This window comes from Nicotiana tabacum, chromosome 5, assembly GCF_000715075.1.
Source record: "Nicotiana tabacum cultivar K326 chromosome 5, ASM71507v2, whole genome shotgun sequence".
Lineage (NCBI taxonomy): Eukaryota > Viridiplantae > Streptophyta > Magnoliopsida > Solanales > Solanaceae > Nicotiana > Nicotiana tabacum.
In genome coordinates, this window is record NC_134084.1 from 129,080,916 (window position 1) to 129,153,004 (window position 72,089).

Consider the following 72,089-nt stretch of genomic DNA (forward strand, 5'->3'; position numbering starts at 1 on the left):
TATGCCCACGGGAAGGTTGGCAAAGTGGCAAATTCTGCTCACAGAGTTTGATATCATCTACGTAACGAGGACGGCCATGAAAGCCCAGGCACTGGCAGACCATTTGGCAGAGAATCCCGTTGATGAAAAATACGAGCCCTTAAGAACGTATTTTCCTGACGAAGAGGTGATGCATACGAATGATTTGGAATTACCTGAGGAACCAGGTTGGAAGCTTTTCTTCGATGGAGCTGCAAACGCAAAACGGGTTGGAATAGGAGCAGTACTCATTTCTGAAACAGGACGGCATTATCCTGTTACGGCTCAACTACGCTTCTATTGCACCAACAATATGGCCGAGTATGAGGCTTGCATTCTGGGTCTGCGCCTGGCTGCTGACATGGATGTCCAAGACGTCTTGGTCTTGGGAGACTCGGACCTCTTGATACATCAAATTCAGGGAGAATGGGAAACACGAGATCTAAAACTCGTACCATACCGACAATGCTTGCATGATCTGAGCAAGCAATTTTGATCGGTAAAGTTCAAACACATCCCGAGAGTTCACAATGAGGTTGCGGATGCCTTAGCCACCTTAGCATCAATGTTGCACCACCCTGACAAAATGTATGTTGATCCTCTACACATCCAGGTCCGTGATCAGCACGCCTAGTGCAATGCCGTAGAAGAAGAAGCAGATGGCAAACCTTGGTTTCATGATATCAAGGAATACCTCAGGATGGGGATATATCCGGAACATGCCTCTGGAGACCAAAAAAGAGCCCTTCGGCATTTGTCGAATGGTTTCTTCCTCAGTGGGGGAATATTGTACAAAAGAACCCCGGATTTGGGATTGTTGAGATGCATAGATGCCAGTCAAGCAATGACGGTTATGGCTGAGGTACATGCTGGAGTTTGTGGACCACACATGAGCGGGTATGTGTTGGCAAGAAAGATCCTTCGAACAGGGTGTTATTGGCTCACCATGGAACACGACTGTATCACTTTCGTGAGGAAATGCCATCAGTGCCAGATACATGGAGATTTGATTCATTCTCCGCCAACAGAGTTACATACGATGTCAGCACCCTGGCCGTTTGTAGCATGGGGCATGGATGTCATTGGGCCCATCGAGCCAGCAGCATCCAACGGTCATAGGTTCATTCTAGTGACCATTGATTACTTCACCAAATGGGTTGAGGCTAAAACCTTCAAATCAGTAACCAAGAAGGCAGTGGTAGACTTTGTTCACTCCCATATCATCTGCAGATTTGGGATTCCAAAAGTGATCATCACGGATAACGGGGCGAATCTTAATAGCAGCTTGATGAGAGAGGTATGCCAACAATTCAAGATTACACACCACAATTCCACCCCATATCGTCCTAAGGCAAATGGAGCAGTCGAAGCAGCCAATAAGAATATCAAGAAGATACTGCGAAAAATGGTGGAAGGGTCCAGACAATGGCATGAGAAATTACCCTTTGCTTTGTTGGGTTACCGCACTACCGTCCGGACTTCCATAGGCACAACTCCTTATTTGTTGGTGTATGGAACTGAGGCCGTGATACCAGCGGAGGTCGAAATTTCGTCCCTCCGAATTGTCGCTGAAGCCGGGATTGATGATGATGAATGGGTCCAAGCTCGATTGGAACAGTTGAGCCTGATAGATGAGAAAAGATTGGCAGCAGTGTGCCATGGTCAGCTGTACCAGAAGAGAATGGCAAAAGCGTATAATAAGAAGGTGCGCCCCAGGAAGTTTGAAGTAGGGCAGCTGGTATTGAAAAAGATCCTCCCACATCAGGTCGAGGCGAAAGGCAAATTCGCCCCAAATTGGCAAGGGCCTTATATCGTGACCAGAGTATTGTCCAATGGTGCTTTGTGTTTGACAGATGTCGAAGGTAGATGCGTCGACATGGCTATCAATTCAGATGCAGTCAAGAGATATTATGCGTAATTTCTTTAATTATGGCAATTTTTTTGGTTGGTTTGTTTGTATTTGGCATTTATTGGATAATGAGATGACGGAGGCAATTCTTTCTTCTACCCAAACACTGTTTAACCCTTGCTTCCCCCTTTGAGCCTTAAGTTATTCTTTCATACCCCTCTTTTGGAATCACTAATGGGAAAGATATGAAAAAAAATGAAAAGAAAAGAAAAAAAAATGAAAAGAAAGAAAAGAAAAAAAAAGAAGAAGATAAAATCACAAGAAATACAAAACCGTGGGAACTACGTTTGACCTGATTCCTCAAAGAGGATACGTAGGCGCCTCATGGCTCGGTCATAGTATGCATCATAGCGAATATAGGATGCATAATGTACATAGTGTGCATAATAGGCACAGCGTGCGTAACGCACATAGCGCAACATAAGTGTAAAAAAATAAATTCCCCAAGCAAGAAAACTGGGGCAGAAGTTATGTTTTAAATTCCAACAATGGTTTGATTCCAAAAGTTGTAGCACATCACCCATCAAATTATGTTCATTTTTCATAGCCTTTCTTTAACTACACACCCAAAACCAACATCAACGTCCCAAAGACCTCCCGATCAATATTCAAGAGATGTCGAGTCAGGCAAATAAGACCGAGAATAATACACCAATCCCCAGCAAAAAAGAGGATCGTAAGACTGGGAATGAATTGATAGTCAAAGGAATCTCCAGCAAAGAAGAGGATCGTGAGACTGAGAATGAATTGATAGTCAAAGGAATCTCCAGAAGAGAGGGTCGTATCTACAACGCCCCGATTCATCGAAAGAAATAAAATGAGAGAGTCTCATCGGTGAAAACCTTCGCAGGCACCGAGAGGCGATGTAAGATGAGGGATATGAAATGAGAGAGTCTTATTGGTGAAAACCTTCACAGGCACCATAAGGCGCCGGGAGATGAGAGAAAAGAGAGAGTCTCATTAGTGAAAACCCCTCGAAGGGCACTATGAGGCGACAAGACGAATCAGCAAAAGCTACCACATTTGCAACAGAATGGACAGTCATTTATCATCCCCAGCAAGTCAGACCATCCGGCAAATCGATTGATACAAATAGACTGGGTCAGGAATCTATGGTGCACGTCGTGATCACGGGGACCAGTCAGGTCCTCCAGATAAGTTCTTTTGAGTTTCTCCTCCCCACCAAATATGGGTTCAGAAAGATTTTTTCCCTCTAGCTTTTATTTTCTCTTCCTAAAATTTGTCTTGAAAAGAATTTTTCAAAGCTTACTACCAGAAACCGGAGGGGAATTCACCCAATGCAAGGATCGTGCCCGGCAATTTTGGAAGAAGTGAGCTCCTAAAGGGAGTGGTTTCGGGAGTTAAAAGCAGACTCCCACACAATATGCTTCAAGAGAAAGCGGGAAGGGGGATTAATTGAAAGCCAATCCCCAGCAGGCTAGAGGCCCCCAGCAGGCAACTTTGCCCACTAATCAATTGGGACATAAATCAAGAGAAGAGAAGAAAGGAAAATCATCCGCCAAAAGGCACCCTCTACCACCACAATGAAAACTGATTAAATCCTTTTGTCTGCTGCAGGAAAACAAAGGATTGATGATGGCAGCAAGATGCAACGCCAGGGAAGTCACCAAAAACCGGGGCAGAAAATTTTCTGCCAATTGTCGAAATTTTCTCGGAAGAACGGGGAAGCAATTTTAATACATTTAAGTTCTAGGTCGCCCACCAGTATAATGCGGGAATACATTTAAGTTCTAGGTCGCCCACCAGTATAATGCGGGAATACTTTTAAGTTCTAGGTCGCCCACCAGTATAATGCGGGAATACATTTAAGTTCTAGGTCGCCCACAAGTATAATGCGGGAATACTTTTAAGTTCTAGGTCGCCCACCAGTATAATGCGGGAATACATTTAAGTTCTAGGTCGCCCACCAGTATAATGCGGGAATACTTTTAAGTTCTAGGTCGCCCACCAGTATAATGCGGGAATACTTTTAAGTTCTAGGTCGCCCACCAGTATAATGCGGGAATACATTTAAGTTCTAGGTCGCCCACCAGTATAATGCGGGAATACATTTAAGTTTTAGGTCGCCCACCAGTATAATGCGGGAATACATTTAAGTTCTAGGTCGCCCACCAGTATAATGCGGGAATACATTTAAGTTCTAGGTCGCCCACCAGTATAATGCGGGAATACTTTTAAGTTCTAGGTCGCCCACCAGTATAATGCGGGAATACTTTTAAGTTCTAGGTCGCCCACCAGTATAATGCGGGAATACATTTAAGTTCTAGGTCGCCTACCAGTATAATGCGGGAATACTTTTAAGTTCTAGGTCGCCCACCAGTATAATGCGGGAATATATTTAAGTTCTAGGTCGCCCACCAGTATAATGCGGGAATACATTTAAGTTCTAGGTCGCCCACCAGTATAATGCGGGAATACATTTAAGTTCTAGGTCGCCCACCAGTATAATGCGGGAATACATTTAAGTTCTAGGTCGCCCACCAGTATAATGCGTGAATACTTTTAAGTTCTAGGTCGCCCACCAGTATAATGCGGGAATACTTTTAAGTTCTAGGTCGCCCACCAGTATAATGCGGGAATACTTTTAAGTTCTAGGTCGCCCACCAGTATAATGCGGGAATACTTTTAAGTTCTAGGTCGCCCACCAGTATAATGCGGGAATACTTTTAAGTTCTAGGTCACCCACCAGTATAATGCGGGAATACATTTAAGTTCTAGGTCGCCCACCAGTATAATGCGGGAATACTTTTAAGTTCTAGGTCGCCCACCAGTATAATGCTGGAATACTTTTAAGTTCTAGGTCGCCCACCAGTATAATGCGGGAATACATTTAAGTTCTAGGTCGCCCACCAGTATAATGCGGGAATACATTTAAGTTCTAGGCCGCCCACCAGTATAATGCGGGAATACTTTTAAGTTCTAGGTCGCCCACCAGTATAATGCGGGAATACTTTTAAGTTCTAGGTCGCCCACCAGTATAATGCGGGAATACATTTAAGTTCTAGGTCGCCCACCAGTATAATGCGGGAATACATTTAAGTTCTAGGTCGCCCACCAGTATAATGCGGGAATACTTTTAAGTTCTAGGTCGCCCACCAGTATAATGCGGGAATACTTTTAAGTTCTAGGTCGCCCACCAGTATAATGCGGGAATACATTTAAGTTCTAGGTCGCCCACCAGTATAATACGGGAATACATTTAAGTTCTAGGTCGCCCACCAGTATAATGCGGGAATACATTTAAGTTCTAGGTCGTCCACCAGTATAATGCGGGAATACTTTTAAGTTCTAGGTCGCCCACAAGTATAATGCGGGAATACATTTAAGTTCTAGGTCGCCCACCAGTATAATGCGGGAATACATTTAAGTTCTAGGTCGCCCACCAGTATAATGCGGGAATACATTTAAGTTCTAGGTCGCCCACCAGTATAATGCGGGAATACATTTAAGTTCTAGGTCGCCCACCAGTATAATGCGGGAATACTTTTAAGTTCTAGGTCGCCCACCAGTATAATGCGGGAATATATTTAAGTTCTAGGTCGCCCACCAGTATAATGCGGGAATACATTTAAGTTCTAGGTCGCCCACCAGTATAATGCGGGAATACATTTAAGTTCTAGGTCGCCCACCAGTATAATGCGGGAATACATTTAAGTTCTAGGTCGCCCACCAGTATAATGCGGGAATACTTTTAAGTTCTAGGTCGCCCACCAGTATAATGCGGGAATACTTTTAAGTTCTAGGTCGCCCACCAGTATAATGCGGGAATACATTTAAGTTCTAGGTCGCCCACCAGTATAATGCGGGAATACATTTAAGTTCTAGGTCGTCCACCAGTATAATGCGGGAATACATTTAAGTTCTAGGTCGCCCACCAGTATAATGCGGGAATACATTTAAGTTCTAGGTCGCCCACCAGTATAATGCGGGAATACATTTAAGTTCTAGGTCGCCCACCAGTATAATGCGGGAATACATTTAAGTTCTAGGTCGTCCACCAGTATAATGCGGGAATACATTTAAGTTCTAGGTCGCCCACCAGTATAATGCGGGAATACTTTTAAGTTCTAGGTCGCCCACCAGTATAATGCGGGAATACATTTAAGTTCTAGGTCGCCCACTAGTATAATGCGGGAATACTTTTAAGTTCTAGGTCGCCCACCAGTATAATGCGGGAATACTTTTAAGTTCTAGGTCGCCCACCAGTATAATGCGGGAATACTTTTAAGTTCTAGGTCGCCCACCAGTATAATGCGGGAATACTTTTAAGTTCTAGGTCGCCCACTAGTATAATGCGGGAATACTTTTAAGTTCTAGGTCGCCCACCAGTATAATGCGGGAATACTTTTAAGTTCTAGGTCGCCCACCAGTATAATGCGGGAATACTTTTAAGTTCTAGGTCGCCCACCAGTATAATACGGGAATACATTTAAGTTCTAGGTCGCCCACCAGTATAATGCGGGAATACTTTTAAGTTCTAGGTCGCCCACCAGTATAATGCGGGAATACATTTAAGTTCTAGGTCGCCCACCAGTATAATGCGGGAATACTTTTAAGTTCTAGGTCGCCCACCAGTATAATGCGGGAATACATTTAAGTTCTAGGTCGCCCACCAGTATAATGCGGGAATACATTCAGCTCTAGATTTTGGAATCAGTCACCCCACTTGAAGACGGAAGGGTACAACAGAGATCCCCAAATAGGAAACAATAAAATCCCCAGCACCAAGAAGCAGACAACTGCGGAGGCAAGCGCGCAATTCAAAAGGAAAGGGAACGCGTCTCAAAAGAAGCAGTTTGGGAACGCTATAGCATGCCCAGCATAACAATTTTGTTGAAAAGCCATACCACCAGAGAAAACAATTGAAAGGCTTGAAGAAGAGGGCATGTTCCCAGCGGACCAAGCGAAGTGATGAAAACTGGCATTCAAACGTCAGCGAAGGACCAGCGTCATCTCCCAAAGTCACAAGATAAAGGCATCAGAGGAAAGCGTTAGCCGAAAAGAAAGCAAGGCAACAAGAACAAGTTGAAGATGGACAAGATTTCATGATCCTCAGTCTAGCTTAGCTTCTTGTTTTTCCTTTTAGAGCAATGTAACAGGGAGATCGGTTGAGCAGTAGCATCCTACAGCAGCATGCGACAGCGCACAACAGCACCAAGCACTACAGTCACACGGTAGTCCCAGCTACCAAAATTTCCCGAACTACATTGACTTGATTCATGTTCAGCCCAGGATATGTAGGAAACCTCTGAAGCAAAGGTTCGGTCAAATCTTTTTCAAAAATGCTTCACACGGAGTATTCGGACGGGCAAAAATCGCTCGCTTTATCTTTGCGCGAAAACCTTTCGTGTCTTCGTGCAAAGAGGGGCAGCTGTAAGCACGTGATTTTTGCTTCACGGACAATCGCTCCAAAAAGAAAATAAAAATAGTGGCAAATGGCTTCGCTGTACAATTTTTCGATCTTTCCGTAACATGTGTTGTTGGTCATTTGTGGGTCTGTCCATTTTGTGCATTATTCATTATCAAACAAAAATACAAAAATATGTGTCGTTAAAAGAAAATTCAAAAAATATATGTATGTGTGCATCGTTCGTTCTAAGCTGTGATCTAACCATTTTTTTTATTTTTATTTTTATTTTTTATGTGTGTTTATTGTTGTAGGTGTTACACAATATGTGTGCAAGCTTATTTTAATTATGTACCTTATTTTAGGAATTTTTGGATTAATTGTTTGAAATAAAAAGGGAAAGGAAAATCGGATTTGGGCCCCGAAACAAGGCCCAAAACCAAAGCATTGATCCAGTCCAAGACGAGCCTGCCCAGGCACCTCCTGAAACGACGCCGTTTCAGGAAAATCCATCTCAGCCGTTCCAATCAATCCAATCCAACGGTCCAGGATCACTATCAGTAACCCGTTTCAAAACCCGACCCAGGAACCAATCCGATCCAACCCCTCACTTAAACCAAACGACCCCGTTTAACTACCAAACGACCCCGTCTCATTTTTCACCATCAGATCCAAGCCGTTGAGATCATCTGATCTAACGGCTCAGATCCAATCCCCTACTCCGTATATAAACCTTCCCTTACACCCCACGCCCCCTATACCAACCCCACCCTTCACTCGTCCCCTTCCCTAAGCTCTGAAACCCCAAACCCTAACGCCGCCCTAGTTCCCCTTTCACCAGAAGCCGGCGGCACGAACGCCGGTGACCACCCCCTTCACACCCCTAAAGCATCCAACCACCCTGAACACGAATCCACTAACCACGAACCTCGAATCACCTCCTATCGTCTCGAATCTGGATTTGAAGATTCGAGACAAAACTCGATCTACACCAAACCTCACCATCTTTGTATCAGACACTCCCCTTACCTTCCTCGTGACCAAACCAAGCTTGGTTTGGTCCGAATCTACCCACAAATCCCAAAAATCCAGATCTGAAAATCCAGACCTTAGAACACATGCACCTGGGGAATCCGGCCGGTCTTGACAAGGGTTTGAGGTCTAATAGACCTTAATCAAGGTGTTCTCATGTGAGAACACCCTGATTAAAGTTTGTTCGGCCTCAAGAGTTCGAAGTTGAGTCTGATTTGGGTCCGTTTTGATTTCAAACTTTTTCGGTAAGTTTCCTTTTCTCTTTGTTTAGTTCTAATTGAGGTGTCAGCATGATTTGTTGTTGTGGTTATTGGTTTTGGTCTGTTACTTTGTCTGTTTTCTTCCATCTCTAGCAAAGACCCTTTATTTGGTCGATTGATTTTCTATGTTTGTGTTCTAAATGTACTCTGTGACATACATGTGCGTCAATTAGATTAGTCGTCAAATGAGTTAATTCATATAGGCCCCCCCAGTAATTGAACAAAAGTTGTCTGATGCCCTTTAGGTCCCTGAACGTATTGTTTATATGAGCGACTGATTATTACCTGTTATAATTAGTGTAGTCGACCTGATAAATGTCGTCGATTAGTCTCCTACGACTGAATGTTCAAATATTCTGAATGGGCCTGTATTGTGATTTGAATGTTGGGCATTACCTATGAATGTTAGTTTGTAACTACATTGTAAACAATTAAAAAGCCAGGCTGGGGCAGTTCTGAAATCGAATGATCAAAGCCCAAAGTGCCCTGATGCTGCAATAGGCAGGGCAGTAATAATCAAGGTTAAACAGGGGTAATCTGGGGTTTGAAAAGAGCAGAAAAGGTTAGTTTAAATGAAGCTGACAAGTAGGGTACTAATTAAGATTAAACTAATACCAATAGGGAACAATACACAAGGGTATGGGGCTTAAATTGAATAATAAAATGATGCCCATAACTCTTGATTAAAAAAACCAAGCGTGGGGAACAAAGGGGCTGTCACCAAAGATGCTTAGGCATGGGCTTAAAGGGTATGGGTATTCTACCAATTGGCAGGGCAGGCAGCTTAACTGCACTGGTTCATTTAGCTTATAAATAGGCCATCTGAGAACTGAAAAGGGGCTGGACTTTTGGTCTTCAGAAGAAGAGAAAACAAAGTGGAATTTTTAGTCTTAAGGCTGTAATTTTGAGTCTTGAGAAAGGTTTTGTGAGTTTAAAGAAAAAAAGACTGAAAACATAAGAGAGTTCCAGTAAATACTGTTACTAAACACTGTCTAAAAGTTGTGTAAGGATTCATATTGGTCAAGCTGTCTTGGCCAGGTTTTGTTGTTTGCATTAACTGAGATGCTTGGGATTGTTGAACTGTTGGTGTTGCTGCATTGAACACTCTGCTATCTCTGTTGTTTCCCACTCTGTTTTTTCTGGGATTACTGGTTTGGTACTCGACTATTTGCTGGTCTCTTTTGTTCGGGGAATTATTGTTGGTTGTTCGTGGACTATGGAAAACAATTTTGGTTGTTGGTTTATTGCTGTGCTGTTGCTGTGTATCTGTTGTTGCTGTGTTTACTGCATACTGCCCAGCTGATCATTCCTTTCTTCTTCGTCCTCTATACCAGGTACACAATTACACTACCAATGTAACTCGAAAGTTTGAGCATGAATGCAAAAGAGAGGACCTGCAGATTGTTTTTATATATACATGGACTGTTGTATTAAATGTCATGTGGTATATAATAGTTACATTTTCGTTTGGATAATAGAAGTAGCCTACATGCTTAGTATATCAATGTAGGTAAGTGAATGCTAGTCATATATGTATGCTGTTAGGTGAAAATATTCCCATTGCAATAAGTTGTATTTTAAACTTAGTCTGATGATGTAGTATATTCTCTAACGTAGGTCAAATAGGAAAACTATCCACTTTAATTAAAGTACTTTCCTCTTTTGTCAGATTGTCACATATAAATTAATAAACTCATTTATAGAACAAAGAACCAGTTCAGGGCCTCAACCTCATGAAGGTCGAGCCCAAATCGAAGCAAACCAAGTAGGCCCGCATCGAACAAGCAGTGGCCCAGGTCTGGCCTATCACGCATGGGCTGGATTTGGGCCCATGATTATTTGTTCGGCTGACTGTACATGCAGCCTCATTTCTGATTTTCAAGCTTTTCTGAATGTTGTTACAAACAATTTGCAAACATGTAATTAATTAGGACTATCTACTGTTTTCAATTGATAGAGACAAACACGACAAGAAACGTAGTTGCTATAGGATATCCTTTTAAAACAAGAACGAGATGAGCCTCGATGGAAATAAACAAAACGCGCAGATGCGGGGCCCTTGTTAAATATATATTATTGAAGCATTTAGTTTCCAGGACGGGTTGTTTAGCAAACCTCGCAACCCTCCTAAAATAACTACACGTTAGTCTCTTTAGGATACGCTTTAATAAACCTTACCTTCTTAAACTCGGGTGCACATTTATGTGACCCAAATCCAAATCTCGACGGATTCGAAATGTATTTCTAATCACGGGTACATTGATTGTGACGTGGTTCGAGAGGCATGTCCATGACGTCGTGAATTCCTTTTAAAAGTAGAACGAGACGAGCCTCGTCAAACAAAAATATACACAGCCTCAGGGCCCTCTAACTGTATATATATTAAAACACTTAGAATTCGGGACAGGCCGTTTAGCGAATTTTTCGGCCTTACCCAAAACAACAATACGCTAGTTGCTTTAGGCACGTCTTAATAATTTATTCTCCTTAATTCGGGTGCACATTTATGTGACCCAAATCCAAATCTCAACCGAGTCGAAATATGTCAACAACCACGGGTGCATTGATGTGACGTGGTTCGAGGTATGTTTTCACGACGTTGCAATTCTTGATAAAATAACAGTAAATGACAAAAGCGGTTTAAAAGTTAAATTTTGCACATAAGTTCACACTTGTATAAAATCAGATAATCAAGCCGAATATAACAGTTGAGCGACCGTGCTAGAACCACGGAACTCGGGAATGCCTAACACCTTCTCCCGGGTTAACAGAATTCCTTATCCGGATTTCTGGCATGCAGACTGTAATATAGAGTCATTATTTTCCTCGCTTCGGGATTAAAATTGGTGACTTGGGACACCCTAAATCTCCCAAGTGGCGACTCTGAAATAAATAAATAAATCCCGTTTCGATTGTCCTTTAATTGGAAAAACTCCCTTGCACCCCCGTGGGTGCGGAAAAAGGAGGTGTGACAAGTTTCAGCACAGCAGAGGTTGTCCATTTAGGCATACTCAGCCAGCTCGCCCAGGTTATCATGGGGCGTCATCGGGTCATGGTTCTCATAGTTCTCATCAGGGCCAATCATCACTTAGTGCCCTTCCATCTCAGAGTTCATCCCGTGCTCCATCAGTTTAGGGCTTTTCTATGCTAGGTGCATCTGCTAGTCCCTCCGGTACGAGGGGTTCCCTTCAATCCCTTTCTCTATCACCTGGGAGTTGTTATGAGTGTGGTGAGATATGTCACATATGGAGGCAATGCCCTCGTCGTCTTACGAGTTCATCTCAGCAGAGGGGTCAGTCATCGGCTTCAAGCGCCAGTTACTTCATCACCACCCGCTCAGCCAGCTAGGGGTGGAGGTCAGTCAGTTACGGGTCGCCCTAGAGGGGGAGGTTGATTAGGTGGCAGTCAGGCCCATTTCTATGCACTTCCAAACAGACCCGATGCTATTGCTTCAGATGTTGTTATTACAGGTATTGTTTCAGTCTGTCACAGAGATGCCTCTGTATTATTTGATCCTGGTTCCACCTTTTCTTATGTGTCATAATACTTTTCTCGTTATTTGGTTACGCCCCTTGAGTTTCTTGCTTCACATGTTCATGTATTTACCTCGATGGGCGATACTGTTATTGTAGACCGTGTGTACCGATCGTGTGTGGTGACTATCGGGGGTCTGGAGACCCATGTGGATCTTTTATTATTGTGTATGGTGAATTTCGATGTCATTTTAGGCATGAATTGGCTATCTCCATGTCGTGCTATTCTGGACTGTCATGCTAAGACAGTCACATTAGCTATACCGGGTGTTCCATGGATTGAGTGGTGAGGTGTGATTGATTATGTTCCCAATAGAGTGATCTCATTCTTGAAGGCCTAGCGTATTGTTGGGAAGGATTGTCTTTCGTACCAAGCCTTTGTGAGGGAGGTTGGTGTTGAGACTCCCAATATTGATTCTGTTCTAGTTGTCAGAGATTTTCCCGTTGTATTTCTTGCAGACCTGCTAGGCATGCCACCGGACATGGATATTGATTTTGGTATTGACCTAGCGTCGGGCACTCAGCCCATTTCTATTCTGCCGTATCGTATGGCACCGGCTGAGTTGAAGGAATTAAAAGAGCAGCTTCAGGAACTCCTTGATAAAGGGTTCATTCGGCCTAGTGTGTCACCTTGGGGTGCATCGGTTCTATTTGTGAAGAAGAAGGATGGCACTATAAAGATGTGCTTGATTATAGGCAATTGAACAAAGTAACAGTTAAGAACAAGTATCATTTGCCTTGCATTGATGATTTATTCGACCAGCTTCAGGGAGAGAGAGTGTTCTCCAAGATTGATCTCCGTTTAGGTTATCACCAGTTAAAGATCAAGGACTCGGATATTCTTAAGACGGCTTTCAAGACCCGATATGGTCATTATGAGTTCTTAGTGATGTATTTTGGGCTAACCAATGCCCCAGCAACGTTCATGCATTTGATGAACAGTGTGTTTCGGCCTTATCTCGTTTGTCATAGTCTTCATTGATAATATTCTGGTGTATTCACGTAGTCAGGAGGAGCAAGCGGAGCATTTAAGAGTTGTGTTGTAGAGATTGAGGGAGGAGAAGCTTTATGCAAAATTCTCCAAGTGTGAGTTTTGGATCAGTTCAGTGGCTTTCTTGTGGCACGTGGTGTCCAGCGAGGGTATTCAGATTGATCTGAAGAAGATAAAGGCGGTTTAGAGTTAGCCCAGACCGTCCTCAGCCATGAGATTCGCAGCTTCCTTGGTTTGGTAGGTTATTATCGGCGGTTTGTTCAGGGATTTTCATCCATCGTATCGCCCCTGACCAAGTTGACTTAGAAGGGTGCTTCATTTGTATGGTCGGACGAGTGTGGGGAGAGCTTTCATAAGCTTAAGACAACTTTGACCGCAACTCCAGTGTTAGTTTTTCCATCAGCTTCGGGTTCATATATCGTGTATTGTGATGCTTCGAGAGTTGGTATTGGTTGTGTATTAATGCAGGAGGGTAGAGTTATTGCTTATGCTTCTCGTTAGTTGAAGCCTTATGAGAAGAAGTACCCCGTTCATGATTTGGAGTTGGCTGCCATAGTTCACGCGTTGAAGATTTTGAGGCATTACTTGTATGGTGTGTCTTGTGAGGTGTTTACTGATCATCGTAGTCTCCAGTACTTGTTCAAGCAGAAGGATCTTAATTTGAGGAAACAGGGGTGGTTGGAGTTGCTTAAGGATTATGATATCACTATATTGTACCATCTTAATTTGAGGCCAATGTGCTTTGAGCCGAAAGGCGGTGAGTATAGGGAGTTTGGCGTATAATCCAGTTGGGGAGAGACCTCTTGCAGTCGAATTTCAGGCCTTGGCCAATCGGTTCGTGAGGTTAGATATTTCGAAGCCTAGTCAGGTATTGGCTTGTGTGGTTTCTCGGTCTTCCTTATATGATCGCATCAGAGAGCGCCAGTATGATGATCCGCATTTGCTTGTCCCTAAGGACAGAGTTCAGCATGATGATGCCAGAGATGTGACCATTGGTGATGATGGGGTGTTGAGGATGCAGGGCCGGATATGTGTGCCTAATGTGGATGGGCTTCGGGAGTTTGTTCTGGAGGAGGCCCATAGCTCGCGGTATTCCATTCATCCGGGTGCCACGAAGATGTATCAGGATTTGAGGCAGCATTATTGGTGGAGGATAATGAATAAAGACATTGTGGGGTTTGTAGCTCGGTGTCTCAATTGTCAGCATGTGAAATATGAGCATTAGAGACCGGGTGGCTTGCTTCAGTGGATGGATATTCTAGAGTGGAAGTGGGAGAGGATCACTATGGACTTTGTAGTTGGACTTCCACGGACTTTGAATAAGTTCAATGTTATTTAGGTGATTGTGGATCGGCTGACTAAGTCCGTGCACTTCATTCCTGTGTGTACTACATATTCGTCAAAGCGGTTGGCAGAGGTCTATAATCGGGAGATTGTTTATTTGCATGGTGTCCCAGTTTCCATCATCTCAGATAGCGGCACTCAGTTTACTTCACAGTTTTGGAGGTCTGTGCAGCGAAAGTTGGGTACTCAAGTTGAGTTGAGCACAGCTTTTCACCCTTAGATAGACGGGCAATCCAAGTGCACTCTTCAGATATTGGAGGACATGTTGCGTGCTTGTGTCATTGATTTCGGAGGGTCATGGGATCAGTTTCTACCGCTTGCAGAGTTTGCTTATAACAACATCTACCAGTCGAGTATTCAGATGGCTCCATATGAGGCTTTGTCTGGGAGACGGTGTAGATCTCCAGTTGGTTGGTTCGAGCCGGGTGAGGCTAGGCTATTGGGGACAGACTTGGTGCAGGATGCTTTAGAAAAGGTGAAGGTGTTTCAGGAGAGGCTTCGTACAGCGCAGTTGAGGCAGAAGAGTTATGCTGATAGGAAGGTTCGAGATGTGTCCTACATGGTTGGTGAGAAGGTTTCACCCATTAAGGGTGTCATGAGATATGGGAAGAAAGCTAAGTTGAGTCCTCAGTTCATTGGGCCTTTTGAGGTGCTTCGGAGGATCGGGGAGGTGGCTTATGAGCTTGCATTGCCACCCAGCTTGTCGAGTGTGCATCTGGTATTTCATGTTTCTATGCTCCGGAAGTATATTAGGGATCCGTCTCATGTTCTGGATTTCAGCACGGTTCAGTTGGATGGTGATTTGACTTATGATGTAGAGCCAGCAGCTATCTTGGAGCGCCAGGTTCGGAAGTTGAGGTCAAAAGATATCGCTTCAGTGAAAGTGCAGTGGCGAGGTCGTTCCGTGGAGGAGGCTATCTGGGAGACCGAGCGAGAGATGCAGAGCAGATATCCTTACCTATTTGAGGCTTCAGGTATGTTTCTTGACTCGTTCGAGGATGAACGTTTGTTTAAGTTGGGGAGGATGTGACAACCCGGCCAGTCATCTCATGAGTTACCGCTCTGTTTCCCCCATTTCTGCTTCTTACTACTTTGTCTATTGGTTCTATGAGTGATCGGGTTGGTTGGCTGGGGTTCGGAAAGGTTTTGAGAAGGTTTGAGACACTTAGTCTCTTTTGAAGAAGCTGAAGTTAGAAAAGTCAACCGGATATTGACTTATGTGTTACAGGGCTCGGATGTGAGTTCTGATGGTTCGGTTAGCTTCGGAAGGTGATTTGGGACTTAGGAGCATGATCGGAATGGGTTTTGGAGGTTCGGAGTAGATTTAGTCTTGAATTGGCGAAGTTGATATTTTAGCGATTTCCGGTTGGTAGTAAGGTTGTAGTGTGGTCCGGGCCCGGGCCAAATGGGCCTGGGCTTTAGGCGGGCCGGGATAAGGCGGGCCCGGGCTTCACGGTCCCAATGGGTGGAACCGGCCCACGGTGGTCCTAAGCCCACATGGTCCTGAGCTAAATGGACCGGGTCCACGGGCCAAACGGGCTTTTTTCGTTCCGGGCTATTTTTTTTAATTTTTTTTATCTAAGGCACTTTCTTGTAAACTATATATGTATATACTAGTATAAATTACTTATATATAGCTATATAAATATATATAGTATATATAGTATGTGTATTAGATATATAATATATATACTGTATCAAATTTAAACACAAAATAAATTGCAAAGAAATATTCAAGGGAATGTCTTATATATTTTACTATTACGACATTAACAAAGAATGGCAATATCTTTCCTAGTCTTCCTCCCCCCAATGGAATGTGCACAACAAGGTACTAATACCACCATTAAAAGGAAAAACAATTAAGGAAGATGTGCCAAAATACAAGTTACATGTTAGTCTATGTATTATCTCTAACAAATCTCATAAATACTTCAAGATCCGGAGGAATTTCCGTTGGTGGTGGTGGAAAAGAAGCTTGTTCATCACCGCTTCCGGGCGAAGCAGCATCTTGCGCAAGTTCTGCTAGCATTTCTTCATAAGCTTCATCTATCTCCGTTGTGATTCTGTAGGTCCAAAATTTCTTCTTTCCGAACGGATCCAATCTCTGAAGAGTACTGATTTTTCCAAGCTCTCCCTCATAGACGCTCTATGATCACCACTTTGAAGTCTCGCTTGACTGAATGCGCTCTCTGATGCCACTGTTGAAGCTTGAACACTTAAAATATCTCGAGCCATCCTTGAAAGAACCGGATAGTGTTTTTGTTTGTCCTTCCGCCATTCCAAAACATCGAAGGAGTTGTCGGGATTCTCTGATTCAAGTCCCTGCGACAAATAGACTTGAAGTTCATTTAGTTGTGAACTATCACCAAAATTATCACCTTGAGAATCCCTGAACTCCGTCCAAGAACTAAGGGCTTTTAGGCCCGCAGTTCTTTTAGATGCTTGCGAACTAGACGAAGTAGGAGTTGGAACATTTGGTCTAGCTTGATCTAAGGCAAGTTGATAAGCATTATAAATTGTTTGAGCATTTATTTTAATTGAGGCTTTTGCATCTCCAAGTGTAGCAAAATTCCTCAGCTAAAAGTGATAAAGCGTTATAAATTTGTGAATACCAAAAGTGAGGATCTCCTAATTTTATTGTAGGATTTAACAATGCAGCAACACCAAAAATAGGGTAGATAGGGAAAAAATATTTTTTAAACTTAGCTTTCATATAATTAATAGCTTCTTGATAAATTACTCCACCCTCTGAAAATTGAGTATATAAATCTACAAGTGCTGCAATATAAACTAAACAGTTAGAAATAGTAGGATAATATTGGTTAGATAATTCATATGTAGCAATATGAAATTGTTCTAAAAAGTCTACAAGTATTTTAACATTACTCCAATCTTGATTTGTAAGGTGCTCATCATCATCATCATCATCACCATCACCTACATGAGCATTATACGTTGCGCTTATTGGGTTCCTATATTCATATGCAACAACTAAACTTTCATACATGTAATTCCATCTAGTTGGACAAGCTTTAGAAACATTTCTTTCTCTAAGGCCAAATTCATCACATTTTTTAAAATAGTCTCTAAGTCTACTTCTATGGTTGAATAAAAAAACCAAATAAGAGCCATTTTAACCTTTTCATTTCTACATTTAAAACTTTCATACCAGCACCGACGATTAAATGGTAAATATGACAAATACATCTAACATGTAAAATATTACTAAATGCAGGATTTAGTGTAGTTGTAAGCAAGCCTATAGCGTTAGTGTTACTAGAAGCATTATCCATTGAAACCGACATAATTTTATCTCTAATGCAAAAATATCTACAAATATCTGCAACTGTGTTAGCAATAAACTTACCTGTGTGGCGTGAATTAATTATTCTATAAGCAATAATGCGCTTTTGCATTATCCACTCCTCATCTATCCAATGACTTGTAACAGTTAGATAATCACAGTCATTACCACTTCTACCAATATCAGTAGTAATAGCAATGCGACAATCTATATGAGTAAATAAATAGCGCAAATATTGTTCATATTCATGTTTATATTTATAAATATCGCTCTTTACGGTTGCGCGAGGCCATCCTTTATAAGTAGGATTAAAAACTCTTCTAATATAATGCACAAAATGAGGGTTAGAAGGAAAACTATAGGGTAAGCACATAACAGTAACCATTTTTTGCCAATTCTTCACGATCTTTATTTGGATCATAATATAAAATGTCACCGGTAACAGTGTTAATTCCCGGTTGAACTAGATTTGAACTTGTACTAGGGTTAACCGTAGTATCTACACTTGTCCCCTCTTGCGCAGCTTTCATTTGTAAAAATCTAGCTTTATCTCTAGGGTGTGTCTTTATGTGTCTAGTCAAACTACCTGTACCGTTACGGTCTCCAGTAAATTTATGAACTAGTTGAGACCCACAAGTTTTACACTAAGCCTTATTTTGTTCTCTTAGTTGAGTAAAAAAGTGCCAAACAAGAGATGTTTCAGGCCATTTAGCAGGTTATCTATTAAAAGTAGGGGTTACTACAGGAGGGTCAGGTGGGGCATCATTTGGGTTATTAACAGGACTAGTAGGTGTACCATCTAAATCCGGTTGCGTTTCATCTAAATCATCATTTTCAAAGATAGTTTCATTAGGATAAAGAGCATTCATAACTTCTTCATTTAATTGTTGACCTGGTGCAACATCATGGCAAGATTGACTAACGGAAAATTGAAAATAATGGTTGTCACTATCAAGAATAATAGGTGGAGGAGGACGGGTAACAGGTCTAGGTCGGGGAGTCGGGGGAAGAGTAGTAGCTTGGCTACTTGTTGAGAATTGGGAAAAAGTATAATTATAAAAAGTTTGGGGTTAAAATAAATTTTGGGCGCCAAATGGCTATTTTCTAAAGTGCCAAACGGTTGAATTTTGATGGCCAACGGCTAGATTTTAAAAATCTGAACGTTGGTCATTTTCAAGAAAAAAAAAATTAAAAATAGTCGTTGGGGCCCGTTGGGCCCGGTTGAACCGGCCCAGGCCCGCATGCCGATCTCGGGCTTAACGGTCCTGGGATCACGGGCTATTTGGGTTGGACCGGCCCACTACGGGCCTATGCACCACTAGAGACCGGGCCTGCTTGAACCGGTCCGTTTGGCTCGCGGTCCTGGGCCGATCCCGCGCCCGGACCACAATACAGCCTTAGTTGGTAGGCGAGATTTTGATATAGGGTCATAATGGAATTCTGAGAGTTGCAGTAGTTTCGTTGCGTCATTTGGGATGTGTGCAAAATTTCAGGTCATTCGGACGTGTTTTGGTTGGGTTTTTGATCAAAAGCGAAATTTGGAAGATATTGGGAACTTAGGCTTGAATCCGATATGTTTTGGTTGAATTGATGTTGTTTGAGGTGTTTTGAAAATTGGTACAAGTTTGAATAAGGTGTTGGGATATGTTGGTGCTTTTGGTTGAGGTCCCGGGGGCCTCGGAGTGATTTCGGATGGTTGACGGAGGAGTTTGAGACTTTGTGAGATTTTAGATTTTTGTTGCTTCTGGTATTTCTGCACCTGCGGATTGGGGACCGCAGGTGCGACGCCGCATATACGAGAGAAGGGTCGCAGAAGCGGAAGCTGGGTAGTTGGCAGGAACCGCAAAAGCGGTCTAGGGGTCGTACCTGCGATAGCACAGGTGCGGATATTTCATCGCAGATGCAGTTTGGGTAGTTTAAGTGATTTGCGCAGAAGTGGATCAAGGACCGCAAATGCGGTACCGCAGAAGCGGTAAAGTGGCCGCAGATGCGAAAATGCCTGGGCCAGAAAGTATAAATTGTGTCCTTCGCGATTTTGAGCTATTTTTACCATTTCTAATTCGGCTTGGGAGCTTTTTGGACGAATTTGAAGAGGGATTTCAAGGGAACTTCATTGAGGTAAGGAATTTGGACCTAAAACTCATTCCTATGCTATTATTTCACGGATTAGAGCTATAATTAATGGAATCTAAGGTTAAAAATTGGGGAAACTAGGGCTTGGAAACTTAGAACTTTGCTTGAGGATTTGAGGGATCTATTGTGGTCGGATTTGGTACTTTTGATATGTATGAACTCATGGGGAGATAATGAATCCATTAATGTAAAAATTATTGAATTCCGAGATGTGGGCCCGGGGGTCGGGTTTTGGTAATTTCAGGATTTGTGTCGTATATTGATTATTTTCGCTTGGGCTTCATTCCCTTAGCATATTTTGATGCCGTGATTCTAATTTTGGATAGATTCGATGCGAATGGAGGCCTATTCGAGGGGCAAAGGCGTCGCGGGCTAGAGATTTGACTAGATTGAGGTGAGTAATGGTTGTAAATGATGTTCTGAGGGTATGAAACCCCAGATTTCATATCGTTGTGCTATATTGATGTGACGCACATGCTAGATGACGATCGTGGGGCTGTACACTGTTGGGGATTGTGACTTAGTCCCTCCCGAATGACTATTTTGCCGCATATTTGACTGAAATCTATTTGCTATCATCATTATTTGGGTTGAATGTCATATTTGGGCTGAATGCCAACTATTTGAACCCTTACGAGACTTTTATTGATATTTCCTCACTGTTTTGAATTTATACTTGAACTCAGTCATGTTATATTTCACTATATTCATACTCAGCCATGTTTACACTGTTTTAACACTTAAATGATCTTTTAAACGATATTTTGGGCTGAGAATCATGTTTTACTATTGTCCGAGTGGCTTGTGAGGATTTATGACTGAGTAAGGCCGACGGCCTATGTTGTGAGGAAACATTTGATATTGATTATGAGGTCGAGGGCCTGATATATGTACGCCACGAGGTGGCTTGTTGATATGAGGCCGAGGGCCTAATGTTGATGCCACGAGATGGCTTGATATTGCGCTTGAGCCGTAAGGGGCCCCTCTAGGAGTTTGTACACCCCCAGTAAGTGTGGGTTTCCATTGTGATGTGAGATATAGACCGAGAGACTGGTATTGTTCCGAGATATTGCCCGAGGGGAAGATTTGTTGATACGTTGCCCGAATTATGTGTTTATTTTCCTTGATTGCCTATCATTTACCTTCTTAAATTGTTGACAAAGGCTTTTGTGTAGTTTAATTCGAGTTAAATGACTTTCACATATCTTTCACTGGTTTTACTGCTTCATTTAGTCTGCAGATGTACTTTATGTGATTTCCTGCTTTTAGTCTTTATTTATGATTATTACTCACTGAGTTGGAGTACTCACTTTACTCCCTGCACCCCGTGTGCAGATTCAGGCGCATCTGGCCCCGCTCCCGAGTGCTGATCATTTCCAGCTCAGGCGGATCCGAGGAGTCTCTAGGTAGTTGTCGGCGTTTGTAGCCCGGAGCTCTTCCCTATCTTATTTCTTCATGTTCTTAGTTTCTGTATTAAACCTTGTAGTTTCCTCTGTGTATTCCGGATTGTTTTGATGCTCGTCATTAATGACACCCCAGTATCGGGCTGTGTTGGGTTGTATTCTGCATATTATGTTGTTAACTGCTTAAACTTTGGATTATTTTATCATGCTTTAGACTGTATCTTACTATTTAACTGTTAAATATTGAAATGGAAAGCGTCGGCTGGCCTTGTCTTCACGGGAGGCGCCATCACGACCGGGTCTGGGTTTAGGGTCGTGACAATTATTTATGTCACCTCTAAAATATATATCCTAACTAATATAAAACTTTCAATTTGCTGGGAGTTCAACAAAAAATACTGACCAACCAAAAGACAAGAACAATCAGCAATTTCAATTCACTAGTAGAGAACCAGTGCAGGCCAGCATCAGCAAAATAGGTATCTACAAAATAACTCCACTTTATCTACAATTATCTACAGAATATCTACAAAATATCTACAAGTTATCTACAAAATATCTACAATTTGTCTACATTATATATACAAAATATATACAAATAAACACAACATATTGGCACAGCTCTACAGATTTAGGTAGATCTTATAACACACCTACATATCTTCTTAAACTGTCAAGCCACTACTATCCAGTATTATTTAATATTTTTAATGAAAAAAATAGAACATGTTGAAGGTGCACTTGGTGAAGAAAATCATCCAGCACGTGTTGATTTATATACACATTTTGAAGGTGCGGTTGATGAAGAGAATGCAGGTATGAAATTGTATTCAGAGATATTTGCTTTATGTTTCAATATTTTTACCATTTTATTAAGCTAGATATACATGGTATTACAGAGAGGGAAGATATGCATGCACAATCTTTAATCCACGGAGTGATAGTAGCAGCTCAAAGAGAACAGCAGAATGAGGAAGATGACAATGTAGGTGAAGAGGCAGAAGAGTATGTGAATGTAGGTGATTCAGAAGAATCCGGAGGTGAGAAGAAGGAGGTTAGACTTGATGATTTCGAGCTTCCTAGTAACTTCTCCCAATTGGTTAAGTTCGGCGAGCCTATACAAGATGAAACAACACCCGTGCATCAAGGTAGAAAAAGGCAGCCGGGAAAGCATGCCCGATCACCATTTCTCCCTTTATACATTTCTGGTGGAAGCACCTCGGTTGGACCTCAAATATTTCACCTCAAGCACCTATTTACTAGTGTTATTGGTCAAGATGTAGATCCTGAGTTGTTGGATCAATTCAACAAGTGGTTATACCACGGTACCGACACAGGTTCAAAGGGGTTAGTTTGCACAATTTGATACTTTTATTCCAGTATTCATCTTTTACATATCCACTTCATTCAACAATTTTATTTTAATTTCTATTTGTTTATATAGGAGGAAGGCTCCGTATTCTATAAAGGACAACCAAATTAAGCCATGGTAAGATCTTGGAGTGGAAAAGGTTGACAAGAAGGAGTGGTTCTTTTCCCTAGCACACCCCGGACAAGTCCTCAATAACTCGGTAAGATTCAATGTATTTGATTTGTTGATTTTTTGTAGATAATTTGTATTCTGATTGTAGATGTTTTGTTTTCTGTTTGTAATGTAATTGTAATTATTTTGTAGTTTGTGTAGATTATTTGAAGATAACTTGTAGTATAAATGCAATCTATTTTTGTTGTAGCACATTGATGTTATAATGTATTACTTGAGGAAAATAGGCAAGTATGGCCCCCATAACAAGACCAGGTTTACTACAACAGATTGTTTGTTCAAGACTAGGATTGAACAAATTTATGAAAATTTCCAAAATTCTCCTCAAGAAAAGAAGTTTTCTGTTGTCAAACCCCAGGACGTTGTAGCAGAATATATATTGGGGTATAGAATACTCGCAAATGTTGCATGGGATGAAGTTGATTATGTCATCATGCCCGTTAACATTGTAGAAAAATTCCACTGGGTGTTGGTTGTTTTTGACATTGCAGACAGGAAACTTTATGCGTATGATTACATGGTCTCTTCACACAATCATCCCATTGTTGAATCTTGTGTCGACAAGTTTTCTGTTATTATCCCTTTGTATTTGTCATGCACCGGTTTTTATGGGAAGCGTAAAAACATCAACTTCAAGAATAAAAAGGCATACATTGAGAAAGCTATTACCGACCCTCTTAACATTCAGTGGATCGTCGGAGAGATACCACAGCAAAAAGAAGGATCACTGTAACAAAAATCTTCTTTCTTTCTATACATTTAACCCTTTTTTTTCTAATCGTTTGGTAAATATTGACATTTTTTTAATCTTTGCAACGATTGTGGTGTATTTGTTGTTGCCTTTGCAGAGTATGTTAGTCTTGGAGAGTTATCAATTCCGGTAGAAGACCTTTCTGATATTGACCAACATCGTAGACGCTATGGAGAGCTACTTTGGGACTATGCTAGAAAGAAGCAGGAGCATGGGGCAATTAGTGAAAGTGAGGTGACAGGCAAATTAGCAAGGAGAAAAAGTGCACCAGCTTTGAATGAGAAAATACAGTCTAGAGGAAGAAGAAGTAGTTGTAATGTGTCACGACCCCAACCCGAACCCAGTTGTAATAGCGCCTCTCTTGAAGATAAGGCCAGCCGACACTTCCCATTTTCCAATTATTAATAGTTAAGCATTTAAGAAATGGTCTAAAAACGATAAAATAAATCCGAAATAACTATGATAGCATAAATACGCGGAAGAACACCTATACATAGCCCTAACCGGGGTGTCACTATTCATGAGCATCTATAAGTCATAATACAAATCGGCTAAGTCAATAAACTAGTATAACTGTCTGAAAAGAGATGAAGTGACAAAGGAGTAGAGACACGGGGCTGCAGACGCAAACAGCTAGCTCGTGAACTCCGAATGTCCGCCTGAAGCCGGAAGGTAGCACTTGGGAGCGGAACCAGCTACGCTTGAATCTTCACACAGGGTAGAGGGAGTAAAGTGAGTACTCCAACTCAGTGAGTAAAAAATGTAAATAAAGACTGAAAGCAAGAAATCACGTAAGGCACAAAGCATTCTATAAAGAAGCAGTAAAACCATTTAGAATCAGTAAATCAGTGAAAGGTAGGTAAAATCCTTTAACTCAAATGTAGTTTCATGAAAAGCCTTTTTTCAATAATTAAGTAGGTAATTGGCAGCCAAATATGAAAAATAAACACATAAAGGCTCGCCCCTCGGGCACAGTATCAATAAATCCGCCCCTCGGGCAATATCTCAGAATAGTACCAGCCCCTCGGGCAATCACATAGAACAATACCAGCCCCTCGGGCTCAATCTCATATCACAATGGGTACCCAAGCTCACTGGGGGTGTACAGACTCCTGGAGGGGCCCCTTACGGCCCAAGCGTAATATCAAGCCACCTCGTGGCATCATCACTAGGTCGTCAGCCTCATATCATTCAAGCCACCTCGTGGAGTACATATCTCAGGCCCTCAGCCTCATAATCAGTATCAAATGTTTCCTCACAACATAGTCCCTCGGCCTTACTCAGTAAAAAATCCTCACAAGTCACTCGGGCAGTAGTAAAACATGTTTCTCAGCCCAAAAATATTGTTTAAAAGATCATGTAAGTGTTTAAAACAGAGTAAACATGGCTGAGTATAAAAACAGTAAAATATAACATGACTAAGTTCAAGTATAAAGTCAAAACAGTGAGAAATACCAGTAAAAATCCCTGAAGGGTTCAAATAGTTGGCACAAGGCCAAATATGGCATTCAGCCCAAATAATGATGAAAACAAGTATATTTCAGTCAAATATGCAGTAAAATCATCAGTCGGGACGGACCAAGTCACAATCCCCAACAGTGCACGACCCCACACTCGTCATCAAGCATGTGTGGCACCTCAATATAGCAGTACGATGTGCAAGTCCGGGGTTTCATACACTCAGAACATCATTTACAATCATTACTCACCTCGAACCAGTCAAATCTCTAGCTCGCGATGCCTTTGCCCCTCGAATCGGCCTCTACTCGTGTCGAATCTATCCAAAATCAAAACTAAGACGTCAAAATATGATAAGGGAACGAAGCCCAAGCGAAGACAATCAATAAAGGGCACAAATTCCGAAATTATCAAAACTCGACCCCCGGGCCCACATCTCGGAATTCAATAATTTTTACATCAATAGATTCTTTATCTCCCTACGAGTTTATACGTATCAAAAGTTCTCAAATCCGACCCCAAATGGTCCTTCAAATCCATAATTAAGGGCCTAAGTTTCCAAGCCCTAGCTTCCCCAAATTTCACCCTTGATTTTCTTAATTTCTAGCTCTAATCCATGTATTATTAGCATAGGAACGAATTTTAAGTCCAAATCCCTTACCTCAATGAAGTTTCCTTGAAATCCCTCTTTTAAATCGTCCAAAAAGCTTCCAAGCCGAAGTCAAAAATGGTGAAATAGCTCAAATTCGTGAAGTGAAATAACTTATATGTTCTGCCCAGACCTTTTCGCATCTACAACACAATGCCTGCTTCTGCGGAAATCACTTATCCAGCCTAAATCGCATCTGCGACGTCGCAGATGCGGTCACCTTACAGCTTTTGTGGTCTCTGCTCACCGGACCCCTTTTCGCTTCTGTGATAGATCTCCCGCACGTGCGGTCCCCAATCCGCAGGTGCGAAAATACCAGAAGCAGCAATTCAGCAGCTGCAACAACAATCCAAACTTCCCGTTAACCATCCGAAATCATCCCGAGGCCCCCGAGACCTCAACCAAAAGTACAAACATAACCCAATACCTTATTCAAACTTGTTCCAATCATCAAAACACCTCAAACAACATTAAATCATCCAAAACACATCGGATTCAAGCCAAACTTTCTAAAATCTTCTAAATTTTGCTTTTGATCAAAAACCCAATCAAACCATGTCTGAATGACCTGAAATTTTGCACACACATCCCAAATGACACAACGGAACTACTGCAACTCTCGGAATTCCATTCCGACCCCTATCAAAATCTCACCTACCAACCGGAAATCGCCAAATTATCAACTTCACCAATTCAAGCCTAAATCTACTATGAACCTCCAAATCTCATTCCGATCACACTACTAAGTCATAAATCACCTCCCGAAGCTAACCAAACCATCAAAACTCACATCCGAGCACTCTAACATATAAGTCAATATCCAGTTGACTTTTTCAACTTAAACTTCCTTAATAGAGACTAATGTCTCAAACCTTACCAAAATCATTCCGGACTCGATTTGACCAACCCCATACCACAAAACACTGATAAACAATGCATAAAGAAGCAGAAATAGGGAAAATGGAGTGGTAAATCATGAGATGACTGGTCGGGTCGTCACATCCTCCCCAACTTAAACAAACGCTCGTCCGCGAACGAATCAAGAAACATACCTGAAGCCTCAAACAGGTGAGGATATCGGCTCTGCATCTCCTACTCAGTCTCCTAGGTAGCCTCCTCCATGGGCCGACCTCTCCACTGTACTTTCACTGAAGCTATATTCTTTGACCTCAACTTTTGAACCTGACAACCCAAAATAGCTACTGGCTCCACATCATAAGTCAAATCATCATCCAACTGAACCGTGCTGAAATTCAGAACATGAGGCGAATCCCCATTGTACATCTGGAGCATAGAAACATGAAATACCGGATGCACACTTGACAAGCTGGGTGGCAAAGAAAACTCACAAGCCACCTCCACAATCCTCCAAAGCACCTCAAAAGGCCCAATGAACCGAGGACTCAACTTCCCTTTCTTCCCAAATCTAATAACACCCTTCATAGGCAAAACCTTCAACAGAACCTTCTCACCAACCATGTAGGACACATCCCAAACCTTCCTGTCAGCATAACTCTTTTGCCTCGATTGCGTTGTACGAAGCCTCTCCTGAATCACCTTTACCTTTTTTAAAGCATCCTGCACCAAGTCTATCCCCAATAGCCTAGCCTCACCGGGCTCGAACCAACCAACTGGAGATCTACACCGCCTCCCATATAAAGCCTCACATGGAACCATCTGAATACTCGACTGGTAGTTGTTGTTATAAGCAAACTCTACAAGCGGTAGAAACTCATCTCATGACCCTCCGAAATCAATGACACAAGCACGTAACATGTCCATCCATCTGAGGGTGAAAAGTTGTGCTCAACTCAACTTGAGTACCCAACTCTCTCTGCACGACCCTCTAAAACTGTGAAGTAAACTGAGTGTCTCTATCTGAAATGATGGAAACCGGAACACTATGCAAACGAACAATCTTTCGGATATAGATCCCTGCCAACTGCTCTGAAAAATAGGTAGTAGATACAGGAATGAAGTGCGCGGACTTGGTCAGCCGATCCACAATCACCCAAATAGCATCGAACTTCTTCAAAGTCTGTGGAAGTCCAACTACAAAATCCATAGTGACCCTCTCCCACTTCCACTCTGGAATATCCATCTGCTGAAGCAAGCCACCCAATCTCTGATGTTAATATTTCACCTGCTGACAATTGAGACACCGAGCTACAAATCCCACAATGTCTTTCTTCATTCTCCGCCACCAATAGTGTTGTCTCAGATCCTGATACATCTTCGCGGCACCCGGATGAATGGAATACCGCGAGCTATGGGCCTCCTCTAGAATCAACTCTCGAAGCCCATCCACATTGGGCACACAAATCAGGCTCTGCATCCTCAAAACCCCATCATCTCCAATGGTCACATCTCTAGCATCATCATGCTGAACTTTGTCCTTAAGGACAAGCAAATGCGGACAATCTGGTGTTGCAACCTCAACCATACAATAGAAAATATATCAACGACTTGGTCTCCACCTGTAGGAGTCTCACCTCTACCTCTAACATCCTGACCCCTACCTCTGGTTGGTCATATAAGTGGAGTAGTAACTGTAATATGGCACGTAGCCTGAGTGCTTTTACAAAATATGTTTCTTCCAAGTCTAGGACAATTTTCCCATGATGTGCCTTGTACTACCACATTCATTACAATCCCTTTGAGGGTTCGGCTACTCATACTGAGTCTACGCTAGATAACTGGAATAACCATTATACGAACCTTGTGGTGGTGGTGCATTAAAAGAACTTTCTGGAGCAGCCCGAGTAATCAGATATATTGAGTGGGTTGGCCGGCTGGCCGAGCCCCTGTCATAATGATTTGTAGTTGTAGAATAGAATCCGCTAAATCCTTTAAAACCTCGAGACCTCTTGGTCTTCTTAGCTTCCTTTTTTCCTCATCCAGAATACATTCTAACATTTTGGCAATTTCTACCACTAGCTGAAATGAAGCATCAACTTGTAGCTTCCTAGGTTTTACTAAATTTCAAGATCATAATTGAGTCCTTTAATGAGTCTGTGGACTCTCTCTCTCTCTAGCTTAGGAACCAAAGTAGGAGTATGACAGCTAACTTATTGGACCTGATGATATATTCTGACACCGTCATGGTGACCTCACACAACCGTTCAGACCCTATATACAACATATTACGGAGAAACTAGGAGACAAACTCCTTCAAAAACATTTATGAGAACTGAGTTGAGTAGGTGGTGTTGCATTGGCTAGTTTGCCCTCTTCATAGGCTTGCCACAAACAACAGTGGCTAATTTCTTCTTTTGTAATGTTGACTCAACACTGCTGAGCTAACCTATTTATTCATATACTCTCGATTCTTCTTTGGGGTAACTCTTTCCTCTAATTATGCAAAATAATCACAAAAGTATACCTACATCAAGATAAATCTTGGCACGAACTACATAGTCCAGAAGATCGTCAACCACTGTACTTCCTCTAAAGCACCCAAAAATCTAAAACCTTGACTTCCACACTAAGCGGACCTTCAATAAATTTAAGGTTATTTTTCTAACTCCTTTGATACTGAAGTATTGGATAATTAAAGAGGCAGATATACCGCAAGTCCCAACCTTATCCCCTGCATGTCTCAGTCCTTAAATATGTGTAAATTATTGGGGAGCCTTTCGGTACCATATATATGTACATTTCAGGTCAAAACTGATATAACACATGACCATTCGATCTATTCATTGATAGTGGACATCCCCATTTTGCGCGAAGTCATGGGTCACAACGTACGATAATCCATAATGTTGACCTGTTAACTCATATAAATCAACCAGACGTCAAGGTCTGTTGCACCCCTACAAGATTCACTAGTTGATCTTCTCAATACGTCCGCATCTTCAGACGGAACTATAACGGGTCTAGTAAATACCTAATCTTTCCACCACCTCTTGGCGGAATTGGTCATCTGAAACACAGTAAAATCAACCCCTATTGCTTTCAACTATTCCCATATTCTGCAATACTTTATGGCAGCGGTTCATAAAATCTTGTGGGTCCTCAGAAGGTGTACCACTGAAATAGACTGGATATAGCTAGGTAAACTTATCCAATCTTGGCAAAGCCTCAAAAGACAAGGCAGGCCTGTCATCGGCCTATGCCGCAATAAGTGGTTGAGTTGCCCCAACTGGATGAGATTAAGCTAAATCCTTCATAAGCTCATGCAACACAACCCATCTAATTCCTCAAACCATTTGCAAATCTCGCATTCACCCTCGTAACAGTCAATCTAACTCTCATACGCGATCCAAACTCAAACTGTAGCACATGTAATTCACTGGTAAAAGAGGACTCGCTACAAAATAACATAGGGTTCACACAAACGCGACACACCTCGCAGGAGGTAATCCACCTGCTTAACCTCAAACTAGTATCTCTCTACATTCTTCCATAATCATACTATTACACAATCACTTAATCCCCCCCAGTCTGAACTCATAACACAACATGAAGATCTACTCCACTCCACAACTAAGCTACACGAGAGGTCCTTCAACACACCCATAGCTCGAGGTCATACGTCAACTCAAGACGGAAGTCAAACATCCAATAGTCCTTACTACATCTCTAATAAACTCTTCTTGTCACATTCGAACAATCTGAATACATCTCGCAATAAAATCATACTCGCCCCATAGTTATCCAGTCACAAATCCCACCAATAAGGACACAAATAGACATATAAGTTCCAAATGCACGTGCTCACACAATCGAAATCTCAGTACTCAAGCCACAGTCAAAACCCGGCCTCAAGTCCTTCAGACTGGCCCAACATCACATACAGAAATCACATCTCGCACCTCATCTAGGGAATCACAAGCTGTCGATGCACAGTAGATACCGAGCGCTCATGTGCGCAAACGAATGTGTGGAAGGAATTAAGGAATTATGCTTCAAGTTTAACCAATGTCGCACGATAAGAATTCAAGAATGTGGAATTTCCTAAAGGGTCCTATAGCCTCTCAAAGTTAAGTACAGATGTCTCCGTACCGATCTGCAAGACTCTATTAAACCCGCTCAAGACTCGTGTGACCTATGTAACCTAGTGTTGATACCAACTTGTCACGACCCTAAAACAGACCCGGTCGTGATGGCGTCTATCGTGGAACTAGGCCAGCTAACATAATTACTAAATCTAACCATTTTTTCTATAACAGTCATTTTGAAGCCATTAATTAACAAGAAATCTTATAGCATATGTCTAAATAACCAGTGCAGAACAAATATACAAGCCCGACATCGGGGTGTCACAAGTCACGAGCATCTACTAAGGTCTGAATACAACGAAGAGTCTGAAAATAAACTAAAAATAGTCTAAGGAAAACAAGAGGGAGAAGAGCAGGGATGCGAACGTCGGGCAGCTACCTTGCTAACTCCAATGACTCTGCCACTAAGTAATCAACACCCGCTACCGGGTTCAGAAATACCTGAATCTGCACAGAAGGTGCAGGGAATAATGTGAGTACGCCAACTCAGTAAGTAATAAAGGTAAATGAAAGCTGAGCAGTAAGAGAACACATAATTTCACGTCATAGCACTACAACAAATACCGTATATTTCTCAAAAAAATAGTACATAAACCATTTACTTCGTAAATCAAACTCAGTTTCAGTAAAACCTTTTAAAATAACTTTCAATAGTTTCAAACGAGTGATAAAACAGTGAGTAAAAATGATAGAAATGTAAACAACCCCTCGGGTAAAACATGTACCATAAACCGCCCCTCGGGCATAATATCAATAGAACCAGCCCCTCGGGCTACCTCACAATCACTCGTAATCAGCCCCTCGGGCATAACATGAATCAAGAACTGCCCATCGGGCAAAACATGGATCAAGAATAGCCCCCCAGGCAACAATATGAAATAACAACAGCCCTTGGGCTACATCATATCAGTCACACTAGGTACCCGCGCTCACTAGGAGTGTACAGACTCCTGGAGGGGCCCCTTACGGCCCAAGCGCAATAACAAGCCATCTCGTGGCATAATCAAATAGGCTCTCGACCTCTTATCAACAAGCCACCTGGTGGCATAACAAATCATGCCCTCGACCTCAAAATCATGAATCAATATAAGTACTGTTGCGGCGCGCAGCCCGATCCCATAGTATCCTCACAACACAGGCCCTCGGCCTCACTCAGTCAAAAATCTCTCATGCCACTCGGGCAACAGTAAAACATGATGATCAGCCCAAAATATTGTTTAAAATATCAAAATGGAGTAAATATGGCTGAGTTATGAAAACAGTAGAATACAGCATGACTGAGTACAAATATGTAGTGAGGAATAGTAGTAAAAATTCCCTAAGGGTCCAAAACAGTTGGCACGAGGCCCAAATAAGGCATTCAGCCCAAAACATGATAATACTTTCCAAAACACAATGATATCAAACAGTTTTCAATCAAATACGCGGTTTAACAGTCATACAGGACGGACTAAGTCACAATCCCCAACGGTGCACGACCCCACGCTCGTCATCTAGCGTGTGTGTCACCTTAAAGTAGCGCAACAATGTGAAATCTGGGGCTTCATACCCTCATGACAATATTTACAATCATTACTTACCTCAATCCGAGAAAAATCCTACTCCGAAATGTCTTTTCCCCTCGAATCGGCCTCCAATCGATCCGAATCTAGCCACAGTTAATTTAATTCAGTCAATACTAATTATAGGAATTAATTCCATATGAAAATACTAATTTTCCAACAAAATTCGAAATTAACCCAAAATTATCAGTGGGGCCCATGTCTCGAAATACGACAAAACTCACAAAATACGATAACACATTCAATTACGAGTCCAACCATACTAATTTTACTAAATCCGACTCCGAATCGATGTTCAAATCTTGAAAATTCATTTTTTGAAGATTTTACAAAAATCTCAATTTCTTACACCTAAATCTGAAATAATTGATGAATATGGACATGGATTTATGAAATATAATCACTTTCGGATATAGAACACTTACCCAAGTCAAAGTCGTGAAAACTCCCCTTGGAATCGCCTAAATCCGAGACTCAAAACTCAAAAATGAGTAAAAATGGCTAACTCTCGCGTTTAAGAATCTGTCCAAGCAAGTTGCATTTATCATTTGAGACTTATAAATCGCATTTGATACATGCGATTTCGCCTCTGTCCCAGAAAAAAAACAGCATTACCAACCTTCAGTAAATCGATCATAACTTTCTGTACAAATATTCAAATGATGAACGGTTTAACTTTCTGAAAATTAGACATCAAGAACTACAATATTGATATGTTTCTCATTACCTAGTTCCTTATAGTCAGTCGATCATAACTTTCTGTACAAATATCCAAATGATGAATAGTTTACTTTCCTGTAAATTAGAATGCAAGGTCTACAACTTTCATGTTTTGAAAATTTTCAGAATCCTTATATAGTTTGAGATATAAGCTTCCAATGTATGCTCCTCGCATCAAAATTTTCAAACCTTGTTGTCAAAAACCAGCAAGTTAAATAGGCCTATAAATGGTCCGAAACTCACCCGAGCCCCTCGGGACTCTAACCAAATATGCCAACATGTCCCAGAATACAATACGAACTTAGTTGAGGCTTTAAACCACGCTAAACAACACTAAAATTACGAATCGCGCATTGAATTGAATTATGAGTTTTCAAATCTTCCAACTTCTACTTTTTGCGCCGAAACATATCAAATCAACCCGGAATGACTTTAAATTTTGCACACAATTCATAAATGACATAATGGATCTGTTCCAATTTTCATAATCAAATTCCGACCCCGATATCAAAAAGTCAACTCTCGGTCAAACTTTCCAAAAATCTTCTATTTTCCAACTTTCGCCAAAATGCGTCAAATTGTCCTACGGACTTTCAAATCCAAATCCGAACATGATCCTAAGTCTAAAACACCATACGAAACTATTGAAATTATCAAAATTCCATTCCGGGGTCGTTTGCTCAAAAGTCAAATCTCCAGTCAAACTTAAGAAATCTTTAGCCTTAGATTTCTAGATTCCGTTAAATGGCGATAATTTGAGCTAGGGACCTCCAAATTCGATTTCGGGCATATGACCAAGTCCCAAATCACGATACGGAACTACGGGAATGGTCAAAACTTGGATTCAGGTTCGTTTGCTCAAAATATTGACCAAAGTCAACTCAATTGAGTTTTAAACCTCTAATTCACAATTTAATCCATTTTTCACATAAAAACCTTCCGGAAAATTATATGGACTGCGCACGCAAGTTGAGGAATTATTGATACTGCTTTTCAAGGTCTTAAAATACCAAGATAATTATTTAATTTAAAGATGACATTTTGGGTCATTACAGATTCCGACCCCGATATCAAAAAGTCCACTTCCGGTCAGACTTCTCAAAAACCTTCAAATTTCTATCTTTAGCCAAATGACTTCAAAATGACCTACGGACCTCCGAATTCACTTCTGATCATGCTGCCAACTCCAGAATTATCATACGGAGCTATTTCCAGACTCGGAATCCCAAACGGACATTGATAACCCTGAAATGCACGTCAACCCAAACTTATGAAATTCCTCTAAAATGCTAACTTCCACAATAGGTGTAGAAACGTTCCCGTGTCTTCCAAAACCCAGTCCGAACATACGCCCGAGTCCAAAATCATCATATGAACCTGCTGGAACCTTCGAATCCTGATTCTAAGGATTTTACTCAAAAATCCAATCTTAGTCCATTCTTTCAACTTAAAGCTTCCGAAATGAGAATTCTCTTTCCAAATCAACTCCGAACTTTCCAAAATTCAATTCCGACGATGCGTACAAGTCATAATACCTGAAGTGAAGCTGCTCATGCCTCAAATCGCCGAAGAACGTGCTAAAGCTCAAAACGACCGGTCGGGTCGTTACAAAATCACTCTATGAAAGTATTATCTCAATACAGAAAAATCCTAACTAACTACATTATGATCTTAAAAAACCTCAATAATTACCCATCAAATTCTGTTATCCTGAACTCACCAACAATTTTTATGAAATATTCTGTTAACTACATTAAATTTTATTTCCTTTTGGGTGCATTCTTGCAAGATTTTTTATTATGCCCTTCTCCTTCGCAGTTGACACATGAAACCTTGTACTTATTTGAATTTATTTCATCATATAATTTGTATTTTTCTTTTTGAAGTCTTCCTGGCTGCTTTTCTCTCCTGTAGGTGGATTTACTACTTCTTTAGATATATGTTGTGGCACATTTTATTTGCTTTCATCAGGCATGGGATTTACTGGTATTTCATAAGTACGCAAGAGGTTCTTCCTTGTGTAATAAGGAGAACAATATTGTTCAAAAGACTCATCTCTGTGTCTTAAAGCAGTCAAAGCATGTGGACAAGGAAGTTCATCAAGCTGGAATTGCCCACAACTACATCTCTTATTTTCAAGACAAATAATATAGCGCCTCACACCATCTAGTACCGTATGTATATAGTCTGTTGAAGCCCTCACCTACAATTACATTACAAAAAAAAAATAATTCATATACGGTTAAATACAAAATATCAACAAAAAATCTACATTGTCTTGTATAAATTAATTTGATGCAATAAATGATCAGATCTTACTCTAAGCTTGTGCGACAATGTTTTGTTGTCATCCAACTCTTTGTTGAATTTAAACCCAAGGTATGTGAATGTACATTTTGCTTTCAATAACTTTTCTTTCGTCCAACGTTCAAGAAGAGTCCTCATATACTCTAATAGTTCTACTATCGGCAGCTCTCTTGCATATTTTGTTACAGCATTCAACGACTCTGCAATGTTTGATGTCATAGTCCAAGTTCTGTTCACCGTAGCATGTACTCGAGACCATCTATGGTAGTCAATATCGTATAAGTATACTTTAACACGCGGGTCAATCTCTTCAATCTTTGACATCCTTTCATTAAATTCATCAAGCGTGTATGATCGTGCCGTAGCAAAGTACAATTCGCTTAACTTTAGATAACCCTTCTTGAACTTTGCCCTTATATTTGTCCAAATATGCCACATGCAAGAATAATGTGGCATGCCGGGATAAACAATAGATGTTTCCTTCAAGATACTCTCATTCCGATCCGAAACAACACACATATTTGGTCTCTCACCATATGCATGTTTGAATTGCTCAAAAAACCACTTCCATGATGCGTCATTTTCTGAATCAACAACAGCATATGCCAATGGTAATATGGTACCTACATTATGTGGCAAATAGCAATTAATTAGCTGCAGGAAAAATGCAGAGGAAGACACATACATACAACTACAACTTTTCAATAATATATCTACAATAAATCTACAAATACTACAAAAAACAGACAAGCTACAATATTTCTACAATAAAACTACAATACTGGCTGCATTCATTGTACTAGATGTTAGCATTATTCCCATGTATGCTGACTTTAAGAAGGTCCCATCAACTACTACAACTGGCCTACAATATTTCCAACCACTGATTGACGTACAAATCGCAACAAATGCATATAAGAAGCATTCATCTGCGGTCTTCTTCAATTTAACTACAGATCACAGATAAGTCTTCTCAAGAATATAAAAATAACTTGGTAATTTGTTGTAGGAGTCAGCAGGATGACCTCTCAAAAATTGTAAAGCCTTTTCCTTTGCTCTCCAAGCTTGCATGTAGGTTAGATTCACGCCGTGTTCAGACAACATGTCAATTTGTATGTCTTTTGGTGTGTAAATTGTCTTAGGATCAGAATATTTTGGAATAACCATGCTACCAACTACCATGGAAGTAGGTTTGCGTTGTATGAATGTATTGTCCATTAAAGAGCATGTGTGTTGGCTGTTGAAATGTCTGACCTTGAACATTACAGAATCATTTATGCTAGTTGCCTTGAAGTGCCATGTACAGTTTTCACCAACACATAACAGCCAATAGCTACAAAATAAATACAATTTAAACACTGATTTAAAATATAGATTTAAAAAAAAGACTATTTTAGCTTAAACGTTCACATTATACAATTTATATACAACATAACTATAATTCATCTAGAATACTGATAAACATTATCACAAGAAAAAATTGAAGTAGTAAAAAATTACAAATAAACTACAAAATTAAAAAAATAATGATCTTTGATCATTCATATGTTCATACCTTCTAGAACTAGATCTTTTAACCCTGAATTGGAACTTGTGCATGACAGAATAGTGTTTCATTGCAGTTGCAATTGTTTGCTTGTCTTGGTATACTTGTCCTACTTCAATAAAATTTGGTGTACTATCTGTTATTATTATACTTTCATATTCCTCTATAACGGAAGATGTTGGCATATCAAGTAACTTTAGTGTTCCAGACGAACCTGCATGAAAATAAAGATAAATACTGTTATGAACAGTTTATAGAAATTTTGTAGATAATTTGTGGAAACATTGAAATTTTGTATTTCATATTAATTTTTCAAATGATATGTAGTTTAATTATTGAATAAATGTAGAAATTTTGTAGATATTGTGAAAATCCATACTGATATATATATTTACTCTGACATGTAGTTTATTTGTAGATAAAATGTAGATAAAGTGTAGGACATTGATATACAACCAGAATTTGATAGAAAATGTAACAGCACAAACCTGCAACTGTGTTCTCATTGGTGATACTCAATTCCATATTGAAATCGCGGACAATTATACATAGTGGATATGATCCTAAGTTTTTGTTTTCCTTTTTCGTCTCCATGTATACACGAACACCCATATCGTTCCTAATTTCCATTGGAGGACAATGCTCGTTGACATTGTATTTGATTTCTATAATTTTTTCGGATGTATCGATCATTAATTGCTGTGCTATTGTAAAAATCAATAGACTATTACTCGCATCCTCATCGACTACAATGCCATCGACCTGAAATTCTCTAGATCTCCCATAGCTATCCCAATTCTCATTCAGTTGTAGCATAATTGGGATTTTGGACGTAACTGCGTTTGTTGTAGAAGATTTAGTCGTTTTTGATTTGTGAAATCAGAAAAAATGTTGAAACATATTGTATCGCAAAAATAGAGTCGCTAAATTTTGAATCAAAACAGGCGATAATTATTAATGTGTGATTTGCGTTGTAAAATATCTGGAAGAATATTTAATTTCTCAATATTAGCGCGCCTAAATAAGGAAGCCTACAGCTACAATGATTCTTTATTTAATGAATTGTCTATATTTTGTAGAAATATTATTAACATGGTGAGTAATATGTAAACTATGAACATATTTGGTAATATAGTTTCCTATATGGTATAGGAACAAAAATTTCCCTTTATTTTTTCCCTTGTATTTGCAGCATGAATAGTATTCACTAGAGATGGAAAAGAGATGCAAAAATTGTGAACATTAAATCTCAGGTTTAAAGTAATGGCTTTTCTTGTAGTACTGCACTATTGGAAGATTATGTTAGTAAATTGGTGCATGATCTTGAACACTTTATGGATCAATTGGATGCAGATGTCATATGTCAATTATTAAGAATAGAATAGCATCATACTTAATACTACTATTTATGTGATGTATTTCTCTTTTAACTTGAAATAACCACAAGAATTTAAATATCTTACTCATATCATGAAGCTACATTGTCACAACCCGCACCTTGGGGTTGTGACTTCGGCAAAGAACTGGTGAGAAAAGGCTCTTCTGATTGTCTGACGTAGATCTGTCTACTCGAGCAACTTGGTAAAGGTAAAAACAAGAAGGCTTGAATAATTTATGAAAAAAAAGTCATGTTTCATAAGGAAAATACAAAAGGACATATTAATATAGAGTGTTACAAGAGCATACCGAGGAGACATAGTAGGTGAAGAATAACTATTGCGACATATTCATTGGTGGTCTTGAGGATATACAACGAAACTTCTCTTGTTTACTCTTTTATTTTTATTTTATAGCAAAAACAAATGCTTTTAGAATATGCTACAAACATTCTTTTAAATTTTGTTTTAAACCTTACACATATGTTTAAATAATAACTATGACTTAAAAAAATATATCAATTGACATGGCTACACGTGCAACGTACGTAACCAGAAATTAGTAATAGAATATAAAGAGCCCTGGTCAATCAAGTATTATTATTGAATACAGAATAAGGAAATTTACAGGGGACAGGAATTAAACAAAAGTAGGAAATGCAACCAAACAAGAAGAAAAGCTTCAAAATGACAATGTTTGGCACATTTAAATTAAGTGCCAACCCACAAAGCAAACAAAAGCACAATTAAAAGAGGCCATCTCCACCAATACCACTATACAATTTTGACCATTTAATATTCATTCCATCTCCTTAAATAGCTCTAAATTCTTATCATTTAGGCATTGCTCCTGAATGAGCCAAGTGCTTTGACTGCTCCAGCTCTCAGAATGTATTGGTGATACAATGCAGCAATTGCAGCACCAATAAAAGGTCCAACCCAGAAAATCCACTGTCACATTAAAAAGGCAATATTGTAATTTACCAATGTATATTTATGTTAAATTGAATAAAAACAATAGGATGTGCAATTTTGGTTAAGGTAAAATTGCTTACTTGGTCATCCCAGGCTTTTTCTTTGCCATATATGACTGCAGCTCCAAAACTTCTAGCTGGATTAATACCAGTTCCAGTGATTGGGATTGTAGCCAAGTGAACCATGAATACAGCAAATCCAATTGGAAGTGGTGCCAATACCTTAATTCAATTACAAAATATTGACTTCAACTCAAGTTACCAAAAACAAGCATTAATACATTGACTATATAAATAACTATCTATGTAATTTAACCTGTGTAGCAATTTGTCTGTCTTATTCTTTAAAAAAATAATTGGCTCCACTTATTACGAGGGGAGCCTTTGGCGTAATTGGTAAAATTGTTGTCATGTGATCAGGAGGTCACGAGTTTAAGTCATAGAAACAGTCTTTTGCAGAAATGCAGGGTAATTATTTTTTAGATGACCATATAGTATGAAATTTTCTTAGTGCCCGTGTATATAAGTTAAATTCAAGAAAATACAGGGAAAATGTTAACAAGAGTAATAGATAGAGTGTTGCAAAATTTTACTTACAGGAACATGAGAGTCTCTGGCATTTCTCTTGGGGTCAGTGGCCGAAAAGACAGTATAAACAAGGACAAAAGTTCCAATGATTTCAGCAGCTAATCCAGTGCCAGTGCTGTAGCCTGTTGCAAGCTCATTGGCACCACCACCATAATTAACATAGTAAGACTTCTGAAATGCCTTCACCAAACCACAACCACAAATGGCTCCTAAACACTGTGCTATCATATACATAACGGCTCTGGCCAATGAGATTTTTCTAGCCAAGAAGAGCCCAAATGTCACTGCTGGGTTAATATGTCCTCCTGCATACACAAAATGTGAACCCCATTATTCTCCTGAGCAAATTAAAACCTTTGCCAAAACCAATTTTTGTTAGGTAATTTTGAAGACATAATTAAGTAAATAAAAATGTGTCGCCTCTAAAAACTTAAGCGGTTAGATTAGATGGTCAATCAATTCAACGTAGTTCTGGGCAGGCAAGACCTCTTAGATTCAAGTCTCACTGCCACTCAGAGTGGCGGATGCAAAGTACTGGTACCGGATTCATCCGAACTCATTACTTTCGACGCATAACACAAATTTATTTGTAAAAATTTACTAAAATTATTAAAAATTACTAATAGATATGAACTTATAACTTTAAAAATACATTGGGTTTAGTGCTAAGAACATAAAGGTTTGAACTCATAGAGCTTAAATCATGGATCTGTCTCTGGCCACTTAGCCAGTATAAAAAAATTTAAAAAGAAATCATGTGTTTGACTTATGAAAAAGAATCGGACATACACGTGACGAGGCATGTTGAAGACACAATTAAGTAAATAAAAGTGTGATATATATAACCGGCTAATATTTTAGATGAGATAGTCACAGAAATTACATACCAGAAATACCAGCAGTGCAGTAAACAAGAACGAAAATCATGCCACCAAAAGCCCAAGCAATGCCAAGAATGCCAACACCACCACATTCATCACCATTATGTTTAGTATCACTTTGGCTCTTGTAGCCAATCACAGTGAGGACAGTGATATAGAGAAATAACAGAGTTGCAATAAATTCAGCAACAATGGCTCTATAAAATGACCATTTTCCAAGTTCCTCTGCATCAATTAGTGGTGCTGGAGGTGGATCTTGGTAGTCCTTATTAGGGGCATATTGATCAGTGCCATACTCAATGTCTTTGGCCATTTTTGCACTCTGTTCTCTAAATTAAGGCTCACCAAAAGAAGATTATGCTAATCTTGAATAATGTTGTTTTTAAAGCTTTTAGATAGAAATATGTAGAATTGATTGTGGTGGAGTTGCTGGAGAGTGAGGAGAATTTATATAGAGGGTTTGGACTTGAGTGGAGCATTAATTTAACTCATTTCCTGCCGCCCCATATTACCTTTTGTTTTTTGTATTTCTATTTTTTTCACTTTCATGGTGAACATACCCAACTTCGAGCTAGAGGCTGAGCTAGAATATGATTTACTAATTCGGCGGAATTCATTAATTTTAATTCAAATTTTATATTTGTCTTTAGTAATTCAATGAATATAAATAAATTTATTAATTTACAATTCAATAATTTTAAACGATTAGAATTCTGAATCCATAAATTTCAAATCGCCGCTCTATATCTAGCTAGAGGATCTAGAAGGGTGAGGAATGCTAATTATCCATACAGTCATTACTCATTAATAATAATGTGTGCATTTAGACTTGATCTAGTTATATATAGTGTAGGTACCAATCACTACCGAACAACAATCGTACTACTTGATACAGACGATTTCTTTTTTTTTTTTTTTCCGTCGGACCATAGTCTTGACCTCCGATCGAGCTACAAGAAGACAGGCCAAAGGGTGTTAGGCGAGGGCCAACACATTACACATTAGGAGATGAATACTACAAATTTTTTCGAAAAATTATAAAATACTAGGCAACTATACAATATACTCTATGTGTGTATACATAGAGTGTGTAAAGACAGAAATTACCCTCTCATCAATTAAAAAAAATAGTTTGGTGTGTAAAGTATTTCGCGTTCACACAGAGTCCGAGGAAGGGCTACACTCAAAGTGTGTCATGTAGACAGCCTATCCTAATAATACAAGTATTAGTGGCTGCGTTCACAGCTTGAACCCGTGACCGATACGTCGTGCGGAGATAACTTTAATTGCTCATCAGTATAATACTTTAATATGAACAAATGATATTCTAATATATATATATATATATATATATAATGCTAAAGTGAACCGACCATTTTTATACCATCATGAATGATCAACCTCAAATTTTATTTCATGGTGGCTTACACCACCGTCCAATCCAACGCAAGCCACAATTGCAATTACTAACCACTTATACAATGCCATGTCAACAGCCGCCATATTTCAATCATTTGATTTTATTAAGGATTAATATACTCCTATCTGTTTAATTTGGGCAAAATCATGACATTGTCTACCCCACTTGAAAAAGAACAAAAAGGGCAGTATTGCCATTTTAAATGGTTATAGGCTTGCCATGTGTAGAGCAAGTAAGGATCATTGTAAAAGGGGTAATGCTGCTTTTGTGGACTCTATTAATTGGACGGTTATCTATTGTATTTCTCTAATGAAACCTCATTTTGAGTGTGGAAATGGTGTCGTGAACCCGCTTTGGCAATTATTTTAAGTAGTTGTCTTCTGTTTCATGATTCAAAATTACGAGTGGATTTGGAACTTTCTTTGTCGAATTTATATGACGTTAACAATAATTATGGTTGTTGCATTTATAAGGTCATTTGTGATGGTTATATTGTAGGAAAAACTATGTAGAATGTATATTTTTTATATATTAATGTATGATATGCATATAAAAACATACATATATTATAAAAAATCAATGTATATTATTTGTATATTTGGCTAGCAAATATAATTATTTTTTGCCGACAGGTCAAATGTGTAACTTGGCTACTAGTCAACAATAGCAATGACATTTAAGTTTAAGTTTGTAAAGTAATTAACCTTCACCGATGAAGGAAATTATTCCTTCCTTTTACAGAAATAAAAGTAATTCCCTTGGAGAAATAATTTTCAATTATTCATGTAATTAAACAACAACATGTTTTATAAGTAAAACATTTTCAACTATACAAAACGCACCAGTTGTATGGTTTCTAATATTAAGTGGCAAAAACTTCAAGATGTTATCCTCATCGCATTATTTGATAGCAATGATTCTAAGTTCTAAATAACACCATCAAACTCTATTAATAATCTAAAGCATTGTTATTAGTTCACTGCACATATGAATTAAACAACGAAAAGCTAATAAAAATTAAAATGTACATCGCATGGATTATAATTGCATGTCAAAAACAATCCAGCAATCCCTCTAGCTGGCAATCGACACCTAAAATATTCTCTGATTCTTCAGCTGGGGCCAAAAACTTCAATGTCACATCGATTAAACTCTAAATCATAAACCCTAATTAAGAGCTATAATCACATTCTGTAAAAAGAGCTTAGCTTCACTACATTGAGTGGCGGATCTACAGGATAATGTGTGGGTTCCCGGGAACCCATTAACTTTTTCACAGTCCTTGTATATGTATTAAAAAGTTCATTAAATATCTATAAATATTTGATTGTGAACTCAGTTACTAACTTGAGATCGTTATAGGAACCCATAAACTTCAAAGTCTTGATCGGTTGATCCGCCTCTGACTACACTTGACAATATACACATATTTTTACGTAGCAGATACATTATGTGTCATCGTCAAACCCCTCGTTGATCTCTTCTCTGATGGTCTCTAATCCAGATTTATGTGAAGGTTTTCGTCGATATGTTATGAGGGCTGGAGCAACCTCTACCCAAGAATGTATATTTCTAGTTTCCTTTGCCATCTTTGTCTGAAATTGTTTGTCAAAGCCAAAACTAGAGCGGATATAAATCAAATAGTAACCTAAAATTTGGATTTATTTGCCCTCTTTCCTCCTAGCTTAGCTTGTGGAAGAAAGAGAGATCGGAAAATGAGTTGTTCTTTTAGGAAGATTATATATATTCTTTGATAAATTTTGATCTTTTGATGAATTGAGACCATTTTGATTGGGCATTATATAGTTGGTGCAGAAAGGAGAATTAGTGGTAGACTAGTCCTTAAGACAAGGACAAAGCTTCACTCTGGTTCTTGAATTATTCAATGGTGAGATTTTTCAGGAGTTTTGAATGTCTCACCATGAAAATAGAATACATTCATGACTTCTTCCCAGCATAACCTGAAACGATTTTAACTGCCAAAAACTACGTCCAATGAAGTACGTATATGATGCTCGATTTTGAAGGGAGGAAAAAACATCGAATTCTTTAATTGTAATCCGTCCTAAATTCTTTGAATTTCTCTATCGACTTATTACTTCATCTGTTTCAGTTTATATAATATAACCTTATTTTTTTAAATTTTGTTTCACAACAATGATCCTTTTGTAAATCTGAAAATACTTTAACTTAAAATTCTAATCTTAACCTTAATGACATATTTTTATAGCCACACAAATGTTATGGCATATTTAATATCCTCGATCCAACTCCCCTCCATTTACTAATCTCTTCATTTCTCTAAGTTCCTACTTGGATGGGAGACACTTATCATGGTTAAAAATCAATGGATAGGATTTAATTGAATAAAGCAAAACCTTAACCATAATTAAAGTATTTAATTCCTTCTTTTATTCATTCCCAAATAATATCTTTTGCCTCTCCTAGCGGTAGAACTTCCTATAATTCCTCTCTTCGCGCCAAAATATATCTGCTCTCACCGAAAATCATGGTACCAGAGAAAATCTTTCAGACTTTTACCATGAAAATCCAATCCTTGAAGATCATTGTTAGGTTAAAAATCAACAGAAAAAAAAAATACACCAAGAGGAGAAACAGAGAACAAGACAGCAAGTCGTGGGAACTTCATTTTTCTTGAAATACTTGATCAGGATCCCGCAATATGTTTAGCAGTCTCAATAGTGATGCCACAAACATATCATCGTACATGTATATGGCACTTGGAACAAAATGCATTTAAACATCTTAACCATATCTTTAGAGCTCAGAAATCATTAGCAAATTGCTTTATTATTACGAGTATGAAGATGATTTTCTAAATGCATGGAAGGAAATGCTTGAGAAGCACGACCTTAAGGATAATAGTCGGTTGAAGAAGACCTTGGCTATAAGGGAAAATTGGTCCATGACATATGGTACAAATGTATTTTCAGCCGGTATGCGAAATACACAATTGAGTGAAAGTTTCAATTGATTTAGATATTGTACTGTTCTTTAAGCATTTTCAAAGAGCTGTTGATGATAAGCGTGCTAATGAAAGTAAGTCAAATTTTGACATGACCTAACGAATATTTGTCTTGAAGGTTAAGCTTCCGTTATTAATTCAAGCGAGAGAAATATATACTGCAACCACATTTGATTTGTTTGAAAAGCAGTAGGAAAAGTCATTACTTGTCTCTATAAATGCCTTTCATAATGAAGGAGAATTTTTTAAATATAATGTTAGCACGCATGGAAGTCGCAGGGAGCATATAGTGGTAGTGAAGTGCTCAACAAATTAAAGGTGTCTCTTGCAGTTGCAAATTATTCGAATTTTCAAGTGTACTATGTGGACATGCTCTAAAGATTCTGGATACCTTAAATGTCAAGGATAAGATTCCTGACTATTATATAGTATTAAAAAGGTGAACAAAAGAAGTTACCAACTTGGTTGCAATGGAGATTAAGAGCCCGTTTGGCAAGCTGCCAAAAATTGCTTTTTTTAAAAAAGTACTTTTTTAAGAAGTGCTTTTTTCAAAAGTACTTTTGGAAAAAAAAATAGTTTGTATTTGGCCAATTCATTTAAAAAGTACTTTTTGCAACATTTGATAAATACATTGTGTTTGGCCAATCTTTCAAAAAAATGCTTTTAAGTATCAAATTACCAATTTAAAGAGAAAAATGAACGTATATATTTATTGTAAGAGACTTTTATTATTTTTATTTTATTTAATTAAAATATAAAGCATAAATTAAACATACATATTAAAGATTTAAGTCAATATAACATATATAATTATATCAAATCATATAATGTTATCTAGTATAATTACTTATTGTCATTATTCAGCATGAATTAGAAGGCTATTCCACAAAGTACTATATATTGATAATCCATCATAAAATAATAAGCAAAGACACTCTCACATGATAATATTCTCAACAATTTCATCTCTAATTCTATCACACAACGCTTCCATATTAGTTGAAGACTTACCTTGCGTTTCTAAAGGAATACCAGAAGGCCCATCTCCTTCCTCAATCTCTCCAGTAATGTCTTCATTAGCATAATAATTGAATTCCTTATTGGTAGAAGAATATCGTCAGATGAAATTATGTATAGCCATCTAGTTGTAACAAGATGATTCTGAGTATTAAACTTGAAAGTTGGCATTGAGCGTAAAGAGAAATAATTTTAAATATATAAGAAATTATTGTTTTCTTTAAAAAAAAAAAAAAGTTAAGTATGTTTAAATTCAAATTCAAAAAGAGTAACTAATTATTAACAACTAATTTAATTTTTTTTAAAATTTAAATTCAAAGGAAAACTAATTATTACCTAACCTAACTAACTTTGCCCTAAATTACCAAGTGACCTATTGTGAGACGGTCACTTACCTTAATGTGGGGGCTTTTTCTTCTTCTTTTAATAATATATAGATAAAAGAAATTATAAATGATTATTTGTAGGAAGAGAATTGATAATCCAAGAAGAATGTAGATAATTTGATTTAGTGTGATAAAAGAAGAAAATAATTTGGAAAGTTACACCACATTACACAAAAAAAAAAAATCAAACACAAGAAACATCAAAAAAGAAATTAGAAAGTTACAATATATTCATATACTCCATATGATATCTCTAATTTTAAAAGAATAGTAGAAACTAGAAATAAAAAGAACAGAAAAGGCTTAAATTAGTAAGGGATAATTTGAAAAATATAAATTTATGGTGAGGACAGTTTTGTCTTAAATAAATTAATTTTCTGCTTTTGCTTTTGCTTCTTGGAAGAAGCTAGAATTTTTTGCTTCTTCCCAAAAGCAGAAAAATTGCTTCTGTTGCTGCTGGCCAAAAGTACTTCTCCATCTTAGCCAAATGGCTTAAATTTTTTAAAAAGTATTTTTTTAAGGAAAAAAAAGTACTTTTGACCTTCCAGGAGCTTGGACAAACAGACTCTAAAATGTTTAACGAGGGAAGTGATACAAAAGTTGAAGTCAGTACAAGGTATAGACATTTATACCAAAATCTTGTCCAAATTGCAAGTGAAGCTTTAGAATCCAGAGAACGGTATGAGTTAGTTGCACAGTATTCCAACGAGATAATTGCAAAGTTGAAGTTGAAGGAAGTAAAAATAAAAAATATAATTAATCTCATGAAAGTCCATCAGTTCCAAGCGAAGTTCTCCATGATGAGACAATATTTGTTGATAGTGCAAATGTCACAAAGATATATAATTGTGTTAAAGAAGAAGCAACCAACTCGTAGCTCCAATACTCGACCAAAGAGTTTTGTGAAAAAGATCAGGAAGAAGAATAAGTTCAATCGCCAGTATCTCCTCCATTGCAAACTGTCCAACATGTAAGTCACCTTGCAAAGCTGAAAGCACCATGTCCGCCATTGTCTAATGCCACAACGAATACGGTATGTCATAATAACTAGTATATTTTATTCCTCGTGTGATAATGTGTAAAAGCTTATTTTTCTCATTATATGATAGGGATTGGGAGAAGAAAATTCTACCCATGGTATTCTTCAGAATTGTCTCAGCTAACATCTCATGGAAGTCTACCTCAACTCCTACGAGTTAGTATTTTTATTTTTATTTTTATTTTTTGCGATTTTATGTCCTTATTTTTATAAGTAATACCTCTCATATGAACTATTTTACTTGCAGGATATTTCATTTCATGATTTAAACATCAAAATTGCAGTAGAATTGAGATAATTCATGGTTCTGTTTATTAACTATTATGAATTTAGTATTTTTAATTTGTGAATAAGCAAGAGGATGGATGACTTTTGTGTTGGTGAATTTATCTTGCTGCGCCCTTTCACTACTGAAGCAGCTGATCTACATTCCCTTTGAAATTATCTCATGCTTGATAATTGATGGTCTGATATTCACCTAGAAAATCAAAGGAGACGCATAGCCTAGAAAATCAAAGGAGATGCATAGCTTGTCAACTTTGTTATTGTCGGAAAGAATTGCTCAAATCTCCCCTTATACAAATCTCTGTGATTTTTCTTTTTTTTTTCTTTTTTTTGCTGAACAATGATTATAACAATTGTTTTTCGTTGTTCCTGTGTTGTGAAAGCTAAAAATAGAGCTGAAGATTTTTCTTCTGTTGGTTCCCTCAAATTCCCCTTATTGTCCTCCTCTGTTTCAAGAAAAAAGTTAGCTCTAAAATTGGTGCAAGATTGGAACTTACTTCTACTATTTGTACCGTTCTTTAATTATTATCAAATGTTGGAACTTACTTTTATTTCTGATCTTTTAATAAGAATGGAAGATTTTGTAGAATTGAAAAAAAAAAAAATAACTCGTAGAAAGAAAATTACTACAAGAAAAAGAGAAGGAATCTTAGATAATGTGTAGCTATAATTGTGGGATTGCAAAAGATATTATTTGGGAAGAATAAAAGAAGGAATTAAATACTTTAATTTTTAATTAAATCTCATTCATTAATTTTTAACCATGACAAGTGTCTCCCATCCAAGTAGGAACTTGGAAAAATAGAAAGATTAGAAAAACGAGGGGAGTTGGATCCTAATATCACAAACAGAATAATACTTTATTTTTCCTTAAATTTTGTATCAGGTCAAATGTGTAACGGAGAGGAGAACCATATTGCAATCTCAAGATATCTAGTTTTATGTGTTTGAGTGCTTTAGAATATAGGATTTGGAGCTGCAAAATGGCAAACGAGTAGAGTAGTATTAGTTAATAAACCCAAAGGCACTTGGTTATTATCTGACTTAACACAATATAGGACTAGTTACATCAATGATTCAATTCTGAATGAAGGTCCTAGAGATCCCATTATGGCATAACGTTGCAAGACCATAATCTAAGATTGATTCTAAGCCATTAATAAAACTTAAAAAATACATCACACAAAACTAAGGGTGCAATCAGCGATACTGGAAGCTAAATTTATTAAAGAAACGAGTGTTCAGACAGGATAAAAACAAGCGAACATCAAAACAAATCACACAAGTCTAAAAACATTTTTCAACCAAAGGGTCGAAACAAAGACAATAGTTCCAAGAGCCACAACACTGAATTCTCAAAAGCCACCACGGAGACGAAGAACCAGGTGAAGAGTTGATTCTTTCTGAATGTTATAATCAGCAAGGGTACGACCATCCTCCAGCTGCTTACCAGCAAAAATCAGCCTCTGCTGGTCTGGTGGAATACCCTCCTTATCCTGAATCTTTGCCTTCACATTGTCAATGGTATCCGAGCTCTCAACCTCCAAGGTGATCGTCTTCCCAGTCAAAGTCTTGACAAAAATCTGCATCCCTCCTCTCAAGCGGAGCACCAAATGGAGTGTGGACTCTTTCTGGATGTTGTAATCAGCAAGAGTCCTCCCATCCTCAAGCTGCTTCCCAGCAAAAATCAACCTCTGCTGGTCAGGTGGGATCCCTTCCTTATCTTGAATTTTAGCCTTGACATTGTCGATGGTGTCAGAACTCTCAACCTCAAGGGTGATAGTTTTCCCTGTCAGTGTCTTCACAAAGATCTGCATACCACCCCTAAGGCGCAGCACCAAATGGAGGGTTGATTCCTTCTGGATGTTGTAATCAGCTAGTGTCCTTCCATCCTCAAGCTGCTTCCCAGCAAAAATAAGCCTCTGCTGGTCAGGTGGAATCCCTTCCTTATCTTGAATTTTTGCCTTAACATTGTCGATGGTGTCCGAGCTCTCAACTTCAAGAGTAATAGTTTTCCCGGTCAAGGTTTTCACAAAGATTTGCATACCACCCCTCAGCCTCAGCACCAGATGGAGAGTGGATTCCTTCTGAATATTGTAGTCAGCAAGGGTACGACCATCCTCAAGTTGCTTTCCAGCAAAGATCAACCTCTGCTGATCTGGAGGAATGCCTTCTTTATCCTGGATTTTAGCTTTGACATTGTCAATTGTATCGGAACTCTCAACCTCAAGGGTAATAGTCTTTCCTGTCAAAGTTTTTACAAAGATCTGCATACCACCACGCAAACGGAGAACAAGGTGGAGGGTGGACTCCTTTTGGATGTTGTAGTCAGCAAGGGTACGACCATCCTCAAGTTGCTTTCCAGCAAAGATCAACCTCTGCTGATCTGGAGGAATGCCTTCTTTATCCTGGATTTTAGCTTTGACATTGTCAATTGTATCGGAACTCTCAACCTCAAGGGTAATAGTCTTTCCTGTCAAAGTTTTTACAAAGATCTGCATACCACCACGCAAACGGAGAACAAGGTGGAGGGTGGACTCCTTTTGGATGTTGTAGTCAGCAAGGGTACGACCATCCTCAAGTTGCTTTCCAGCAAAGATCAACCTTTGCTGATCCGGAGGAATGCCTTCCTTGTCCTGAATCTTTGCCTTAACATTATCAATTGTGTCTGAGCTCTCAACCTCGAGAGTGATAGTCTTCCCAGTTAAAGTTTTTACAAAGATCTGCATACCACCACGCAGACGAAGGACAAGGTGGAGGGTAGATTCCTTTTGGATATTGTAGTCGGCAAGAGTTCGGCCATCCTCTAACTGCTTTCCAGCAAAGATCAACCTTTGCTGATCCGGAGGAATTCCTTCCTTATCTTGGATCTTTGCCTTAACATTGTCGATAGTGTCTGAACTCTCAACCTCGAGAGTGATGGTTTTTCCAGTGAGGGTCTTTACAAAGATTTGCATCTATAATTCATGAAAAGAAAATAATTAGACAAAAGGAAATACTAATTTTTAGAAATATAGGTAAGGGAAATAAAAACCAAACACATAAGAACACATAGCATGAACCAATTCCTTAACACATGGATATAGATGTCGAGAGAGTGCATGAACATAAAAATTGATTGATTTACATCAGATCTACATAATAGCATGAAGTAATAACCCAAAATTTAAAAGTGAGGAACATTAAAATAAGGTCAGACAAAATTTAAAAGTGTGGAACATTAAAATAAGGTCAGATTCAAACACAAGCGATATATTATACCAGACAGGCACATAAACCAATTCAATCCCTCGTCCTCATAACTTCATAGATGATGTTATGGGTAAACAGTGTAAAAACAGCTTTTTCACAAAATAAAAACAAGCACTAATTGACAAAAAGATAGCTTACCACAAGGATAGCCAATAATTAATTGATTAGATCTAGATCAATAAAAGATGCAGAAATATAACATCACCAATTAAAACTTAGATCAAATTAAAGGCCAAAACATAGCGCTCAACAAAAACATCGAGAATAAATAAAAGCAAGCAAATTCTGCAATTTCCAACCGACCGGATCAATTTATTTAACAAAAACAGAGATTAAACAAATTCACAAAAAAAAATCAGATCCGTGCTCAGATCAGATCGAAACTAACAGATCTAAAACAAATAATCCGGTATACAATATACAACACACAAAGGAACAGTAAAGGAAAACAAAAAAAAAAACGAAATAAAATTCGAATAAGGAAACTAGAAAAAGAAGAAATTTTACCTTGAAACGGTTGTTGGGAATCAAACGAGAGAGAAAAGAGATCTTCTTAGAGAAGGAAAAGCAGAAAAGATATTTTTAATAGAGAGAAGAATGAGAAGTGAGGAAGATAAGAATAGAAGGGTCTCTTTATATAGGACGTGATGGCCTACCTTCTCCTTGTAAATGCCGGAGTAGGTGGGATCCACTTTTGGATAGGTTTAGGTAAACCATTAATTTAAGCGATTCTATAATGCACTGCCAACCGAATAATAAATAAAATTGACTAATTTAATTATTTTTTAATTAAATAATTGGAGTAGTTGTCAGTTGAGGATTATAATGCGTTACCCCATTCTTTTCCAATTTCTGAGTTGGAGGTATTTTTTTTATTACTCTTACTCCCTATCGTATTAACAGCAGATGTTACTACAAATAACTGTCTTAAATTATTTGTCATTTTATAAGTTTAAGGTAAAATTAATTATTTTTTTTATCTTTAATAGTAAATATTCTTGAAGATGGAGATAATAAATACATAGAATAAATATTCAATGCAGAGAAATTATATCTTAAGACATAAATAAGGGTAGAATAGTCCAATCATTTTTCTAATTAATATTTCTTAAGGGGCATGTAAAAGAGAAACACGACGCATAGGGCTGTTTATCAGCGGATTGAACGGTTATTTACTCTTAACGGTTTGGCTTATCGGTTATCGGCTTTTAAATATATTAATCTGCTAGCCACCTGATAAGATATCAGATGGATTGGTATCGGTTCAGTTCTTATTGGGCGATTTATCGGCCTAATTCAATTTTTTTTTTAAATAGAATAGAAATTCTGAATTTGAAACTAAAACTTTTATACATGATTTTAAGAAGCAGAAGATTTCACACTTCTATTTTAGAATTGGAAAAGGCTCACTACGAACTTGGGGACTAATTTGGTACTAAGTGACTATAGTGATTGAAGGGTTCATGTCATGCTTGCAGATGCAAACATTCCCTGTAATTTTGGGAATGACCCTAGGAAGCACCAAACAGAGTTGATACAAATAATGATTAATTGAACTGTGCTTGAAGATACAGACTGAATAGCTTAAAGTTGTACAGTGTTCTTAGGTTCTCTTTTGCAAATATTATCCAAAAAAAATTACCATAATATTCTATTATGCACTTGATGTAAATATTATTTGGGTATGGTCATCTATTTTTATTTTTATATGGAGCAGTCTATTGATACGTGAAACTCAAAAGGAATCTGAACACTTCATATTTTGAGCACGGGCAATATATATATATATATATATATATATATATATATATATATATATATATATATATATATATATGTGTGTGTGTGTGTGTGTGTGTGTGTGTGTGTGTGTGTGTGTGTGTGGTCATCTGTTTTCATTTTTATATGGAGCAGTCTATTGATACGTGAAACTCAAAAGGAAGCTGAACACTTCATATTTTGAGCACGTGCATTTGTACGGGCAACCTCCCTCTAGTATGTGTGTGTATATATATATTTTTAATGGGTTAACGGATTATTCGTTAAAAATTTGAATAATCCGCCCTCAAACCGATAAGCCGTTAATAAAAAAATTTCAATCTGTTCCTCATTCGTTAAACCGTTAACCCGATACCAATAAGCCATTAAGCTTCAATTTTCAGTTTCGGTTCGTTTTTGAACACCCCTAAGGACACATAATATGGGACATATGGAGTAATATAACTCCCGTCTATATATAATTGTTTCTTAAATTTTTTATGCACTCGCCAAGGAAGGGTATTAATAGCTGTAGTTATTATATATTTTTCTTAAAATATATTTATCCCTACTAACAGCCCAATAATTTAAGTAGCAACGCTGAATTTTAAGGAAAAATACTTCTAACCATTCTAACACGCTAAATATTTCAAACTAATATTAATTTATGAAAAAACATTGTTGACAGAAAGAAGTATCGTGTACAACATATTATTAATAAGAAGAGTTCAACTTCTACGAACAAAAAAAAGGTTAAAAATAAATCCACAATTCCATACAAATTAAACTAGAAATCGTGATTTTAACATTTACAACCTTGGCTTGATAATAACATGACAAGACCTTATTGACATGGCTTTAGCTCATTCAAACGAGCTGAAATTTCCACCAATTAATTTATGATTTTATTAGAATTTTTAGTCCATTTTGATTGTTCTATTATTATCTGTACTACTTTGAAATTTTCGATTGTTCTAGAACCATAATCATTAGACTTGTGTAAGACATTGTCTTTTGATTATTCTTCTTTTTGTATTTCTATAGCTTTTTACTTGTTTTATAATGTGAAACGCTATAAAACTTTTTCTAAATTTAGTCTTAATACAGTGATTTTGACCTGCTGGTCTTTATTAGTTTGGAAGTAAGGTCTGCTACTGATATTCTAGAAAGTTCCAGCATATTCCCTCTAGATAGATATTTTCTCGAAGTTAAACAATTTATCGTACATTTAGAAAACTAACGAAGAAACTACCATTTACATGCACGTCAACTGAGACCAAATTCAAGCTTTCTTATTAGATGCCATCTTTTTCAGTTGCGTTGTTATGTACACTGTTAGTATAGCTGTGAAATTGTCACCAACCAACTGACAATAATTCCTCAATTATTTATATATGAGTAAATAAAATAGATACTTCTTCATTTCGATAATGTTTTTTGTATATGATCGATTAAAATTTGTGGCAAAATCATGACAATTCCCAGATTTTTCAGGATTGTGGCTGAAGTTTTGGTAATCATCATTATTTTGACACAAATCTTGACAATCACATAATTTACTGAAATTTCTGGGGGAGGGAAGGGGGGAGGTGGGGGCGTGCTACAAGTCTGTTATTGGGGTCAAAAAATTAATAATGGCACAAAAGTATCCTACTTTTGTCATTCTCCCAACCAAAGGACAAAGATTATTTTTAGCCTGCAACCGAAACTATTTACATCTTATATAATATACAAATATATATTGTGATAACCCAAAAGGTCATCTTATATTTTAGGACTCGATTATGTGTTACGAGGCCTTTAAAATCTCATTTTTACCCTCCTCGATTTGCGTGCGCAGTCCGGACGTATTTTCGGAAAGCATTTATGTTAAAAGTTGATGAAAATAATAATTTTTGCCAAAAAGTTAATTTTAGTTGACTTCGGTCAACATTTTTGGTAAACGGATCCGGACTCGTGTTTTGAAAGTATCGGTAGGCCCGTATTGAAATATGGGACCAGAGCATATGTCCGGAATCGAATTCCGGGATCCCTAACTCAAGATATGAACTTTTGATGAAAATTGAAAGTCTGAAAACTAAATGGTTTTGAGAATTTGGTTAATGTTTGATCTTATTGGTATCGGGTCCGTATTTTAGTTCTGGAATCCGGTACAAGTTCAATATGATATTTGAGATTTGTCTGTGAAATTTGGTAAGAAACGGATTTGATTTGATGTGATTCGGACGTCCGGTTGTGAAAATAGAAGTTTAAAGCTTTCTTGAAAATTTCATTCGATTTGGTGCTAAATTCGTAGTTCTAGGTATTGCACGAGCAAGTTCGTATGATGTTTTTAGACTTGTGTGCATGTTTGGTTTGGAGCCCAGAGGGCTCGGGTGAGTTTCGGATAGGCTACAGGAGGTTTGGACTTAGGAAAATCTGGTGTTTTTGGCTTCAGATGTTAGATGGTGCTTTCTTCTTCGCATTCGTGAAGGGACTCTCGCGAAAGCGAAGAGTAAATTGGCATGTAGGAGACTTTCTTCTACGCGAACATGAAGGACTGGTCGCGAACGCGGAGCGTTGGGGGCATTACCCTTCGCAAACGCGACCAGGCTATCACGAACACGAAGCATTGGGACCTAGGGGAGGGAAAGAATAATCTTCGTGAACGCGGCACGTGGCTCGCGAACGCGAAGGCTATTAGAGCCACTACTCCGCGATCGCGCCAGACCCTTCGCGAACACGAAGAAGGTGTGTGATGCATGTGTAGTAAAACAGACCAAAAACGGGAATTTCTTCAAATTTCATATCTCTTTCATTAGAACTCGACCTAGGGAGATTTTTAAAGGGGGACTTCAACACCAAATCATAGGTTTGTACTCTTTAACTCATTTCTTTCAATTTCCATCATCAGCCATTAGATTCCTAGTCCTAAACCTTGTTCTTTCATGGTAGAATTAGGGATTTTTGGAAAAATTGGGAGGTTTTTGCAAATTAGGGATTTAGACCTCGATTTGAGGCCGGATTCTTGAACTAATTACATATTCGGGCTCGGGGGGTGAATAGGTGAATGAGTTTTGGTCCGAACGTCGAGTTTTGACCAAGCGGGCCCGGGGTCGATTTTTGACTTTTTGGGGAAAATTCTGAAAAACCTAAATTTATGTATTTAAATTGATTTCTTTAGCAATATTTGATGTTATTAAGTTAATTATGGCTAGATACGAGAGGGCTGGAAGTGGAATCTAGAGGAAAAACGGTACTTGAGCAGTGAGTAGCTTGTGGACCGAGGTAAGTACATGTCTAACTTTGACTCGAGGGATTAGGAACTCTTAACTTATTTGCTATGTGAAAATCCATGCGAGTGACGTATAGGTGAGGTGACGAGTACCTATGCGCCGCCAATTTATCTGTTTTGCATGTTTCCTTCCCGTTCTTCTTATATTGCCCTTTCCCTGCCTTAACTGCTACATGCTTTACTTGTATTTTCATGCTTAATTGCTACTTGTCAGACATTATTTTTCATTGTTGAAGGTATTAGCTACCCCCGTAGTCTCATTGTCTTATATTGATTGCTTAAGCTAGTTTGTCGATTTTTTATTGTATATTTTGGATTGGTTTCGCTGAGTAGTATTATTTGTGTGAAGTTTCATAATGTACAAGCTTTCTGTTTGGTTTGGTTTGAGGTTTTAAATATTGTGAAGAATTTTGAGTTAAATTGTGAAATTTCTATACTTATTGAGTAATTGATGCTAATATGGTGGGATCGGATTGCACGCCACAACAGGAGGAATAAAAGTGATATATTGAGGAGGAATGAGGGTGAAATGCTATGATACGGTAGAATCGGGTTACACGACTCAACGGGAGGAATAAGAGTGGATTGATATGGAGTAATAAGGGTGAATATTCATATTGATATTGATATATGGTGGGATCGAGATATGCGTCGCATTAGTTTATGTGTTTATGTATCTTTCTTCTACTGTGTAAGTTATTCGGTAGCTTTGCATTTCACTTAAGGATTGGTTATAGCTGGATACTGATAAGACACTTGAGTTCTGTATTCATTCCTTGTAAGTTACTGCTTTATTTTATCTTGTCCTTCTTTCTGCTTTTATTATACACTATATGCAGGTTATATTGTAATTGCCCCGCCGTAGCCTCGTCACTACCTCGTCGAGGTTAGGATCAACACTTACCAATACATGTGGTCGGTTGTACTGATACTGCACTTTGCACTTTCTATGCAGATTTTGGAGTAGGTAGCGGCTAATCGAGAGGTCGGTTGCAGATATTTTCAACTCGGAGACCCAAGGTAGTCCTGCCAGCGTCTGCAGGCCCTGGCGTCCCCTTCTACATCTCTATATTATTGTTTTCTTTATTTCCAAAATAGTTGTAATTTCTTTTAAATTGATGTTTGTAGAAAATCATAGTGTATTCGTGAATAGTGACATCAGATTCTAGATAGTAATAGTAATAGTATTGGTAACAGTATATAAACAAAGAGGTTATTTACTTACTTCCGCATTTATTTCTACTTGTTTTAGCTTGTTTATTTTTAATCATTGGAACATAAAGGAAATTGGTTAATAAAATTATAACGTTGGCTTGCCTAGTAAGTGTGATGTTAGGAGCCATCACGGTCCCGACACACACACACACACACACACACACACACACACACACACACACACATATATATATATATATATATATATATATATATATATATATATATATATATATATATATATATATACACACACACACAGTGTGTGTCAAAGTCAGAGATTTTTCCAAATGTGTTCAAATTTGAAAGAAGTAAAAAATAATTCCCAACAAAGGGTGTTCAATATATATTTTATACATCTAAAATTAATATTTCTTATATTATACAGTATAATTTTTCGTAATATTTCGACGAAGGGGTGGTCAATTGACCTCCCTTAGCAAAGGGTGGGTGAGGAGAGAGTGTGTGTCGTTTTCGGCTATTATTTTGAGAGCTTCTATATAGTGTCATTTTCCTAATAAGAAACTTGGTAACCATTGACAGTTCATGGTTCACTATGTTGTTGCTATTATGTGGGTTTGGAGCTAATAGGCCTATTATCGCAGCCCACTAATCTCTCCCTTCTATAGAACTTCATTTGTCTGGGTTTTAAACTGATAAAGACGGCCATAAGAGGAGAGAAAATCCCATACAAGAAATAGACCCACTTCATTTGACTTCTAGAGAGGGAGAGATAAGACCATTACCTAAACAAAATTGCGTTTTAGTAAAAAGATAAATTTCCAATCTACAATCAATCCTAAAACTAATTTTGAGAGAGCTTTGTTACCTTTAATTAACAAAGATGTGTTGGAGGACCAAAAATATTCCCTTGAAATTTTAGCAAATTTTTGAAAGCAATACTGGCTTTACATGTTTCGCGAGTACGTGTATATAATGTACTTAGAAATTAAAAAGGAAATTGGAACTGAAAATGAAGATTTTATTAAGTAATTCGAAATGTACAACTAAATGCTGGAATTGAAACTATCTAACTAAGAACAATAGCTCTAGTCTCCATTGAATCCAAGTTTTTGCCTGTAGAATTAATGGAAGGAAGTTAGAAGAAGGTTGAAGAAAGAGTGAGGTCGTTAGAGAGAGAGAATAGAGAGAGAGGGTAACATAATATACCAGATCATAACTGCCTAATTGGTTAGGCCCAAATTGGTTATAAGCCGCTTCAGCTGATGACCCAAATCCGTTAGAGCTAAAATCAAATCTAGGCCCTCCATTTCAAGAATACATCTCTGCCATCCACTCACCTATGTGCCACTCACGTGCTAGACTTTATTAACCCTATCTAACTTTCCTAATTCACTTTTTCATTTCTAACCTTAGCCGACATCTAACAATACCCCTCCGATGAAAACAATGACCTTGTCCTCAAGGTAAGAGATTAGCCACTAATTCTGGAAACCTGCTTTTGATTTATCCCCAATCTTCCCAAGTTGCATCCTCAGCTCTCAAATTAGCCCATTTAACTAATACCTTGACTCCAACTCCATTGTTAACCTTCACCATCTTCCGTTGCAAGATTGCCATTGGTTAGACTAAGACACAACCATTCTCATCGCAAATTGGGGGTTGTGGTTGTGGAGTGATGTCAGGACCTACGCGCTTCTTTAACTGGGACACATGAAACACATGTTGGATCTGAGAATTCGGAGGCAACTCTAACCGGTAAGCTACTGATCTTATCCTTTGTAGAATCTTGTAGGGGCCATAAAATCTCGCGCTTAGTTTAAGATTCTTCCTCACTGCAACTAAAGCTTGCCTGTAAGGGTGAAGCTTTAGGTAAACCCAGTCACTCACATTTAGAACCTTGTACGATCTGTTTCTATCAGTATAAAACTTTATTCTTGCTTGGGCTTGAGTGAGGTTGTCCTTAAGAAGCTGCAACATCTGTTGTCTTTGGGCTATGCATGTCCCGGCTTGTGTCTGTGCTGATTGGGGTATGGACCCCAAGGAAATTTTTGGTGGTGCAAAACCATACAATGCCTGGAAAGGAGTAGTCTTTAGGGCGATGTGATAATTGGTGTTGTACCACCACTCAGCCAAAGACAACCATTTCACCCATTGCTTAGGATTGGTAAACACCATAGCTCGTAGATAAGCTTCCAAACACCTGTTTAAATTTTCCGTCTGTCCATCTGTTTGGGAATGGTAGGAGGTTGACATATTCAGTTTGACTCCCATAGATTTGAATAATCTCTGCCAAAACTGGTTGGTGAATACACTATCTCTATCAGAAATAATAGTCTTAGGCAAACCATGTAATTTGTAGATGTCTCTCAAGAACAAATCAACCACATCTTGTGCTGAGAATGGGTGTTTCAGAGCTAATAAATGGCCATATTTTGTGAGCCTATACACCACCATTAGTATAGCATCTCTGTGGCCTGATGATGGTAACCCTGCCACAAAATTCATGGCTATGTCCTGCCATGGCAAATCAGGAATTGGTAGAGGTTGTAGTAAGCTAGGTGTATGTATATTCTCAGTCTTCACCCTTTGACAAATGTCACACTCTGAAACCCATATGTAGACATCACTCTTCATATTAGGCCAATAAAAAATCATCCTCATCCTTTTGTAAGTAACCTGCTGACCAGAATGCCCTCCCAAAGGAGATTGGTGCAGTGCTTCAAATATCTTAGCTCTTAAGTCTGTCCTCTTGCCAATGTAGATTTTCTGATCATAGCTCAAAATACCCTGTATTAGAGTGTAATTGGGGCTGCTGCTAGTACTAGTTATCAGCTCAGTAATCAGTTTATGAGTTGCAGGGTCATGCTCATAATTTTGCTCCACCTCACTGTTCCAAGTAGGCTCAGTAGAAGATAAGGCAAATAAGGATGAGTCTTCTTCTCCTCTCCTGGAAAGTGCATCAGCTACCCTATTCTCAGCCCCATTTTTGTACTGGACCTCATAGTCAAGTCCAAGTAATTTGGTAAGACCCTTCTATTGTAGTGCAGTGGTAACTCTATGTTCCAATAGATACTTCAAGCTGTGATGGTCTGTTCTTATTATGAAATGGCCCTCTTGAAGGTAATGTCTCCATTTATCCACAGCTGATAATACAACTATGAATTCTTTCTCATAGGTAGATAGTCCCAAGTGTCTGGGAGCTAAAACTTTGCTAAAAAAAACAATAGGTCTGCCCCTCTTGCATAAGCACTGCCCCCATCCCTTTAGAATAAGCATCAGTCTCTATTATGAAGGTCTTGTTGAAATCTGCTAATGCTAGCACAGGTGCATTGGACATGGCATGTTTAAGGATCTGAAATGAATGTTCAGCTTCCTCATCCCAGTGAAATCCATTTTTCTTCAACAAGTTGGTTAGGTGCCTGCTTATAACCCCATATGACTTGATGAACCTCCTATAGTACCTTGTCAATCCCAAAAATCCCCTAAGGGCCTTGATAGTTTTAGGAGTAGGCCAAGAAGCCATAACTTCAATATTTGAAGGATCAGTGGAAACTCCTTCTCCTGTAATTATGTGCCCCAAGTACTCTACCTTTGTTTGGCCAAAAGAACATTTGTACAGCTTAGCAAATAGTTGTTATTTCCTCAATATTCCTAGTACTTTGTTCAGATGTATAACATGATCCTCCATAGCAGAACTGTATATTAAAATATCATCAAAGAATACTAACACAAACCTTCTAAGATAATCCCTAAAGATATAGTTCATTAGTGATTGGAATGTGGCAGGTGCATTCGTCAGTCCAAAAGGCATTACCCTGAATTCATAATGTCCCAAATATGTTCTAAATGCAGTCTTGTAAATGTCTTTTTCTCTCATTCTTATTTGGTGATAACCTACCCTTAAGTCTATTTTGGAAAAAATTCATGATCCACATAACTCATCCATTAAATTATCAACTAAGGGAATAGGAAACTTGTCTTTGATGGTCATGTTGTTTAAGGCTCTATAGTCAATACAAAACCTCCAACTTCCATCTTTTTTCTTTACTAATAAAACAGGAGATGAAAATAGAGAATGGCTTGGTTGTATGATGCCATTGCTGAGCATCTTACTCACCTGCTTTTCTATCTCATTTTTTTTTGAAAAGAATTGTATCTGTAGGGTCTAATACTTACAGGGTTTGCATCTGCTTTCAGGGGGATAAAATGGTCATGGGCCCTTTTTGGAGGCAAAGAGGTTGGTTCCAAGAACACATCTGGATACTGCTTCAGCACCTTGTCAATGACTGTAGGTATTACATTTGATTCTGCTACTTCTTCTGCTGAAATTGTAAATAGATGAGACCATATGCCTTGTCCCTTCTTAAGTAGTTGCCTTACTCCATTTGTTGTTAAACTCTTGAGCTCTGTTTGGTTGTAAATTCCCTTGAGTTCTGCCTTTTTCCCTTTGTGAGTCACTTGCACCTTATACTCCACAAAGTCAAGTAGGACCGGATTATGCATCTTCATCTAGTCCCCTCCCAATATTATGTCATTGCCCCCCAACTTAGTGATTCTGACTGCATCTTCAAACTCCACACCTTGTATTTTCCACTTGAATTTGTGGCAAATGTGCAAGCTCATTAGGTAGTTGTCATTTGCTATTGTCACCCTCATAGGTATAGCTTCTGAAATAGTGCAACTTGTCTTTCTTGCTGCCTCTATATCTAGGAAACTGTGTGTACTTTCTGAATCCAACAAAACAGTTAGGGAATTCTTCTTGGCTTCACCCCTCAGCTTAATGGTGTTGGGTACTTCAGTTCCAGATAGTGCATTTAAGCTTATTGCCTCATCCAATATCTCCTCTTCTGGTATTACCATTGTTTCCTCTTGCTGTAGGGCCTCCTCTAAGTTCTCCTCTGTAGCAGCTGATATTGCATTCAACTGCCTTGATTTACATATATACCCAGGGTGGTATTTCCCCCACACTTGTAACACAAGCCTTGAGCCTTTCTACTCTCAAACAACTTGTTATTAGCATAGCTAGAACCCCCATTTGAACCTTTGGGAGGCTGGGAATAATAACTTGCAGAGGTTTCCTTATTCCCTTGTAATTTCCCAGCTTTAGTAATAGCTTCCAATAGGTTCTCCTTATGCCTAGCCTTCTCTACTGCTTCGTTGAATGAGTAAGAATCCAACATTTTAACTGTATGTCTAATTTCCTCCTTTAAGCCCTCAATGAAGAATTTAAGGAAGAACTCTTCTGGTATAGTAAGATTTCTGATTAGCACCCAAGATTTAAGTTCCTCAAATTTCTCCAAATATTCATCTACTGTCCCTGTTTGTTCTATTTTTTTGAATTCCCCAATAAGGTTTAATTTGTTGTTAGATGCACCCTCAAACCTACTACAAATTTCAGTAGTAAAATCTGCCTATCTAACTATTCCTTTACTTATGTGATAGGAAAAGAACCAAGATTCAGCCTTACCATTGAGGTGAAGTACTGCCTCCTCAAGCTTTTGCTGTGGATCAGTGATATTATTGTGCTGAAAGAATCTTTCACATTTCCTCAACCATGCGCAGGGATCCACTTCATCAAAATAGCGCATTTTCACTCGATATTGAGAAGAGTGGCCATGGTTTCTTCCTCCTAGGTTTTCTCTGTTCTCCCCCACCCATGGCATAGTAATTAGCCCAACATTTGTGAGATTCTCCATTGGCACGCTACCCAGAAGCCCATCCTGTGGAGGAAACAACTTTTCTACTAATAACTCTAATTTCTTCCCCAGATTTTCTAATCTTTCATCATTTGTAACCATGTATTGTTGAAATTGGGTCTCTAAATTCTTCAGAGACTCATCTGTAGCTTTAGATCTCGTTTCTGCACCTGTTATTTTGGACTGGCCAGGAGGAAGCTCTGATACCAATTGTAATGTACTTAAAAATTGAAAAGGAAATTGGAACTGAAAATGGAGATTTTATTGAGTAATTCGAAATGTACAACCAAATGCTGGAATTGAAACTATCTAACTAAGAGCAATAGCTCTAGTTTCCATTGAATCCAAACTTTTACTTGTAGAATTAATGGAAGGAAGTTAGAAGAAGGTTGAAGAGAGAGTGAGGTCGTTAGAGAGAGAAAGAGAATAGAGAGAGAAGGTAACAGAATATACCAAATCATAACTGCCTAATTGGTTAGGCCCAAATTGGTTATAAGCTGCTTCAGTTGATGGCCCAAATCCGTTAGAGCTAAAATCAAATCTAGGCCCTCCATTTCACGAATACATCTGTGTCATCCACTCAACCATGTGCCACTCACGTGCTGGACTTTATTAACCCTATCTAACTTTCCTAATTCACTTCTTCATTTCCAACCTTAGCCAGCATCTAACAGTGTAGGTTTATAAGATAGTCAAATAACTCCAATAACTCCAATTGTAATGGTTTTGTTGAGTATGTGTATGTATGTAAGAATAAGATAGTCCATTACTCTAATTCCATGATTGAATAAACATCTCTCTTGAATCTTGATGAGGATTGAAGCAGTAGTATTAAAAAAGTGAGAATAATAATGAACAACAGCATATATGCATTGTCAGGGCGGAGCTAGAGACCCGCGTAAGGTCTTGGTCGAACTCAATAGTTTTAATACAAACATTGTATTTATATTGAAAAATTCATTAAATATGTATAAAAATTAAATCTAGAACAAAGTTACTAACACATGTCATTACTATTATTATATAATTAAGAATACTTAAAGTTCAAATCCCGGCTATCCCTCTGTGCATTGTATTTATGGTTTAGTTTCCACGGATTTAGTACGATTCAAAGTATTTGTCTTTTCTTTTTCTCAAACTTAGCTTTTGATATCTGAAACTCTTTTATAGTAGCTGATTTTCGTTAGCAAAACTCAGACGATAGTTACATTATTGTGATGATCAACTAGGGTTAGTAACTAAATCCAAGTCCGCCTTTGAGAAAAAGACATAAAAGTGTACTTAAGTCGTTACTCATATAATTATCTTTCTCAAAAGACAAAAATAAAAATAAAAAGAATTCGTCGCCGAAGAGATTCGAACTCTGGAAACCACATGCACTTAGCAGGCACACGCCTTAACCACTCGGCCAAAGCGATTTTGCTCTACTTTTCCTTTTAAGGCGCTAAATAATTAGTTTTCACTTCAAAGATTAAAGTTAATAAAATATAACAACTAACATAAACTATTTTCGATAGGTGCTCAGTTCAAGAGAAAAAAATACACGCCCAGTGGGACTCGAACCCACAATCGCTTGATTAGAAGTCAAGCGCCTTATCCATTAGGCCATGGGCGCTTTTGTTTATAAAGCATGATGGCATTTACAAAATAAAGTTTCTTTCTGAAAGTAATAATATTACACATTGCTTGTCCTATAAATAAAGTAACTGAAAAAGAATAAAATACAAGTCTATAGTTACATTAATAGAAAAGATAGTTTTATTTTGGTATCAGAAAAGAAGATTATAATGAGTTTCAGCATTGAAGAGACGGAGTGTATTTCCAAGCTTGTATCGGAGTTTAAGCATGAACACGAGAACAAAACCTTGTTAGAGAGAGAACATATTTTGCAGAAGAAATATTTGGTTCTTTTTACTACTACGGTATCCGTTTAAGTTATATGAGTGTAAAAAAATTAATTAAACTATCGGATCACCCAAAAGATATTTAGAGGCAAGTCTCCTTAAAATATAAAATTTGTAATCTTGAAAAAAATAAAAAATATTACCTGCTACAATAGGTAAACACTATAAAAATTATTTACACTTGTATTATATAACGTGAATTCTGTAGTCATCCTATGGACCAATCCAAGTATGAAGAGATATGGCTCTTCTCCTCAAAAATGGGGTTTTTCTTTCCCAGTAAGAACTGAGAGTAAAATAGAGGTTCACAAGGAGACCTTTATACAAACAGCCATTGCATTCACTGTTCATTTTTTCTAGCCGATATACATAGATTATATGTTCATTACAAACAACATTAATATACAAGGATTATACATATACAATGCATCCGTGAGCTATTTTTAGTTTAAGCGTGGGTGGACGGCTATTTAGTAATGCTCCAAGTAGTCATGGGCCGAGGTCATTCATGGGTTTTTGCATTTTGTTTGGGCCTTTTGCATCTTGGGCTCATGGAAATTGGATTTCAAGACACTTTGATGTTGGGCTATGGAACTTTTAAGTATTTGTTGTCTAACTATTCTTTTTGAGCAATTTATGCAAAATATCCATTAAGCTTAAAATAATTATCCTTTCCTACCTATTTTAAAATTATTTACAATATATACTTACCCAATTAAAACTAATTACCTCTACCTACCTATTCATCCCAATTTTTGTTAACCCATTTGGCTTAGCTTAGCTTAATTTGGCTTGGCTTGGCTTGACTTCGTTTTGGCTTGAATTGGCTTGGTTTTTAGTAGTAACTTAGTTTGATTTTATTTGGCTGGGTATTAAAAAAATGGGTAGGGGAAAACAAAGTGGGTAGGAGCGGGTAAATACTTTCCGCCCCATGGTTATTTGCTAAAGAGCCCCGCCTCGCCCCACCCCACCCCACCTTTTTTTTTTTTTTCGCTGAAGTAGTTGTGTATAACTGGTATTATTAACAACTCAACCAGTGAACCATGGATGAAATGTACCTACTACCTACGAAAGAAGATCTTCCAGATAAGATGATAATTGAAGGGACATGCATTTAACTATCTCTATTTCCTCAAGTTCTTACTTGAATGGATAACATATACTTTTAATATATCTGGTCTAGATTATTTTTAATTTTTAATTTTAACTTTTTTGCGTCTAGATTTAATTACCTGACATAAAGTTTAGTGTAATGAAAATAAAGTTGATCAAACGAAAGAATTTGCTATGTTTTGTTGTTCAAACTTTGAAAAGCTTTTAAATCTAGCCTTTTATTTTAACCTCCGAAAGCTGAATGTTTTTGAAACTGAAAGGCTCTCAAAGTTGGTAAATAACTAACCGGTTTTTTACTTAGTTGTACTATAATAAAAACCTATTTACCACCTTTATTTAGGTTCCTTATTAATTACTTTGTACATCTATCTTACTAGTTATATACAAAACCATAAAAAAGAATAAATTCAAAATCCCTTAAGTCTAGACACTCAACTCCCATTTTCAAGAATCCCTCCTACATTGAAGGTTCTTTTCTTTTCCAAAGAATTACAAAATCATCTTTTCTCTTTCTTAACAATTATTTAAAATTATTCTTACCTATAGTAAGAAATCTCGCTTACCAAAATCTTGCTTACCCAAAGTTATCTCCCCCCTCCCCCCCCCCCAAAAAAAGAAAAATTGTAGATTCTGTTCCTCTTACAAAGCTTTTGAAATTCAATTTTTCTCTTTCTTACTAATCAATATTTCTTATTGATACAATACGACGAAATTGAAAATATTGCTCTAGAATCAAGCTGTGGGTAAGTTTTGATTCTTGTTTTCTTTCTTTCTAAAATCTTTATTGTATGTGACTTATATATGATACATCAATACCCAAAATAATACTCGATACAAAACTAATATAATTATAATGCGATTATATTAAATTTTTAATGTAGAGTTATGATTGAAACTTGAAGAAGTTGAAGATCATAATTGTGTCACAATTTTTTTGAAATGTATCGCGATTGTATTATAATTGTATATGTATCATAATTGTTGCAGGAATTGTATTACAAATGTATGATAACTGTATATTCATTGTATATTGTTACGAGCAGTTGTGCATTCCTGACGAATTTCACAGTTTGTATTACAAGTATGATAATTGTATATAAAAATTTATTAGTATTGTATCAGGTATTATTTTGGGTACTAATATACCAGATACAAGTTAGTATACAATTATGATACAAGTATGATACATTTATGTTTTAGGCATTGATGTATCTGATACAATTTAAATACAATTATGATACAGTTATCATACAAATATCATAAAAATTCAGAACATTTTTTTAATAATATAAAATTATCGGTAATAGTGGAAAGAGAGAAGATGAAGATTCTGGGCGTAGATTAATGGATTTTGATGTAAAAAAAAAAGGAGAGAGAAGAAGAGAGGATGAAAAAGGAAAGGATATAATTGTATCCCTTAATTAAATGCACTAATAATGGAGTGAGAGTCTTTTAAGAAGCAATATATACAATTTGAAAGAATAATCTAGATACTTATTAAAAACTTCAAAACATAGAGAATATAGGTAAATAAGTTTCTAATATAGTATAACTAGCTAAAAATCCCAAATAATTAATTCTTAAATAACTTGTTTCCTAACCAAACAAGCCCTAAAGGGTGTCACAATCCGTCCCTCTTCACACTCTCTCCTTCTCTTTCCACGAATGGTTATGGGGTCATTTTGCCGTATGGATTGGAAAAAATAATTTATAACATAAAAATTTGTATAAAATAGTGCGATGTTTAATTAAAAATAGAAGAATAAAATTCTTTAATGATAAAATTGCTCGTAACGTGGGTAATTCTTACATACTAGTAACATTTTTTGTGTTATTATTCACATCATAATTATTCCTATAAGAAACTTAGCCGTAATTACCTCATTATTGTTCACATATAAATAATTCATACGTCAAATTTCCCCATAATTAACATGTGAACCAAAACCACGCAAGCTTTTCTCTTTTCTCCATAAATTAAACACTAGACATTAAATAGGGAGCCGTGTATACTTAATGGTTTTCATACTAAAGCCGAAAGGAGATCCCTTTAAATATGTTACACATATCAACTATTTCCTCCCGAGAAAAACAAGTGACTTTTGATTTTTGCCATACATCTTAAGAAAATAGTACTCTCTCCGATCCACAATAGATTCTTTTTTGACTTTTTTTTGTGATCCAAAATATCTAATTTTTTCAAATTTAAAGAATAAATTAATTATTTTTTTCCTTAATGGTTTTCATACTAAAGCCAAAAGGAGATCCCTTTAAGAATGTTACACATATCAACTACTTCCTCCTGTCTGTAACAAGTGACTTTTGATTTTTGTCATACATCTTAAGAAAACAGTACTCTCTCCAATCCACAATAAATTATTTTTTGGCTCTTTTTGTGGTCCAAAATATCTGATTTTTTCAGATTTAAAGAATGAATTAATTATTATTTTTCCTACATTGCCCTTTGAGTAAATATTGTTGGAGTATGTGTTAGGAGTATTTATGTGAGGAGATAGTAAATATTTATATGGTCAATCTCATTACTAATTAATGTTAAAAAATAAATTTCTTAATCTGTGTGAAAATAGCTAAAATAATCACTTATTGTGGACCGGAGGGAGTAACTACTGGAAAATAAATAAGTATTTTGACTAATTATCGTTAATTAAAAATCACATATTGTTAACTTGACACATTGAAAAATATAAATAATTAAGGAAAATTTTGAAAAACTAAATTTTTTTTTTTTGATTATGTAAAAAAGATACTTATTTTGAACAAAAAAAAAATACTAAAAAATCACTTATTATGAACCAGAGTGAGTAATCAATTTTGCCATAGCACAACTTTCCAAATAAGTACTTACTCCCTCCGTTCCAGTTTATGTGAACTTATTTCTTTTTTGGTTCGTTCAAAAAAGAATGACCCCTTTTTAAATTTGGAAACAATTCAGCTTAAACTTCCAATTCTACCCTAAATGAAAAGTTTTTATAACCACACAAATATTCTGGACCCCTTTTTGATTTGTTTAGGACCATAAATTCAAAAAACCTTCATTTTTTCTTAAACTTCGTGCCCAGTCAAACAAATTCACTTAATTATGAATTTGGGGTTTCCATTTTTAAATTTTTTAGTGACCACCCCAACATCATGTGATGGGACCATTTCATTCTTTGTCTAATCCTTTGATTACGTTTTGCTATAGACAAACACATGTATGGGCAGCAATCACAACTACGTCAAGTTTGGTTGAGACATGTCCAGTCACAGCTGAGAATGCTGGCTGTGGCCCCCCATCCACCCTCTCATTTATTGTTCTCTTTTAGCAATCAAGACTTGGTTGCTAATCACATGCCGATTCAGAAAATTTAATACTCCCCTTGGTTAATTATTTGAACTTTTATGGTATCAGCAAGAGTTTAGTTTCCCACCTTATAATTTGGTTCGCCAATTTTCTCTCCCCTACCTCCTTAAGAAAAAGGAAAGCAAAAAAAAATCACCGCAACTTGGAGACTCCATTTTGAATTTAAGTTTTTTTTTTGGTAAATAAGCAATTTTATTACCAACTAAGAGAATTCAGCTTAAGAAAAAAGAAAATAGCAAATTGGACTACCCCAGATTTGCACTCCAACTCTACTTCGTTAACCATGTCAAATAGTCTAAAACCCTTATAAGACAAGATCAAAGTTCATATTATTTATTCTACTGTTCAACTTTCTGCACATAATGGTTCTCACAAGGATTCTCCTAAATGATCATCCTGATAATTCCTGGAGGTTGTCTTCTTTTGCTCTGAAACACCACCATTCCTTTCTTGCTAGATGTAATACTCAGTTGCTACCAAAGTTATTTTGTATATGGTGGCTGCGAGTCCGGAACTAAAATAATGTTTATTTGGACTCAAAACACAAATAGGTAAAAAAACCAATTGATGACCAATTTATATATAACGCATGGGTTGAATGCGCTATACCTTAACGACACGTTTGTCCATTAAGGTATAGCGCATGCAACCAATGCGCTATATTTGAATTTTAAATGGCGGTCAAAATATAACTATAGCTCATATACGGGATGCACTATACCTGAAGTTGAAAAGACAGGCAGGTATAGTGCATCCCGTATATGCTCTATACCTATATAAAAAAATGGTCCAGCCATCTTCCTCGACAGAACTGAGAAAACGGTACTCCCGCCCTATTTTTTATGCAAAATTCTCCAATGGAGTCCACCCATCCTCAAAAATTGTGTCCCCTCCGTATTTTTGTGAGCTAACATCGGATCTAAGGCGTTGTTGTGTAGTGGGTCTCTTCTATTGCTCATTTCGCTGGTCAAATCATCAATTTTTCACAAATCAAAAAACTGTAAATCGAGGTATTCCGACTTACTTTTTGATAAAACTCATGTATATAAAGTACTAAATTAGTTGTTTTTACTATGTTGCCTGCTTTTTGTGATCGTTTTGTGATATAATTATTTTTTATTTTTTATCCAGATTAGTTTATTTATGTGCTAAAAAATTAATATATTGTCATGTTATTAAATAATTAGTGTTATATGTGATTTTAGCGTTGACCGTATAATAATATGTGAATTTATTGTTGTTTAGTGTCCTTTAGTGTTATGTTGTACATTTAATTGTTATGTAGTGCCCATTAGCGTAATAAAACTGATAATAAATTTTAGCTTATGATAGTTGACTTTAATTATGACCATTTAGAGTTGTGTGACTTTAGTGCTCTTTAGGATTATGTAGTCTACAATAAAAATTACGTGAACTCGCTAACTAACTCGGTTAGAGTACTCAATTATGGATTTAATGTATTAGTAGATAATTATCTTATTAGTTATGAAAATTAAATACTTAATTCTCTTATAACCCCAAAATATATCTGAAAAAAAAAAGATGATAGTTCTAACAAAATCCTCCCGAATTTTAGTCAAAAAATGTAAAAAACTAACATAAAAAACAATAATATAGAAAAAATTTCAACCTAAGTATTATTATATGAATAATTGTTAAATATATCTTATTAGTTATGAAAATTAAATATTTAATTCTCTTATAAACCCAAAAAATATTTGAAAAAAAAATGATAGTTCTAACAAAACCCTCCCGAATTTTAGTCATAAAATGTAAGAAACAAACATATAAAACAATAATATAAAAAAAATCGACATGAGTATTTTTATATGAATAATTATAAAATATATCTTATTAGTTATGAAAATTAAATATTTAATTCTCTTATAACCCAAAAAAATATCCGAAAAAGATGATAGTTTTAACAAAACCCTTCTAAATTTTAGTCATAAAATATAAGAAACTAATATATAAAACAACAATATAGAAAAAATTTCAATCAAAGTATTTTTATATGAATAATTATTAAATATATCATGGTTAGTTATAAAAATTAAATATTTAATTCTCTTATAACCCAAAAATGGCCAAAAAAAGATGGTAGTTCAAACAAAATCCTGCTGAATTTTAGTAAAAGATGTAAGAAACTAACATATAAAATAATAATATAGAAAATGTATCAACCTAAATAATAATATAGAAAATTTATCGATTATATATTAATATAAAAAATATCACAATATATTTAAATATGTTAAACGATTAAACAGAAAAATACTTTAATTAATATTGTTCAATTTACAGACATCGTCATGGAACTTCCCCCTGTACATCCTGGACCTCCATCACGAGAGCTACTGTTTCTCCAGGGCAACCATAGACCTTCACATTCATTTGGGATGGACAGTGTCTGTCCCAGACCTTCCACCCCATACATATAGACGATCTTTGAAAGTTCATTAGGGACCATCCACTGCTTCTCGTACAGTTAGACGCATTCCGCGGATGGGGTTTTATCGGATTATAGAGATCGGCTGGTTGTAGTTTGACTAGGCCCCGATCACGGCTATGATAGAGCGGTGGCGACCGGAGACGCACACGTTTCATCTACCCATCGGCGAGGCTACCATCACGCTAGAAGACGTGGAGGTTCTTTTCGGGTTGCCCGTTGATGGTATGCCTGTAGCTTACCCGTATGCTTTTAAGGACTATACAGGAGAAGACTACCTTCATATGTTGTAGAGGCTTACTGGTTTCCAG

The 72,089-nt window shown here is 37.6% G+C and overlaps 3 protein-coding genes and 1 non-coding gene across 4 annotated transcripts; all 4 read right to left on the reverse strand.

The window, feature by feature from the left end:
• Positions 1 to 34,938: 34,938 nt before the first annotated feature.
• On the reverse strand, positions 34,939 to 37,653 carry LOC107782947 (uncharacterized). The gene is made up of 6 exons (XM_075253068.1): positions 37,326 to 37,653; positions 36,847 to 37,000; positions 36,284 to 36,624; positions 36,074 to 36,241; positions 35,304 to 35,914; positions 34,939 to 35,187 (listed from the first exon to the last, which is right to left on the reverse strand). Exons 1-6 carry the CDS (start codon positions 37,651 to 37,653, stop codon positions 34,939 to 34,941), a joined length of 1,851 nt encoding a protein of 616 aa, XP_075109169.1.
• A 1,128-nt stretch (positions 37,654 to 38,781) lies between these two features.
• On the reverse strand, positions 38,782 to 41,078 carry LOC107782948 (aquaporin PIP2-1-like). The gene is made up of 4 exons (NM_001325347.1): positions 40,663 to 41,078; positions 39,785 to 40,080; positions 39,269 to 39,409; positions 38,782 to 39,164 (listed from the first exon to the last, which is right to left on the reverse strand). Exons 1-4 carry the CDS (start codon positions 40,967 to 40,969, stop codon positions 39,051 to 39,053), a joined length of 858 nt encoding a protein of 285 aa, NP_001312276.1. The 5' UTR covers positions 40,970 to 41,078; the 3' UTR covers positions 38,782 to 39,050.
• Positions 41,079 to 48,996: 7,918 nt separating this feature from the next.
• On the reverse strand, positions 48,997 to 51,680 carry LOC107782949 (polyubiquitin). The gene is made up of 2 exons (XM_016603911.2): positions 51,549 to 51,680; positions 48,997 to 50,746 (listed from the first exon to the last, which is right to left on the reverse strand). Exon 2 carries the CDS (start codon positions 50,744 to 50,746, stop codon positions 49,145 to 49,147), a length of 1,602 nt encoding a protein of 533 aa, XP_016459397.2. The 5' UTR covers positions 51,549 to 51,680; the 3' UTR covers positions 48,997 to 49,144.
• Positions 51,681 to 64,490: 12,810 nt separating this feature from the next.
• On the reverse strand, positions 64,491 to 64,563 carry TRNAR-UCU (transfer RNA arginine (anticodon UCU)). Its single transcript has one exon. It is a non-coding gene; the product is annotated as a tRNA-Arg (tRNA).
• Between the last annotated feature and the right edge of the window lie 7,526 nt (positions 64,564 to 72,089).

Coding starts and splice junctions, on each gene's coding strand:
- LOC107782947 (XM_075253068.1), bottom strand. CDS start 37,653: ATGCTACAACTGAATGAGAATTGGGATAGCTATGGGAGATCTAGAGAA. Junction 37,001..37,325: donor CAATGAGAACACAGTTGCAG/GTTTGTGCTGTT, acceptor CTTCCGTTATAG/AGGAATATGAAAGTATAATA. Junction 35,188..35,303: donor CATTGTCGCACAAGCTTAGA/GTAAGATCTGAT, acceptor ATGTAATTGTAG/GTGAGGGCTTCAACAGACTA.
- LOC107782948 (NM_001325347.1), bottom strand. CDS start 40,969: ATGGCCAAAGACATTGAGTATGGCACTGATCAATATGCCCCTAATAAG. Junction 40,081..40,662: donor CTGCACTGCTGGTATTTCTG/GTATGTAATTTC, acceptor TTGTGTATGCAG/GAGGACATATTAACCCAGCA. Junction 39,165..39,268: donor AAAAAGCCTGGGATGACCAA/GTAAGCAATTTT, acceptor TTAATGTGACAG/TGGATTTTCTGGGTTGGACC.
- LOC107782949 (XM_016603911.2), bottom strand. CDS start 50,746: ATGCAAATCTTTGTAAAGACCCTCACTGGAAAAACCATCACTCTCGAG.